We start from the raw sequence: 58,617 nt of genomic DNA on the forward strand, positions 1-58,617 counted from the left end.
CTTTGAGTCCTTTGGAACTGTGATTTTAAAGTGATTATGTGAAATGACTTCAAAAAGAGGAAGCTTCTCTGTCAAGCTTTTTTTCCAGAGGTTTTGGGAAACATTCCCAAGAAAAATCCTCTTTAGGGCAATTGACCCTTCCCTGTTGTAAGGGCTTGGGGGAGGCATAAAGTGGCCTCATGTTATGCCTGTTAAGAACCTCAAGGAAGTTAGGCCTCTCAAACGTTATGCCTGTTAGGAACCAACGCCTGGAGAGAACACTGGCAAGAATCATAGAATAGTTAGGGTTGGAAAGGACCTTAAGATCATCTAGGTCCAACACCCCTGCCATGGGCAGGGACACCTCACACTAAACCATGTAGCCCAAGGCTCTGTCCAACCTGACCTTGAACACCGCCAAGAATGGAGCATTCACAGCTTCCTTGGGCAGCCCATTCCAGTGCCTCACCACCATCACAGTAAAGAATTAACTCCTTATTTCCAATCTAAACTTCCCCTTTTTAATTTGAACCTGTTACCCCTTGTCCTACCACTACAGTCCCAAATGAAGAGTCCCTCCCCAGCATCCTTATAGGCCTCCTTCAGATACTGTAACGCTGCTATAAGGTCTCCACGCAGCCTTCTCTTCTCCAGACTGAACAGCCCCAACTTTCTCAGCCTGTCTTCATACGGGAGGTGCTCCAGCCCCCTGATCATCCTCGTGGCTGCCCAATTGTTGTTCCAACAATTCCATGTCCTTTTTATGTTGAGGACACCAGAACTGTACACAATACTCCAAGTGTATTCACTCACGAGAGCAGAGTAGAGGGGCAGGATCACCCCATTTGACCTCCTCAGCTTCCCATTACTAACTGATGATGCCTCAAGATGTTTCTCTGGGACAGGTGAGACACTGAAGATCCATGTGATGATCCCAGTCTGCCACCCAAGAGACATCAAGGGGACCTTTGACTTATTTGCTGCTCACGGCTTAATGCAAGGGAACTGCTTCCTTAGGAAAGGGAGAGAAAGAGCTGCAGTTACTGCCATCAACAGTAAATGCTAATCTCATTCTTTACATGAAGTTTTCCTATTTCCCTCTGTATGCATGTAGGGATTCCGACCTGCTATCCTGCATTCAGCAGGAAAGAGAACTTCCATTTGTAAGACAGAAATTTATGCAAAGGAAAGAAAAATGTTTGATCAGTGCAAGCCAGTCACTTTCCTAGTCTGATTAAAGCATACATATTTATACCTTCATTTTCTTGGCACTCAACAAGGAGTCAGGATATGGCATCAAAAATAGTACTCACTCTGTAAGAATATTTACCTGTGTATGTTGTAGCTTTTAAGAGGGTTTAAAAGGGTTAGACATCTATGGGACATGAGAAAGGAAGAGATCAGTCTGTTTATTCCACTTTCAAAGGTACATGTTCTTAATTTGAAGGGTAGCTCTTGACATAGTTCTTACATTATTTATTATTATTAGATACCAATGCTTTCTCAGCATATTTATTTTGTTAAATTACATATCTGAAATTAAATACAGCCTCTTGTTGGCTTTAATGTTTTTCTACCTATCCTTATAATTATTATTGATAAGAAGTGACTTTCAAGTTAACAGCATGTGGATTGATAAGGCAGCTATTATTATGTTACATGAACGCATTTGGGAAAGCTTAGCTAAGGGATAAATCATGTTTCCTCCGGTCTGTGGGATGCTGAATCCCCAGCCTGCAGAATGCTGCCAAAGATGCTGTTTGTGGCTGTGGTATGCCTGGCTAGCATTTGAAAAGGTACACCAAAACTATACAGTTGTGTATATCTGAAATCAGTAAGCATGGCGGATTTTGGGAGTACACAGGGGGGTCCCTCCTGTGTTTGTTTTTGAGTTGTTGGAGGGTTTCTGCTCCTTTCGTTTCTGCTCTTCTCTCCTGCTCTCTGAGGCTCTTCTCTTCATTCTCAGGTAGTAGATCCGGTTGGCTTCTGGGTAGGTGACTTTGCAGAGAGGGATTTTGTAGATGGCTGGGTTGTCTGAGCTTATCAGCAAAAAGAGGAGCGCAGAGAAGCAAAAAGGCCACGTGCAGAGAGGCAGCCCAACCTGAGGGGAAAGGACAGACATACAGGTGCATTTTGGTACCTCCGTTTGCCTGTTCCCTTTGCTTACTTCCATCTGTTGCTAAATTCTTGAATCTTGGAAGCAGAGAGAACCTGTGCTTTCCCTGGGGACAGTGTGACATAGGACATGTCCTCCTGAACCCTTCCATATATGATCCTCCCTTTGGATCCAGAGGAGAATGCTCAGGTTGGGTGGCTTCATGGCAGAAGCACATGTGAGCTTGGTTCCTGTGGTCACTGGAGGTCTGGGAAGCTCCTCTGCTACCAAACATCAGCTCACCAGAGGTATCCAGTTTATCTGAAATGGATAGGACTACATAAAACATCCCACATTGGAGACCTCAGTCCTTTTGGGGATGCAGCTTTGGTGCTAAACGGCACTTGTTACCAATAATGAAGCAGCTGAAGCAGGCTCCAGAGATTAGCTGGCTGCAATGAAAGCCAAGACATCCAGCTTACTCATAAACATCTATATTCTCTAATAAATGAGCCAAACTCTACCCTCCATTGTCCTGTAAAACGTCATGTACTGAGTGCCATTCACACATATTTCCCATCACCAATGCCCATGTGTTACTGGAATTGCATCTAATCCTCAGTCCTCCTCTGTGACCCTATCTCTTGACTTGACTTGGGGTCTGCCAAAAGTAGGATCACAAGGAGAAAAAGTAGATGTCTTTTTTTTAATACTGCATCTAAAAAGCAAGCATGATGAACAAAGCAACCCATCTGCAGGGACCTACATGGTGCTGGGTGCATGCCAGGTGAATACATTTAAGGTATGCAGCTTCTAGTTCTGACTTTTCCTTTAAGTTACTAAATCAGTTTTATTAAAATGTGGTTTTGCTTTTATCTCTCAGATCTTAAGAAGCAAATCTTGGCATATCTGCTTCACCTACTTCTTGATCTATCCAAATGTGCTCAGTCCCCCCTAATTTTAGTTCTCATATCCAGATCAAACTTAAACAATATCTATGCGTAGGATGGGAGAAAGACCTTGGAAAAAAGCAAAAAAAAATAAAATAAAAAATTTAGACCATTGAAATGTGTCCAAAAATACTGCTTGGAGCTAAGTATGGCATCTCAAACCATACACTGTTGAGGGAATTCACATAGACATGCACAATCCCACTGTGGATAATAGGCTCCAAAGGTCTTCAAAATCTTACTAAGAGCTGTAGAGTCTGAAGTGCACAATTCAACTGACATAGCATTTGTACAAGACCTGACACTGTCTGTAGCATTCTCATGTCAAAACTGACATGGAGAATTTTGGGGCATTTCCTTAACACTGTATCATAACAAGTCAGAATACAGTTAAAACAAACAAGTAAAAGAGCCCAAAACACCTCCCTCAAACTTACCACAGATAAGGCATTAGCAAGAGCTGCTCCAGAGTAGGCACAAAATAATGCTGAGAAAAGAAACCCAGACAACTCAGGTGAGGAAAATACTGTTCATCTCTCTGAAGTAATGCAAAATAGTAATATTGTACAAATGCACAGTAAAATATCCTCCCAAATACCTGATGTGATGGTTAAAGTTATAATTCATCAAGTTCAAATGCCTCAGTGCTGCATCTGGCTCTATTGACTTACATTTGATCCTATGTGCTCTGTAGAGATGGGTGATGAATGAAGAAGATGGTTTTGTTGAGAGGAGGAGATGATGGCATTTCTTTTAATTTCTTTTTTGCACTCCAAAAACAGTGCTTCCACTCTTTCTAGAATTCCTGTATGTTATGAGGGCCTAAAGGCCCTCCTCTCTGCACTTTTAGCTTGCAAACCCAAGCTGATGCCACCACAGAAATCACTCTTGCATAGTACTTAGTTTTGCAGCAGTGATAGTTGACTTTAAATCTCCATTACTCCTAGTCTGGCTGCATAAATTTATGCCTTCCCTTTTTGTACAAGATACATACCACAGGCAAGTGACAGCAAATGAGTCTGCCAGGTCAGGGCATAGAACATGCCCCCAATAGCAATGCAGGCGAGTGCACAGTTGTAATTGTGTAAGCCAAGGTAGATGCTGTCAAATGGTGATGCAATGCTCAGAGCTGCAAGACAAAAGGCAAGGCTGTGAGGTCATGCATGACAGATATCTGCAGGAGGACCCGTCACTTGCTGGGAATCTGTCATCTTTGTGACATCTAGACAAATATAAATGCTCACACTCATATAACATTCACATGCAGAAAGCATGGAATCAAATGAAGATTGTCATTTTAGAGCTCTGATATTCACAGACTTAGAATCACAGAATAGTTAGGGTTGGAAAGGACCTTAAGATCATCAAGTTCCAACCCCCCTGCCATGGACAGGGACACCTCGCTCTAAACCATATCACCCAAGGCCTCATCCAACTTGGCCTTGAACACTGCCAGGGATGGAGCACTCACAACCTCCTTGGGCAACCTATTCCAGTGCCTCACCACCCTAACAGGAAAGGATTTCCTCCTTATATCCAATCTAAACTTCCCCTGTTTAAGTTTTAACCCATTACCCCTTGTCCTATCACTACAGTCCCTAATGAAGAGTCCATCCCCAGCATCCCTATAGGCCCCCTTCAGATACTGGAAGACTGCTATGAGGTCTCCACACAGCCTTCTCTTCTCTAGACTGAACAGTCCCAACTTTCTCAGCTGATTTTCATACGGGAGGTATGATCATTCTCGTGGCCCTCCTCTGGACTTGTTCTAATAGTTCCATGTCCTTTTTATGTTGAGGACACCAGAACTGTACACAATACTTCAAGTGAGGTCTCACGAGAGCAGAATAAAGGGGCAGGATCACCTCCTTCAACCTCCTGGTCACACTCCTTTTGATGCAGCCCAGGATACGGTTGGCTTTCTGGGCTGCAGGCACTCACTGCTGGCTCATGTTCATTTTCTCATCGACCAACACCCCCAAGTCCTTCTCCACAGGGCTGCTCTGAATCTCTTCTCTGCCCAGCCTGTAGCTGTGCCTGGGATTGCTCCGACCCAGGTGTAGGACCTTGCACTTGGCATGGTTAAACTTCATGAGGTTGGCATCAGCCCAGCTCACAAGCATGTCAAGGTCCCTCTGGATGGCATTCCTTCCCTCCAGTGTATCAACCGAACCACACAGCTTGGTGTCATCGGCAAACTTGCTGAGGGCGCACTCAATCCCACTGTCCATGTCAGCGACGAAGATGCTAAACAAGACCGGTCCCAACACTGATCCCTGAGGGACACCACTTGTTACTGCTCTCCAGTCGGACATTGGGCCATTGACCACAACTCTTTGTGTGCGGCCATCCAGCCAGTTCTTTATCCACCGAGTGGTCCATTCATCAAATTGATGTCTCTCCAATTTAGAGACAAGGATGTCGTGTGGGACAGTGTCGAACGCTTTACACAAGTCCAGGTAGATGACATCAACTGCTTTACCGCTGTCCATCAGTTCTGTAGCCCCACCATAGAAGGCCACCAAATTGGTCAGGCAGGATTTCCCCTTACTGAAGCCATGCTGGCTGTCACCAAGCACCTTGTTGTTTTTCATGTGCCTTAGCATGCCTTCCAGGAGAATCTGCTCCAAGATTTTGCCAGGCACAGAGGTGAGACTGACTGGTCTGTAATTCCCCGGGTCATCCATTTTCCCCTTCTTGAAAATGGGGGTTATATTTCCCTTTTTCCAGTCGTTGGGAACTTCACCTGACTGCCATGATTTTTCAAATATGATGGCCAGGGCTTAGCAACTTCATTCGCCAGCTCCTTCAGGACCCCGATGGATTTCATCAGGACCATGGACTTGTGCACGTTCAGATTTTTAAGATGGTCTCAAACCAATTCCTCTCCTACAGTGGGCCCAAGGTCTTCATTCTCACAGTCCCTGCATCTGCCTTCCAAGACTTGGGTGGTGCGGTCAGAGCCTTTGCTAGAGAAGACCGAGGCAAAGAAGTCATTCAGAACCTCAGCCTTCTCCAAATCCTGTGTAGCTAGTTCACCTGAGAGCTTCCTGAGGGGGCCTACGTTCTCCCTAATCTGTTTTTTATTTGCTATGTACCTGTAGAATCCCTTCCTGTTATCCTTAATATCCCTAGCCAAGTTTAATTCTAACTGGGCCTTAGCTTTCCTAACCTGGTCCCTAGCTTCCCGGACAACATCCCTGTACTCTTCCCAGGCCGCCTCTCCTTGCTTCTACTTTCTATAAAACTCTTTTTTCATTTGAATTTTCCTCAGCAGCTCCTTATCCATCCAAGGAGGTCTCCTGGCCCTCCTGCTGCACTTCCTTCTGGTTGGGATGCAACACTCCTGAGCTTGTAACAGGTGATCCTTGAAGACCAACCAAGAGTCTTGAGTCCCCTGCCCTCTAGGGCTATATCCCATGGAACCTTACTAAGCAGGTTCCTGAAGAGTCCAAAGTCTGCTCTCTTGAACACCAGGCATTGATCTTGCTGCATGCTCTTCTCACTGTCTTAAGGATCTCAAATTCAACCATCTCGTGGTCGCTACAACCAAGGCTGTCCTGCAGTGTCACATTTCCAACGAGCCCTTCCCTGTTGGTGAGCATGAGGTCAAGCATGGCACCTCTCCGTGTCGGTTCCTCTATTACTTGCAGAAGGAAGTTGTCTTCCACACAATCGAGGAACCTCCTGGATTGCTTGTGCCGGGCCGTACCGTCATTCCAACAGATGTCAGGGTGGTTGAAATCACCCATGAGAATGAGGGCCTCTGAGCGTGAGGCTTTTCCTATCTGCCTATAGAGTGCTTCATCCGCAGATTCCTCTTGATCAGGTGGTCTATAACAGATCCCCACAAGAATGTCTCCCATTCCTGTTTTCCCTTTAACCCTGACCCACAAGCTCTCTGTTAACTGCTCACGTGTCCCCAGACAGAGTTCCATACTCTCCAGCCTATCCCTAACATAAAGGGCAACTCCGCCTCCACGCCCGCCAGGCCTTTTTTTTTTAAAGAGTCTGTAACCTTCCATTCCAACACTCCAGTCATAGGAGCCAACCCACCATGCTTCTGTGATGCCTATAATATCATAACCCCATAGAGGAGCACACATCTCTAATTCCTCTTGTTTGTTCCCCATGCTATGGGCATTTGTATAGAGGCATCTGAGCCAAGCTCCAAATGAAGCTGTCTCATTGGCTGGAGCAGCCAGAATATCTCTGCATTGCTCTGAGCATTTATTATAGGTGCTGGCAACTGACTGGGTGTGTTGGGATGGAATGATGCCCCCCTCCCCCAGCACATCTAGTTTAAAGCCTCCTTGACCAGTGTGACAAGCCTCCTACCAAAACTGCTCTTCCCCTTCTTTTGGACCAGCTCCACCAGCCCCTGCTAGACCTGGCCTACAAACTTGGGTCCCATGTTCAAGACACCCAAACCCCTGACTGTGACACCACCCTTTTAATCATTTATTAACCCGGCTAATCCTCCTAGCTTTCTTTAGGCCCTCCCCTGTATCCTGGAGAATAGACGAAAAGACTACCTGAGCTCCAAGCCCTTAACCACCTCTCCCAGGGCTCTGTAGTCCTTCTTTATGCTCCCCAGGCTACTACTATCTATATCCCTAGCACCCACATGTATCAGCAGAAGTGGGTAATAGTCCGTGGGGCTTACTAGAGCAGGAAGCCTCTCTGCCACATCCCTGATCTGTGCCCCTGGCCGGCAACACACCTCCCTTGAGACCAGGTCAGGCCGACAGATGAGTGCTTCTGTCCTTTTCAAAGTAGAATCCCCTACCACTACGACCCGCCGCTTTTTCCTGGCAGCACCAGTAGAAATCTTCTTTACCAGTGCATCAGCTGGCTGTTTCTGGCGCAAGTGTGTTTCCTCATGATCCTCCTGCAGGACAGCAAAGCGGTTCTGCGTGGGGGCAACAGGTTTAGGAGGAACTTCCTTGCTTTTAATTGTCCTTTTCCTCCTTTTGTTTTTTGTCACCAATTCCCAGCTTTGAGAGCTAACAACCTCCTTCTTTCCTCCATGAGCTACAGGAGAAGCTTGAGAACTCTGCACAGTTTGGGCAGGGAGCAAGCATTCCTGTTCTCTCTCAGCTACCCTGACATCTTGTAGCCTATTAATAGCTTCCCGCAGCTCAGCCACCTGCTGCAGCAGCACCTCCACCAGGGAGCACCCAGTGCAGCCCTGCCCATTTTGCACCTTTCCCTCACCAGAGCAGTGCAGGCACTCTCTACACCCTGAAGTCTGCACTGCAGCCTCCCCTCTCATCTGCTCTGTCTGAGTGCCTACGGTGGCCACCACCGGGGCAGCCAGCGCAGAGCTCCCAGACCGGGCCCTGGTCATGCGGTGAGTGCTCACCATCCTGCGCAAACTGCCTTGACCAGCTCTGTTCCCCACGCTCCTGGTCGGCCGTGCTCCCTGGGGCAGCTTTTTACCCAATCAGGGCTAGCGCCTTTGCTCCTGGCTCCGGCCCCTGTGAGTCCCTGCTCGCGTCAGCTGAGCTGCCGGCTCCTGGGCAGGTCCTGTCGAGGACTTGAGGCTCCCTCGGTGGCTCTCGCCGCTCTGAGTTGAGCTCCTGGACGCCGATCTCCCCCCTCTCCGGTGTTCAAGGCATCCTCTCTCGAGCTACTCACCTCAGAAACTGACTCATATAATCATGGAAAGGTTTGGGTTGAAGGGACCTTAAAGCTCATCCACTTCCTGCCTCCTGCCATGGGCAGGGACTCCTTCCACTAGACCAGGTTGCTCCAAGCCCCATCCAACCTGACTTTGAACACTGACAGAGATGTGGCAGCCACAGCTTCTTGGGCAACCTGTGCCAGTGCCTCATCACCATCACAGGGAAGAGCTTCTGCCTAAGAACTCATCTCAGTCTCCCCTCTGGCATGTTAAAGCCATTCCCCTTTTCCTGTCCCTACAGACCCTTGTTCAAAGCCCGTCTCCAGGTTTCCTGTAGCTGCTTTAGGCACCGGGGGCTGCTCTAAGTTCTCCCCTTAAGGAGCGTTCTCTCCTCCAGGCTGAACCAGCCCAGCTGTCTCATCCTGTCTCCAGAGCAGAGGTACTCCAGCTCTCAGAGCATTGTAATGTCCCTTGGGTTGGAATTTGGCCCAGTCTCAAAGGTTTCTTTCAGGCAAAACTTTCTGCTTATGCACTGAGTGTGTTGTAGTTAGTTCCCCCAGATGGAGAATCCAGCCAGAGTGCAGAAGGACCTTCCCAGTTGGCTGTCCTTCTTCAGAAATCTGTGCTTTCTGTACGTTTTAAACCTCAAACCTGGCCTTGAATATCAGAGGCACAGCTGAGTGTCTTTCTTTTGTGGGGGTGAGCAGAGTTTTCCATCTCTTCCCAGTGATCTTTGCTAGATGTGGTGGTGTCAATCCATCAGTGCTGTGGAAATCCTCCACTGGGATGGGAGCAGAGGGTCTGCTCCAATTCTTACCTCACAGGTACTTCTGCAGGATTTCTCATAGGCTTCAAGAATCGCAGAGAGCACAATACGTAGCACACATGATACCTTTATGTTACTCTGAAGATTAATGTTTCCTGCTATATTGTCTCCTGTTTCACCACTATGCTTACCCCCAGACACTTTCCCCAACCTTTCTCTTCTAGATTAAATGTCAGACCTTTACAAAACTTGCCAAATGATCTTAACTATACAAGTTGTGGATAGTTTTGTTTAAAAACACAAACATAAGGCAGCTCCCATTTTGTACAATGTGCTTCAGAGCACAGAGAACTTACTGTTGGACGACCGTGCGTTTTCGAAGGTTGTTGTCTCTGACTACACTTATCCCATCATATTTTTTTATTACAATTAGTCACATAAGTGTCATTAAGCTTGCCTAATTTCATCTCTCTTTAGGTTGTTTCCCTGGTTAGTGGAGAAACAGGCCATTTTCAATGGCATTCATTTAGCTATTTTTACAAACCTGCAGCAGGATGGAATGAACTACACTGTAGAAAGTGGCTTTCTTTTAATTGACTGATCAGCTCTGAGACAGACATCCACTTTAAAACACTTGTGATGGCAAGAGATCAGTTCTGAAACTGCTTTTCTAGGTTTCTTTATCAACATCTCCATGGGACTCATAACATCTGATGGCAGGAGGGTTAAGCAAGGTGGAATTAACCAACCACCTGCCTGAGTTACAAATCTAAAAGCAAATTCAAAGCTTAAAGAAATCTGTTCTTGCCTTCACCATGTGGTGTGACCTTAGTAAGGTCTTCTGTATTTAAAGACAGTTTCAAAAATGACACTGTTGTCCCAAGTGCATCCAAGCCCACGCAACTGTAAAGCCTGGAAAGAGTCATATAATGGCTTGGGTGAAGATACCTTGGGTACAAAAATTACTCTGGTAAATTTTCTTACCTGCAAACATCCCCACTGTTGATCCAATTGCAGCATGTAAACAAATAAGTGGGGAAGAGATGAGTAAAGCAATAAGGAAGATGCCTCCAGTCCAGGGGTTGTCACAACCATATACTTGACCAATGCCAACTGGGATGGATCGTAAGAGCTGCAGCAGCCAGTAGAAAAGGGCATGTTATTGTAACTCTGTGAAGGACACAGCAGTTATTTTGTTCAAGCTATTGACTGAAAAGGAACTGAAGGAAGGGAAGGGACAGGGAGAGGAGGGGAGGGGAGAGAGGGAGGGGAGGGGGGAGGAGAGGAGAGAGGGGGAGGGGAGGGTGAAGGAGGGGAGAGAAGGCAAGGCAAGGCAAGGCAAGTCTAGGCAAGGCAAAGCGAGGCAAGGCAAGGCAAGGCAAGGCAAGTCTAGGCAAGGCAAGGCAAGGCAAGGCTAGGCAAGGCAAGGCTAGGCAAGGCAAGGCAACAAGGCAAGGCAAGGCAAGGCAAGGCCCCTGGCTCTGAGTTGGGTTGCTGAGTGATTGTGGGCACTCATGCCCTTCAAACCAGAGTTAGTTCACTTATCAGACCAAGACAGACTTTTATTCCCTTTGGGATGGTAATATGGCAGATGTGGTGGTGGTGGGTTTTGGCTGACTTTAATGAGGGAGAAAAACAGTAAACTTCCCAAGAAGTAATGCTATGCTGGGCCTGGTTGACTTGAGTTTATTATATATAATAAGAAGCATTATCAGTTACCCTTATGCTGCTTTGGAAAGGTGATTCTCCAGAACTAGAACTAAACCTGAGGGGACTGCGTATAAAAGAGTCCTGTCTCTTTGAGATCCTGATTTTCCTTCTGTCTTTTCATATTGCCACTGACTGCCTTGCTGATGTTGTTTTAACCATATCTGGACAGTGGGAGTGCATATCCAGATGTGCTTCCATAATGACAGCATTTGAGGCATGTTTTGGGAGAGTCCAGCTTTAGGCAGAGTGAGAGGCTCATGCTCTCTGTTCCTTGGCTTCCAGCATCAGCCAGGATCATCCCTGGCGCTTTTATGGCACAGTCCTCTGCTCACTAAACTGGGTAATGCATTTCTGTGAACTGTTACTGACTGCATAGCCATTCTGACCCATGTGAAATTGTTATCCAGAGCTGAATGCCTTCATGCTCACCTTTCTGATGAAATACTAAAACCTTGTTGGAGTGAAGCTTACCAATGGCACATTGATTGCAGACCAGGTGATGTTGGGCACTGATGCTACAGGCTTGATGAGAGTTGTAGGGAAGAAGGGGTTGTAGTGTCCTGTGGCTGCCAAGTACAAAGTCACCGCAATATTGAAGGGCAGAGTGAAAACAGGAAGGTCCCATTTACTGAAGATGGATCCCAAAGCACTGGACAGGATTGGACTGAGAACAGGAAAAGATACACAAGTATAACTTGTTCACTGACATAGTGCTGAAACAGCCTACCTCTTTAGCCATAAGCCCTGGTAAATGCATGCCAAAACCATTTCTTTTAGAAACATCGTATTAGTATGCATCAGACAATTAGCTGTAGAATGCTGTTCATCTTTTTGCAACAACTGTCACATCTATTCATGGATGGTACAAACTCTACACTCTCCCCTCAGGACCTGTGGTTAGTGTGCAGCTCAAGATGTCAGTGAAGAAATGCATCCAGAGCAGTATTTTGGTAGTTTGGCTAGTAGTAAAAAAATCTAACAAGAAACAGAAGAGAAAATTTTGGGAATGCCTTGATTAATGTTCCTGCTTATGTCAACGAGACTGATGTTACTGTGTGCTGCCCAGGCACCACCTAAAATCACATTGTATTTTCTGAAAACTGCTTAGTTCTTAAGAAACATAACACATTATATTCCAGCATGTACAGTGTTTGAGGTCCCCCTCAAAATGTTTAGATACTGAGTACTAAAAACCATGAAAACTTTGAGATACCATGACTTTTCCAAATTTTCTTGACTGTAGAGCCTGGAATTTAAACTTGACAAGATCTGCATTTCAAGTGAAAAAAGTCAGTTTGGAAATGTCCAAACTGCCTTATTTCTGCTTGAAGTACATGTCCTGCATTAATGACTTTGTGGGAGCATATTGGCAAGATAATGACTGGTTTTTAAGGGGCCCAGAAAGCTTGTGAAAAAAAATGAACGGCCAGGTCCTGTCCTTGATGGAAATGGCCTGTGTTCTGCAGCTTCCAGCTAAGATTTTCTAATGCAAATGAGCTGAATAGCTCTTATGGTCAAACTCCAAGTAGCAGCAAACATCACCCAGTTTATAAAAATCCAATGTAAAGATCTGAATTATTTAAGATACTGCATTTGAGTCCTAGAAAGATATTCGTGTCCATTAAGCTGGTTCTAATAAAAAACCCCACCCAAACTATTTGGCATTTCAAAAGCAACTTTTTATGTCCTATTTTGTAGATACTGTCAGTGGAAGAAATGCCTTGCTCTTCGTGTATAATCTCAAATGAAGCCTATTCTTTTGTGACAACTTTGAGCAGTTTACAGATTTCCTTGTTTGTAGATGTAGGAAAAGAAAAAAAAACCCCACAATTTAGGACTTCAGTGAAAACAGTGCATCCTAATTTTTGTGCTGAAATACAGAGCTTCTACCAGTTACACATCTTCTTGGAATAAAAAACAATTAAGGAATTGCTGATTTGTAAAGCTGAAATCCAAAACATCTATTGAAAAAAATCACTGAAATACCCAATTTTAAATTCTTTCAGCTCGGGTGTTGTGAACTAAAAGAATGAAGGAAAGTTTGAACAAGAAGCCTGAAGGAATTCTGTCAGGCAAGACAAACTAAACATTTTTGCAACGTGTCCTGGGTCTTGAGGGATTGTTTGACCTCTTCTCAGAGTGACTTACAGACATAAAATATAAACAAAATTTGATCTTAGAAGCAGTGAAATGCAATAATGACTTGCATCTTATTGCTGACCATGATTAAAATACGGCTCTTAAAATAATCTCAGTTAAGACTGTTAAATAGATTCTGCAGTGCTGTTAGGGTCCATATTTAGAAATGGCAAATTAAATCCTGAAAGGACTTCGTCTGGCATTTGGAGTTACTTGGAGGAATGAGTTTTTGCTCATGTCTGATTGCATATCAAAGAGGGGGAATATTGTATTCAGCTTGAGGGAGAACACTGGATTAGTTTTGATGTTGGACACTATGACATCCACCCTGAATTTGTGGTGATCAGAACTATTTGCAGAGCTGCTTTGTCTGTGTGCTGTAATCAGTGCTGTCTGTGCACTCAACCTCCTGCCAACACAATTTGTATCAGTGAATGCCCCTTTCTAATGCCACCATGATTGGAGATGCTGATGTAGGGGACTTCCAATGTGTTTAGGCTGTATATAGCAAGACTCTTCATTCTCTGAGAATTGTCCCTAGGAGGAGATCCCTAGGAGGAGAAGTGGCACTTACCAGGCCATTGATATAACTGTCACAGGAGGAAGAAGCCACCAGTAGTAATCTCCTTTGTCAGAGTAGACAGCCATAAGTAGTCCCACCAAGATCCCATTGTAGCCATGCAGTCCAGCTGCAATGGATGATCTGTGATGAAAAGAAATGTTTGCAAGGTCACAAGCTGTGCAATCATGTGTGGCTCATCACAGGGACCCACTGAAATGCACTTTGTAAGTATCCTGCTCCCAGTGAAAGGGCTGTTGGGGAGGGACAAAAAAGCAGTAAGGTTGGTGCCATATTGCAGTGCCCTGCTGTGTGGATGGGAAGAGCTTGGAGACTGTTCAGTGATGACGGTCTAGGGGGCTCCATGTGATACATGGTTGTGACAGTAGTTATCAGAAAGAGATAACTCTCACAAAGACGGACAGTTATGGGGACAGGCCAGCTCTTCCTGCACCACAGCTCTGTACGTATAACTGCTTCTATAAGGAAAGCCAGTCTGCTGTATCTAGTGTACTCTAATGTGGGGTTATGACACATGAATGGGTTCCTGATACCATAATGATCAATTTTTATCAAGTATCCTTACATGAGGTACCACCGACCTGTCCTGACTGAGGACCAGCGCAGTCAGAGTTGACACAGTTGTTCCAGTACAGCCTGTGAGCATCCACCAAGGTCTCTGGATGAAAAGCCCCACTAAAATGATCAGCCCACTGAGAGGGTTGTTGACAAACATCACCTGAGAGGTCCCTCTCAAGATCCAGTCCACCAGCTGAACCATCATGGGCTTATCTGGAGGAGATCAAATAAAGACACTGGTGACAAGCCATCATTTCACCAAAGCACATCTCTACCGTCACTTTGTGGCCACAGAACAGAGGTGATGTACCAACAGGACTGTAAAAATGCTCTCTGATTTATTTCTGTCTGAGCATATTTTGCATCTGGCACTTGAAAATTTAATAAGGAAGGACTAGGCACTGCTATAAAGTTTATAGAATCATAGAATCATAGAACAGCTAGGGTTGGAAAGGACCTTAAGATCATCAAGTTCCAACCCCCCTGCCATGGACAGGGACCCCTCGCTCTAAACCATATCACCAAAGGCCTCATCCAACCTGGTCTTGAACACTGCCAGGGATGGAGCATTCACAACTTCCTTGGGCAACCTATTCTAGTGCCTCACCACCCTAACAGGAAAGAATTTCCTCCTTATATCCAATCTAAACTTCCCCAGTTTAAGTTTTAACCCATTACCCCTTGTCCTATCACTACAGTCCCTAACGAAGAGTCCATCCTCAGCATCCCTATAGGCCCCCTTCAGATAGTGGAAGGCTGCTATGAGGTCTCCACACAGCCTTCTCTTCTCCAGGCTGAACAGTCCCAACTTTCTCAGCCGATCTTCATATGGGAGGTGCTCCAGTCCCCTGATCATCCTCATGGCCCTCCTCTGGACTTGTTCCAACAGTTCCATGTCCTTTTAATGTTGAGGACACCAGAACTGTACACAAATCTCCAAGTGAGGTCTCACGAGAGCAGAATAAAGGGGCAGGATCACCTCCTTCAACCTCCTGGTCACACTCCTTTTGATGCAGCCCAGGATACGGTTGGCTTTCTGGGATGGAAGCGCACACTGCCGGCTCATGTTCATTTTCTCATCGACCAGCACCCCCAAGTCCTTCTCTGCAGGGCTGCTCTGAATCTCTTCTCTGCCCAGCCTGTAGCTGTGCCTGGGATTGCTCTGGCCCAGGTGTAGGACCTTGCACTTGGCATGGTTAAATTTCATGAGTTCGGCATCAGCCCAGCTCACAAGCATGTCAAGGTCCCTCTGGACAGCATTCCTTCCCTCCAGTGTATTAACCGAAGCACACAGCTTGGTGTCATTGGCAAACTTGCTGAGGACGCACTCAATCCCACTGTCCATGTCAGCAACGAATATGTTAAACAAGACCGGAGAGTGGCTTATTTACGGTGGTAAATGAATAGTCTTACTTGCTGATCACAGGTAGACCACTAAATATACTGTTATAAATTGAATGAGGAGATAGGCCCTTTTTGGTTTATAATTCAAGTGCAGAGGGGGTCTTAGGCACAGATTGAAACTAGCTTGTACATAGATAGGGAAATATTGAAAGGAAACAATTTGGTGTTTCAGGGAGAAAGTCAGCAACCCAGAACTCAGAGCTATACCTTATATAGGAGATCAGGTCAAGCCATCAGAGGTGTCTAAAGATTTTGATAACCAAAGAACCTGAATTCAAGAATTAGTTGTTACAGCTTGGACTGTACTCAGGCCAAAGAAATGTTTCCAAATGGAAAAGAGTTATTGATCTTTAGAGAATGTTTAGAGACTATTGAACACAGACAGAGCAAATGGGCACCAAGCTTGGGTACCTCATGTGAGTGCAGGGGGAGGAAAGATATGTATGGGCTGAGGGCACCTGTCTGATGGCGCTTATGTACAGTGCTCCTAATGATCTTTATGGGTAGAGGAGGGTCTTGTAGCACTTGAATAACTTTTGCTGCTGGCTCTTCTAGTGCAAATTGACTTGAGGTCTTTTTCTGGCCTGCTCCTGGGAAAGGTGCAACCATTTTTGTGCTGCTTTGCATTATAGTGAATGCACAATAAAGAGGAGCTGCTTGCATGTACAAAATGTTAATGCAATGTGTATATACACAGATTTCATCTTAAATATTTTAAATTAATTCTAGTAATTTATATAGTTAATTAGACACAGCATAAAGTGCCAGACTACTTTTTTGAATCTGGGCGATGATTATTCCTAAAGTCTTCCCCCTCTCCCTTTCCTTTCTATTCTATTTCCTTGTCTTGTATTTACAGTCAAGGCTTAAATTTTGTTTTATGATGAGGGTAGCTTAAATTGAGGATCTCTGAAGGGCAGGATATCATTCAGCATCTCTTCAGCATCCCTGGAAGAGCCTTCCCAAGGGGCTGGAGAGCAAGTTGAGGGGTAGCTTCACAAGCATCCCTCAGGCTGTGTGCTGTTGGACAGCCAAGCAGTTACAACTGCGGAGGAGTAAGTTCCTTAGATAAAAATGACCAGGACTGTGTAAAATAATTTTCACTAATATTTTTTGTTTAGCTATGAAATATATCAGCAATGTGGTTGGTTTTAGACACAAGTATTAATTGTAAATATTCAAACAGGTCCAGAGGGCAGTGGCCCAAGCTTTTCAGGTCATTGAGTAGGAAAAGCTTTTCTACAAACTGTGGACCACTGGAGAAAAGAGAAAGCAGTTGGAGATGTTTCCATGTGGCTGGGGATCACATTGCTAGCCTGATGAGCTCCCAAATAGTCTTGAGGCATGTCAGCCGACCTCCTCCAGCAACGACAGCCACAGCACAGCTTGTCTGCACGTGGCGGTCTCATATTTCTGTCTCATTGCTGGAGTTGTACCACTAACAAATCCAGCCTTGACAGAGGACTCACAAGCTTACATAGTCTCTCAAAGCCCTGCATTCCTAATAATCCTGGGTAACACAGACCACCTGCTCATGTGCTGTTCCTGTCTGGCCAGTAAACCTTTGGGATCAGTACTTGCTTTGTATTTTAATAGCATTGTAACACCCACAGTGCTTATTACTCCCCCAAGGCTGATAATACAAGAGCCTTTGCCCACACAATCCAGAGGCACATCCCCATCTTCAGCCCACACTTGGATGAGGACACAGCTGCTGATCCAAAAAGCACATACAAACAAGACTAAATCCCCAGCCCTGATGTGTGATTCCAGGCACTGCTGTAAGGAACATGATACTAATGACACAGAACTGATTAAGTGTAAAAGACATCTTTTGCCTATGCTGAGTTTTGCATGCAGACCTGGTAATGGCTTAGAGGATGCAGTGAGATTCTCTTCCCATGAAATGATTTGGGTTAAAAGTCCAGAAGTTTGCAGTGAGCTCAGACCACGCTGACTCTGCTTTGCCTCAGGGGGATGAAGCAGCCCCTCATCTGGTGCTCCAGCAACTAAATGTTACCAGCTAGATCTTGCTAGTCAGAGAGCCTCAGTCACATCCCTGTACTTACTTTTCATCCACTCTCCAAATTCCTTCATTTCTCCCGTGAGATACCCAAAAACTTTGTAGAGCCAATTTCTGCTTCTCCCCAGCAGGTCCTTGGTGTTTGACTTCTGCTCTGTGTACAACTGTTTCTCACTGGGATGTTCTGCCACAACAATCTCACCAAGCTCCATCTCTGTTGGGTGGTGTTAAGAGGGAACTGTAAATCACAAAGACCATGTGTTAGAAAAACCTTTTGGCAACTCTCTGTTGTACTTTGGAGCCCCACAGTGATACAAACTTATTTAAAGGGTTTTTCATGGAGAAGAGACCTGCCTGAACTGCTGCTGGGGTGGTGTGTGCTGCTGCCCAGGGCAGTGTTGTGTCTTCTTGAGGCTGAGGACCAAGCAATAACCCATTGTTGCCATGGAGCTGTGGCACAGAGCTGCAGGGTTAAGAAGGATGTGGCATAGGTGCCCTGCAGCCCCCATGCTCACTCCAGCTCCTGATACAGGCTGTGACAAGCTGCTAATTGGATGGGAGACACAGCATTTGCCAAGTAACTGAGTGATACCTAGATACTGACCAGTGCTGCTTGGCCAAGGATAATTGGTGTTGGCAGCTACTGAGGGGAGATCCTGCTGATGTTCGGCTGGCAGAGAGCTGGAGGGAAGCTCCAATGTCGATTGCCAGTACAGTAGAAGACAGCAGGAGACAAGAAAATACTAGAGGAGAGGATGAAGCTGTATCCCTTTGGCATTTTGAGCTAGTGCCTTCATATAGCATAGCAAATCTTTGGCTTTTCCGTGCTCATCATTCCACATCTGCTTTTCATAGACAGTATCATAGCAAACTCACATAAGATCAGCACTCACATATGACTTTAGACAAAGATTAAGCACCTTGGCTTAGTGCTGTGTTCTTTAGTTAGTAGGTGAATATCCCGCAGGAGTAAGGGGTTCATTAACCTCCCAATTACAATTGCAGGGCCCTGTTCATTATAAAATGTCCATTAAGATATAAACTCTTGAGAGAAAACACATCACACTGCATGCTGGTGCACTACACTGCGGGTACACTTGCAATAATGTCACCCTGCTCTCTGAGGGGGTCTGGCATCAGCAGCTCTGTGGCTTTGCTCCAAGGATTTTGGGGAAGTGTGACTGCATTTCTGGGTGTTGCCCAAAAGCAGAGTGTGTTGTGAAGGGCTTGTTCCGTGTTTCGTGGAATATGGGCACCACCTCATGGTGGAATATGGTGGAAGCTTGCTTTTTGGTAGCTCAGAGACTGGTTCTCGGCGTTAGAGCCTGTAACAACAGCAGAACAAAGGTGGGAAGGGGTGCCTGGCTGGTCGGGATGCTGTTTTGCAGAAAGAACACTGACAAGAGAATGGTAAATATACACGTCGCTGTGAAAGCTCTAATAACAAGGTCCTTGATCAGCAACGGATGTTTTCCTTTCACCCCAGGCAGCACAATGCTGAGTGCAGCTCTGCAAATACATTGCCCAGCGCTTGCCTAGTGCTTGGGCTCTCTCTGCTGGCAGCTTGCCCCTACCGCAGCAAGAGTCTTTGAGATGACCTTGGCATACCAGCATCAGCCTGCAGCTGGATTCACTAGAGAGTGATGTTGCTAAGTAGAAATGTAAAACCTAAACCCAAGTTTGCTTAATCCTAAGGGGGAGAAGGGTTATAGAAGGTATTGCAAGGTCTAAAGCAGCCAACATGATTGTGCAAGGACTAGGCATCCCCAAAACCTTGCTCATGAGTGCGTCATGGGGCTTAGCACGGAGGTTCCCAGGTTGCTGCACTCAGCTCAGGAACAAGCAAGGACCAAACAAAGAAGTGTGTGTGTGTGTGTGTGTTGTTCCTCTTCTTTTCCTATCTGTAATCTGTTTCTGGCTAGAAGCTGAGTCCAATCTCTGGTTTCAGTTCAAGGCAGCCTTCGTGACTCTAGTTCCTTATGGCTGGTTTAGGTACACTGAACATAAGTCCCTTTTTTCCTCCCATGTGTCCTCTAGGGTGGGGAAATTCTCAATGGTCAGGTAGTGGGAATTTTCTCTGAAGTAAGAAGAGACCAGCTTCTGCTGGAAAACCAGGTATTTGTGTAGGGATCTACCCCATAAACAGTGAGCTGTGTAAGATGTATTGTTGCTCTGGGCTTCCTGGTAGGCAGTGTAGCTCTGGGCACCTTCAGATGAAAGTCTTAGCTCAGAACTGCCCTCTGAAAGTTCCTGTTCTTCCCACTGACAGCTCAACATGGTGCTCCAAAAATCCAGTATTTTCTAGGAGGGACATATCAACAGCACAAGCAAAGAAGAGACTCCAGAACACGCCAGCCTAGCACCCGGTTGACACAGAGGTTGCTTTGCCTCCAGAGCTTATTTAGTGAGGATGGCTAGTATCAGAGATAGCTGCTTAATGATGCACATTTTGTTTGTTTGTTCCTCTCCCTTCCAGAAGACTTCTCCAAAGAGTTTCAAGGGACTGTATTGACAGGACAACAGGTGATGGGCTCAAACTGAAACAGGAGAAGTTCAGGTTAGATATAAGGAAGAAGTTCTTCCCTGTGAGGGTGGTGAGGCCCTGGCACAGATTGCTCAGAGAAAATGTGGCTGCCCCATCCCTGGTAGTGTTCAAGGCCAGGCTGGACAGAGATTTGGGTGACATCTAGTGTGAGGTGTCCCTGCCCATGGCAGGGGGCTTGGAACTGGATGATCTTAAGGTCCTTTCTAACTATAACTATTCTATGGTTCTATGAGCGGGGCTCAGATAGCTGTGCTGAATCCACATGAAGGAGATAGGAGCATCTCTTAGGATCTTCACATCCCAGGGACACATCAGTAAAGTTAGCGGCCCCTTTGTCATGCACAGTGGCTACCACCAGAGTGCAGCTGCTACCAGCAGGGAGAACAAATACAGAGCGGCTGTTTTTATGTCTTCTCAGTGTTTGAAAAGATCACACTCATTTCAAGCCTCACCATGAGAAATTACTGTTGGCTTTTACAAAGAAGAAACATCACTGCAGAGCTTATAAAGCCTGTTTCTAAAAGGCTGTGCTGCTCAGTTCCTTCTGAAATAGAAATGTGGGATCTGTGTATCTGTAGAATTCTTGTCCTTGCTCACAGAATTTAACCCTTAGGGTTTAAGTGAAAAGTAGTCATGTAAGAACCCTTTGCAGTCAATAGAGAGGCTGCTATCATCAGTGAGTGATTCATGTCACTTTTCTTACATGTCAACCTGAAATGTGAAATAAAAGATATTTCTCTCTCTCCACAGGTTGCAAAGACAACCTTGTGGAGAGCAATTTTCAGGCAAAATATTCCAGCCTGAGAGATTCTGCCAAGTTTAACCTTGAAGTTTATGGGAGCGGGATCTGGAGTCCCAGGCTGGTGCTTTTAAATCACTAAGACGTCTGCAACAGGCCTGTAACCTGCATCAAGAAGGGCATCAAAGCTCTGAGGCTAAGAAAAAGATTATTGTCTCTTCTTACGATTCCTGTTTGCTTTCTCCCTGTGGATTGGAGGAGAACTATATCTCTGCTTGAAGGGAGTACACTCATCCCCTCAGATGGGAAAGCAACATGGGACATGACTGGAGAATGGCTGAAGAATTACCAATTTTTTGGGAAATAACTAGTGCAAAAAACAGATATGAGGATGCCGAAATCAGCTACACTGCCACGGTGGTGAATCTTGGGGCTTTACAGAAGAGAGGCCTGAGGGGCTCTAACAGCCAAAGAAGATCCTGATGGGCATGGTGATCACTGCAGGGGTATTACCCTGGAAAACCACCATTTCTTTGCAGAGAGCACCTATCAGTTGACAGGCTTGTGCTCAGTGGTACAGGATCCACGAATAATACGCAAATCATTTGAACAATTATCTAATTAAGGCTAATGAGAGCCTGAATCACTTACAGGACACCTAGGGCTGATGGGGAATTCCTTGAGAAAAGGGTCTTTTGTCAGCAAACACTGATTCATCAGCATTGTAATGAGCTGTCCTGCTCATTAAGAACATTTATGAGTCTGCATGGTAATGCCTGTTGGTTAGGGCTCATCTCTAGACCTGCCTGTGCCTGCTTACTCCCAAGCAGACAGCTGTAATTTGAGACGGGGGGTGGGGTGGGGTGCACAAAATCACAAAAAAATTGCATGCTTTTGAGGTGCTCTATACTGATAGAACAAAGCTGTGTATTTTTAAGCCCCCCAGAGTAAGCACTGGGTTTCTCTTTGGCTTGTTCTGCTAGAGAAAATGTTCACAGCTTAGCACCCCATGCACCCTGCAGGGATATGGTGGCCTTGTGAAGAAGAATAACCCACAAGTGGGATGTGAAGAGTGGGATGGGATATGGGCAAGGTGATGGGAGATGCATAATATTCGAGACAGCTCTTCTACAGGGCTGTTGTTTGTGTCTTTATCTTAGGATAAGGCTAAGCTCTGAAGCGAAGCCTGGGCAATCAGTTATACCCTTCTGTATGAAAGCAAAGAAGTTATCAGAAAAGTGTTGCCTTCTAGGGACGTGGCCTCACAAGGACTTTGAGAAGAAACAGTTTGTAAAAGCACATTGTTCTAATAAGAATCCATGAAGAAAGAGAAAAGAAATACAGTGTACAGCTAGAGGCAAAACTCTGGAATTGTGACAGAATGCTTGGCTGAGTCGTAATGACTTTACCAAGCAAAGCTCTACCAGGAATCAACCTGTGACATTGAAACCAAGTGAACAAAGCAGGGTTAAATGCAGCACAATTGCAGAAAATAGGTATGAAAACCTTAGATACAGACCTTAAAAGTAAATTAAAACAAAATAAATTGATCCACCTAAAAGGAAAAAAATGCTCAAGTGATCTTGTTTCCTATCACAGGCACTAAGTGAAGACACATTACAGAGCACTGTTGTATCTGTACAAACACAACTACCATACAACAGTTAGTAATCAGGACAGTTTAACTTACGGGGCTAAATATGACTCTTGCATCTTTATTTAAATACTTGGCTTTTACAGTGTGGTCTTGGAGGGTGTCTGTGTCTTCCTTTCGCAGTCTGTGTAGTATGTAATTCAATACTTTGTTTTGCTCTAAGGCAACATTTCTTTACTGCTTCTTTTCCCTCTGTTACAGCTCTCCCAGTCCACTAAATGGATGCACATAGTTTATTTAATGAATTGTCCTGGTGTCTTGGGTAGAAGTTGTTCTGATACCACTTGTATGCAGACTGTACATAGATACATACACGTGTGTATGTAACTGTGGAGAAGGAGGGTTTGACTTTCTTAACATGGATCTCCTGAATGATGTTTGTAGAGAGGGATTGATCTTGACTCCTTGTAGCCATTAAAAGGTTTATAGCTTTGGCATGCTCAGTGGTCAACATAGATCATAGGTATGATCTCTGGGCAGTTGACCCTGGAATATCAGATGTTATCCTCAAGATGGGATGGATTTCTTCCAGAGGGATATGTCTCATCCATTTAGTGGTACAGAGAGGCTAAGATGGGGCTTATGAGGTTAAACACAGGTATCTCCACTGTGAGTGTTTGTATCTGAGCAGCTTGCCCTGACTTCCAGTGAAAAGGTGGTCAATATATGGATCTAGAGCATGATTCATCCCCTCCCATCCTACACAGATGAATCATGTCCTAAATTCTGTTGCATTTGCTGTCTATAATGGGAAAGACAGCTCTGATGCACACAGCTGCACCGCGTACATATAGGGAGAACTGTGATAAATCACAGCTAAGTGACTATCCCAAGGTCATCTGGGAAAGCTGTAGCTGACTGTGGTATCAAACAAGGACACTTTAATATTTGAACCAAGTGCCTAATACATGAAGAATTTTCAAAATGCTATCTGTTTTTTTAATAATAAAAGTAGCCAGACCAGGTAGATATTTTAAGACACAAAAATCTTGTTTTCCTGCGTATGATTTCAGTTATAAAACCAGAGGGGAAAACAAATAGGGAAAATATGAAATAGAAAAACTGTTGCTTCTAAACAGAATGTTTTTCAAAGGTTTCCATGAGGTGCTGGCTGCTCAGCAAAGCAGACTATAAAAGAACTTTACAAGCCACATTTATTCTAAGAGCTCCACTTACTGAAGTACAATTCAAACTCTTGTTCTGCCAGCCAAGTTCCATAAATTAAACACTTGTCCAATAACACATACCTCTCAGCTTGGATTCTCTGTTTCTTTCTGGCTTTGTGTGTCTGTGTCTCTCTCTCTTTTCAAAAAATCCATTGCAAATGGAAACAAAAAAAAGCTCTGCTTGTTTTAGGAGTGAGTTTAAGAAATAGACCAGCAAAAGCAAAAATAAGGAGAGGAAAAAGAAAATAAGTCAACTTTTTAGTCCAGCTGACTAAAATGTGACTTCTGTTTCATTGTTTTACAGCTTGGTGACACTGATTTAATATAAGGCTAAATCCACATTGTGAAGCTGCATTATGTCAGACATCTAGCTGAAATAGTGTCCCATTTCCATTACAGTACACTGGGCATTGGTTGTTCAACGGAACCAGCAAGGTGACCCAAGAGCAGAGAAGGTGGGTTGGGCCTGTGCCCTGCCTTCAGAGAGAACTCAATTTCCCTCCCTGCCCCAGAGCGTTGTGGCCTTAGAGATGTCGCCGTCAGCAGGACCAGCATTTTCTTACAAGAGAAAAGATGGCAGGGTGTGAGACATTTTCAGATGGCCATCCTGTCTGACCTGGAGCTGGGTGGGTATGTGGACATGACAAGTAACATCCCTGCCGGTAGTGTTTCTGGGTGCAGTTTCCCTTTTCCATCTTCTTTCCTGTTTCTCTGTGCCATCACCTGTACCCACCTGCAGTTATCGCTGCTCTTTCAGTTCAGTCTAGAGCCTCATATACAGTCTGTGTCTAAACCTTGCAAGTTCTTTCTGTATGATGTCTTCTGAAACCTGATTTTTTGTTCATCCATCTGACCTAAGCTCTTGTCATGTCACTTCTCCTTTAGCACAGCATCTGTCTTTCTGGTCTTGACAGTCATTCCTTCCCTGTAGTATCACAATCTTCCTGACTTTCACTTTGACATGACCCTCTGTCTTTCTCCCTCACACTGATGGTGAGTTGCATGCCTCCACTTCCAGAACCAGTCAATATGTTGTCTCATCAGAAGGGAAAAATTAATTCCTACATTCCCCTAACCCATAATGCTGCCTTTGTTTGTCAGAAATATTTCCAAAGATCCTCTCCTGTGGTACAAAGCTTAGATGTCCTAAAATGGACTTCATGATCATAAAGGTCTTTACCAACCTCGTTGATTCTATAATTTTATGTGCTCCAGTGAAACTAAAGCCTTCTTTAATACAGAGAATAAAGAGGTGGGAATAATAGTGGATGATATCTCTACTTTCTTGTTAATTCACAGTGGAAACTGGGGAATTTCAGCTACGAAATGTCTCATCAGTTCAGAGGTGACCTCGTAAATGTGAATAATCCTTTTTATTTGCTATAGTGATTCAGGGACTTACTCTTGCAAGGCTTGAGTGTGACAAACATGGGAAGTCAAATGTGAACCTGGTTGGAGCTGCTAGAGAAATCACTATTCTTTGTTGGAAGCTACCTTCTGCCTGGCTGAGATACTGTTAAATGGGTGGGTAAGAAAGAGAGGACAGCCAAGGAAATGTGCCTTAGAACATTTTAGTGAGGAAGAAGCCAGATTTAATTTAGCTTCTGCTAAAGGTGCTTTTAGGCAGCCTGTTCATGGCACAGTAAGATTGGAGCAGCTCTTGTGGTCAATCTCAAAGGCTGGGGATTGACTAAAAGACAGTAGGGATATCAACTCCCTCTAAAAGATTGTGATTGAAAGTGATGATTACTTCTTAAACTGCCCACCTGATCTGCAACAAGTCAAAGAGGACTTTGACCCTCTTCTTGCAGTTTTGTAGCTTTTCTGTGTGGCTGCTTAGGTGATGCCATGTGGTGTTCTTGCTCTCTGGAGAACCAAGGGGTTGGGTAGGGTTGGGACGTCCATAGCTCCACCACTGATCTGTAGGGGCAAAGTGATCTGTGGTCTACAATACCCGTATGTACACAATTGAGCTGAAAGGCAAAAAACCTAATGTAGGCATAGACTGAGAAACCTTATCTATATTATGCAGAGTTATTCAGTTGCACAGCCTGTAAATTCTTCCAGGATTGGATGCCACAAGCCATGGGGGGGTTGGCAAAACTTCTTCATTTTGGTGTGAAATACACTGCTGCTTTTGCTAGTTTAGCTTAACAGAGCTTTGTCTGTAAATGTTTTAACTGCAGTAACAATCACACGGTGTCTGCTGTTCCTGGGCTGACCCTGCTGAATACTGGACTGCATTTAACAGTGCATGGTAAACTGCAGACTGTAAAGTGGTAGGTGATGTTCACAATGAATAAAAATGTCAGAGCTGGGTCAGTATTCGGTTAAATCTTGAAACAAAACATACAGCGTTTTAATAGGGTAACAGTAAAGGCATTTCTCCATATAGTTCACATCACTTGCTCTTTAATATAAAATTAATAGGGATTTTCTTTTTTAGATAACAACATTTATCATGTGTTTCCCTGGTAACTGCAACACCATGAACCTTCCCTGAAAACTCCACTGGGATTTCTGCAGCGTTAGTGAGCATAATGAATGGTAAATGTACAGCAAACCCATTGAATCACTTTATTTTAAATTTTGGCAGAGACATAATTTCCCACAGTTCATAAACATTTATGAAAGAGGAGTTTGCATGTAGAAAAACAGTTGTTTTTATCACTTAGATCAAAAAACATGTTCATCTAGATGTATAGATGCATTTTCAGCCAGCTTTTGAGAAGCTCAGGTGACAATCTTTAAGAAGCTTCACAGACTAATACAAAATCTTTGAAGTCTGCAGCTTTGCTCACCTGCAAATACAGGCACCACTTCTGCTATCTGTTCTTCATGAGTCTGAAGCTTGCACTTCAAAGATTGCAGATGACAGTCCAAATTTCCCAAGCTGCTAACAGCACTGGGACTTACTGACTAGAATAACACGAAGAAATAGGGCACGCTGAAGCATAAAGGGGTTTGAATCCACAATCCTGCTGTTCATGTGGTGGATGAATGATATTTGTGCACTGAAGAAACGGCCTTATGCCATTGGAAGTGCAATGGAGGGATTGCGCTGATGTTAATGACATTTCATCAGACCCTAAGATGGAAGAAAAGTAGGGAGAGCTGCAGACAACAACCTTGCAGCTGCTGAGACTCCTGGCAGACCCTGGCACTGCTCCATGTCCTGGGCTTCCTTCTCTTGCATCAGCTCAAGCCCAGGGTTTACATGGTGGAGTCTGATTTTCATCTCAGGTTTTATTCCTCTGTATTTAGGATAACACTAATGTAAGTGAGGGAAGGGTCATATCCATCAGACTCAGTGGATTTTGTGCTTGTGTTTTGTGCTCTTGTTTTGTGCGGTTGTACCAAAAAGCTGTTTCTGGTGCTGTTTGAAAGTGGGACTTGTTTGCTGCAGGAGCAAGTGAGATTTCTTCATGCTACTGAATCAGCGAGCATCCCAGGGCAGGTCTGCCCCACCTTCCACTGGTGACACGTCTGTACCTTACCTCTACTTTATATTGCCTATCTATAACCTGAGAACTTTGTGAAAGAATGGAATGCTATTTTGTGGAGGATTTCAAAATGGTGTGCAGAACAGTCCTGCTTTATTACAAAAACCTCTAAGAAGAAAAATTTAAAATGGCAATTATAAAATTATGATCTTTCAAAATATTTAATTTTTATTTAATCTTTAGAAATAAATGCAGTATTGTATATCTGCAATAGCAAGTGACAGATAAAGTGTGGTTGCAAAATTGAAAACTAGATCACTAGAGGCTGATTAGCACTGAAAGTTTTCAGGAGAAAAATTGCCGTCTCCTAAGATTTCCACAAGTCTGTGAAGTTCTTTGTTTCATGGCTACATTTTTTTCTCCCTGGTGCTTTGTTACTAGGCTGTAAGAACTGTAATATCATAGAACTGAAACATCAAATAACTCCAGCCATCACAAGATATCTTTGGCATATTTTGGTGGCTGACATACTTGTGTTCAAGCAGGATGCTCAAATAATACACAGAGTTGTGACAAGAATCTAGTAAGGTTGAAAGCACTGGAAACATGATTAAATAATGTTTCTAATTGTAAGCGGGTATTATTTATCAAAAATTCAAAAAGTTTTCAAATTAAATTTGAGGACTAAGTGGGTCAGATGACATGCACAAATTAATTTAATCTTAATTCTAATGCAAGTGGGGACACATGGTCCAGGAACTCTGACTGCTGTGGCAAAGTTATGAAATGGGAAGTATGTGAGAGGGGCAAAAGCAATTTTCACTCTTTTAGCAGAAAAACCAGGAAAATTTTCCCTGGGCTGGTCAGAAGATCCAGGAGTACCTTCCCTGAAAGGTTCTGAAATAAACTCCCATGCCTAACATTGAAAGGTTAAAGAACAAGTGTGCAATTTATTTTCCTGGTATACTGGGTTGGACAGGATTCATTTAGGGGGACCTCCAGGACATGTGCATGATGGAAGCTGTGTTGTCCAGCTCAGCAGACATCCTGGATCTTCGGTGACCACCACCAAGCTTGCCCCAGTATAGGCTGAAGCTCTGGTGGACCTGTTCATATCGAGCTTCATAGAATCATAGAATAGTTATTGTTGGAAAGGACCTTAAGATCATCAAGTTCCAACCCCCCTGCCATGGACAGGGACACCTCGCTCTAAACCATATCACCAAAGGCCACGGCCAACCTGGCCTTGAAAACTGCCAGGGATGGAGCATTCACAACCTCCCTGGACAACCTATTCCAGTGCCTCACCACCCTAACAGAAAAGAATGTCCTCCTTATATCCAATCTAAACTTCCCCTCTTTAAGTTTGAACCCATTACCCCTTGTCCTATCACTACAGTCCCTAACGCAGAGTCCCTCCCCAGCATCCCTATAGGCCCCATTCAGATACTAGAAGGCTGCTATGAGGTCTCCACGCAGCCTTCTCTTCTCCAGTATGAACAACTCCAACTTTCTCAGCCTATATTCATATGGGAGGTGCTCCAGTCCCCTGATCATCCTCGTGGCGCTCCTCTGGACTTGTTCCAATAGATCCATGTCCTTTTTATGTTCAGGACACCAGAACTGTACACAATACTCCAAGTGAGGTCTCACGAGAGCAGAATAAAGGGGCAGGATCACCTCCTTCGACCTGCTAGTCACACTCCTTTTGATGCAGCCCAGAATATGGTTGGCTTTCTGGGCTGCAGGCACACACTGCTGGCTCATGTTCATTTTCTCATCGACCAGCACCCCCAAGTCCTTCTCTGCAGGGCTGCTCTGAATCTCTTCTTTGCCCAGCCTGTAGCTGTGCCTGGGATTGCTCCGACCCAGGTGTAGGACCTTGCACTTGGCATGGTTAATCTTCATGAGGTTGGCATCAGCCCACCTCACAAGCATGTCAAGGTCCCTCTGGATGGCATTCCTTCCCTCCAGCGTATCAACCGAACCACACAGCTTGGTGTCATCGGCAAACTTGCTGAGGGCGCACTCAATCCCACTGTCCATGTCAGCGACAAAGATGTTAAACAAGACCAGTCCCAACACCGATCCCTGAGGGACACCACTCGTTACTGGTCTCCAGCCGGACATTGAGCCATTGACCACAACTCTTTGTGTGCAGCCATCCAGCCAGTTCTTTATCCACCGAGTGGTCCATTCATCAAATTGATGTCTCTCCAATTTAGAGACAAGAATGTCGTGTGGGACAGTATCGAACGCTTTACACAAATCCAGGTAGATGACATCAACTGCTTTACCGCTGTCCATCAGTTCTGTAGCCCCATCATAGAAGGCCACCAAATTGGTCAGGCAGGATTTCCCCTTAGTGAAGCCATGCTGGCTGTCACCAAGCACCTTGTTTTTCATGTGCCTTAGCATGCCTTCCAGGAGAATCTGCTCCAAGATTTTGCCAGGCACAGAGGTGAGACTGACTGGTCTGTAATTCCCTGGGTCATCCATTTTCCCCTTCTTGAAAATGGGGGTTATATTTTCCTTTTTCCAGTTGTCGGGAACTTCACCTGACTGCCATGATTTTTCAAATATGATGGCCAGGGGCTTAGCAACTTCATTCGCCAGCTCCTTCAGGACCCGCGGATGGATTTCATCAGGACCCATGGACTTGTGCACATTCAGATTTTTAAGATGGTCTTGAACCAGTTCCTCTCCTACAGTGAGCCCAAGGTCTTCATTCTCATAGTCCCTGCATCTGCCTTCCAAGAGTTGGGTGGTGTGGTCAGAGCCTTTGCTAGAGAAGACTGAGGCAAAGAAGTCATTCAGAACCCCAGCCTTCTCCAAATCCTGTGTAGCCAGTTCTCCCGAGAGCTTCCTGAGGTGACCTACATTCTCCCTAATCTGTTTTTTATTTCCTACGTACCTGTAGAATCCCTTCCTGTTATCCTTAATATCCCTAGCCAAGTTTAATTCTAACTGGGCCTTAGCTTTCCTAACCTGGTCCCTAGCTTCTCAGACAACATCCCTGTACTCTTCCCAGGCTGCCTGTTCTTGCTTCCACTTTCTATAAAACTCTTCTTTTCTTTGAATTTTCCTCAGGAGCTCCTTATCCATCCAAGGAGGTCTCCTGGCCCTCCTGCTGCACTTTCTTCTAGTTGGGATGCAACACTCCTGAGCTTGTAGCAGGTGATCCTTGAAGACCAACCAAGAGTCTTGAGTCCTCTGCCCTCTAGGGCTACATCCCATGGAACCTTACTAAGCAGGTTCCTGAAGAGGCCAAAATCTGCTCTCTTGAAGTCTAGGGCAGTGAGCTTGCTGTATGCTCTTCTCACTGTCCTAAGGATCTCCAATTCAACCATCTTGTGGCCGCTGCATCCAAGGCTGCCCTGGATTGCCACATTTCCAACGAGCCCTTCCCCGTTGGTGAGCATGAGGTCAAGCATGGCACCTCTCCTTGTCAGTTCCTCTATCACTTGCAGAAGGAAGTTGTCTTCCACACAATCGAGGAATCGCAGACTGGTTTGGGTTGGAAGGGACCCTAAAGCTCACACACTTCCAGCCCCCTGCCACTGGCAGGTGCACCTTCCACTAGACCAGGTTCCCCCAAGCCCCATCCAGCCTGGCCTTGAACGCTGCCAGGGAAGAACTTCTGCCTAAGAGCTCATCTCAGTCTCCTCTCTGGCATGGTAAAGCCATTCCCCTTTTCCTGCCCCTACAGGCCCTTGTCCAAAGCCCGTCTCCATGTTTCTTGTAGCTGCTTTAGGCACTGGGAGCTGCTCTAAGGTCTCCCCCTGAGGAGCCTTCTCTTCTCCAGACTGACCCAGCCGCTCTCTCTCAGCCTGGCTCCAGACCAGAGCTGCTCCAGCCCTTGAAACATCTCCATGGCCTCCTCTGGCCTCACTCCAACAGCTCCACATTCCTTTTGTGTTGTTGCCCCAGAACTGAAGCATTACTGGGGGTGGGGGTGGGTGGGGGAGGTGTCTCCCCAGAGCACAGCAGAAATGGAGAAACCCCCCCCTTAACTCTTAAAGGGGGGGGGGTCTGGGCTCAAGCGCACACTGAAGCCAGGTCAAGGGGAGCTTCTCATCAAACGACTTGTTTCCGTTCTTGTAACTTTCACCTCCACTGTTTTGACTGCTGAATCTCATCCCAGTATCTTGGTTATTTGTGCCTTGCTGCACTGCCTTGACTTGGATACCTAAGGATCTGGCATATATAAGGTCTTCAGTAGTTGAAATTTTCTCAATAACCCATTCTAGGCATCATGTTGTACATGTACCCTGTGTGCTTTTTAGGCAATGGGGATATTTCTGGCTCACGCTGAGTCTGCCTTCAGTTGTGTGAAATATTGTCTGTGGTTCAGCCTTCCCCACAGATGCAGGCGATGTTATATCTTGGGTCCCAGCATGCTCCTGGTTGAGGACTTCGATGAACACCAAAATCTGTCTTTTGTTTTCTGGAGACTGAATGAATTATGGATTTATAGATAAGGTCAGGTTAAGATTTATGAAATTCAACACAGCACATTGATTATTGATTTTTCATGTTAAGGGCATTTTTTCTAGTTTCTATTGGCTATGGTGGGAGCTGGAGCCTAATCCATAGCTGACATTTGGAATAGGGATAGTGCCCATGGTACAGGGGATAAATGACTCTATGATCTGTTCCACAATATATTTTAGCTGAAACATTGATGCTTGCGAGAAAAGAGAAGGGAGAGGAAAAAAGAAAGAGCATTTTGTCAGACCTTCTGTGTTTTATTTGCAAGTGTGGGTGTTGTAAATAGCCCAGCCAAAGGCTGGAGATGTCTTCAGGCTGGGCTTCCAGAGAATAAAGATTGGGGACCCAGGATTAGGTCAGTGTTAGACATAACCAGGGGAGAGGGAAGGAGGGAGTTAGGAGTTAAGGGCCAGAGCAGAGTTAGGGTCTGTGAAACAGGGGAGCAGAGCCAAAGTCAAAGCCAGTTTCTGCAGTTCACACTTAGTTACTCAAATGGAAATAGGTGGAAATGTGGTATTGGTGTCTCTGTGTACTATATCCTCAGTTTCAGTTTGTGTGTGTGAATAACACCAGGTTCACTCTCACAGCCGGGTGGGTGAGCCAGACTGAGGGTCACCTTTAGGCTGAGCAGTGTGCATTGCTTGAGTTTTAAGGTTTGTTGCAGGTGCAGAAGTGATTTGGAAGAAAACAGTGGCAGGTATTGGGAATTTAAAATTTAAATGTGTTTGATAAAGTTTTGGGTTTTTTTTTAATTTAAAAATATTGGAGCTTTAGAATTTATTTAGGCCAGCTTTGTTCACAATTTGCCTTATTCCAAGTTTTTGCTGAGAAGTTTGACCATGTAAGAAGCTAGTGTCCAGGTGGGGTTATGAACATGAAAATAATCATGGCAGGATAATGGTTAGGGTTGAATTTATTAACCCCGAGAAGGAAAGCTGTGTGTTGCTCTCACTTGATCTGGTTGCCTTACTCTGAATCTTTGCTCAGTACATACTTCTGGCACAGGTTAGCTTAGACTAGGGACAGCCTATGAAACTGGTGCCTACAGAGCTACAGTTATTTCCAAATTTGCAAGTTCTGTGATGGAGAATATTGATATCACTTTATTCAAGTACCTTAAGCTCAAGTTTCTTCCTGTGCTTTTATGCGTTTCTCATTTTTGTTCAAGTTACTTTTACAGGCTTTGAGAGACGATTGCAGATCCAAGCTTATAGCTGAACTTTGGCATGTTGGTGAACGAACATAGTTTGCATCAGCTTGTTTTACTCACTGTAAATTTTCACACAGAGGAATAGGCCTTATCTATAGCCAAGGTTAGGTTTAGCACTAGGTTCTATTGTAATGCTTCAGATGAAACTTTTTGTTTCAATGAAGGCTTCCAGTTATGCACAGGAAATATCTAACTAGTATCAACCTGTTTAAACGTCATACTCTTTCTTAGGCTTGTGTGGCCTTGACTGCCTTCTCCATGGCCAGTGCTTGAGTAATATAGGGTTTAGGAGACTAAAGGATGCATAAGGAGGCATACGACGTAAATTTGCCAGTTGTACTGAGTCCAGTGCAAAGGTTGGGATTAGTCTGGAGGGTTATGAAAAGTTGAATTGGAAAGCCAGTGGTTTGGCTGAAGTTTGCCAGCTGCAAAGAGAAGAGCCAAGGGCTGCTTCCCTTGCTTTGAATACCTTAGTCTGAATGCTTCATCTGGAGCCAAAGTGAGGGTTTGATGTGGGGTCAACATGCACCCAGGGGTCCCTGTTACAAACCAAAATACCTTTCCACAAGGCTGCTCTGGGATTTCCTGTGTTTCTAAGAAGAGCAGAGATGCTATGGTGACACAGTCAGTGAAAAAAACATGCTATAAATAGTGTTGCCCTTGACATTAGATATGTCACCTCTGGACCATGGTTTACATTTTCCAAGGATACAGTATAAGCAAAATCCCATGGCTGATCTCCATGTCCCCTCATGAGTAAATACTGCTTTGTAGGTAGGGTGCTGTGAGTTCCTGTCCCTTCCCCTTTTGCCATTAGGGATGATAAAGCAGAAGCTACCTCAGAACCTATCAGAAAGGTTTTAGGTAAGATTTTTGAGCATCTTGGAAAAAAAGCCCCATGAAATAATAACATATCACTTAGTTTTATTCTACAAGAGAGGAAAACGTTAGATCTCTCTGGATGAATAAGAATAATTTTTGAGAGGAAGATGCATTTTATTGCTAAAAAAGCAGTTTCAGATCACTCCACATCTAGCAATAACAGCTGTACTTAGCAGGGTACTTTGTCAGAAGAAAATAAAAAAGATCAAATGCAGGGAGAGGAAATCAAATAGTTACAGTCTGGATGTTTTAAAGCCTACTTTAGCTAAATTCAGTGATAATTTTTCAAAGGAGAAAAATGCTGCAATAAAACATTTATTGTGGTTTTGTGCTTGTTTTCATTCCTTTGTGAAAAATGAAATAGTTTGAGAGTCATCCAATACCATTTTTTTCCTTAGTTTTTTAGTTCAAGCATTAAACAACAACAACAACAAAGTAAATCAGTTATTCACATAGTTCTCATTATAACTTTTACTAGGGGAAAAAAGTTGTAAGATAGCTTTCTGGCCTGACCCAGTACCATCAATCTGACCATAAGAAGACATCATTCATTTTAAACAGATATTGGCAAGGTGCTTTAGTAAATACGTGAATAATTAAAGAAAACCAGGAATTTGGAAATTAAAAGAAGGAAAACATAAAATCTGAGCGTGTAAAGCCCTAAAAGAGTTGTGTCAGAACGAACTAATGTGTGTGGCTTGCGCTCAGACACATTTGGTGGAGAATTGCTGAGGCCTGAGGCACAAAGAAAGATGTTTGGGTCACAGAAGCAAATTTGGAGGCTGTAAAGCAATTTGTTTCCATTTCCTTGTATCAAATTGAGCAGTCAAATCGGCTTTGCAGCTCTGAAATAAACATATTTGGGAGTTTATATGAGTTTAAGATGATGTAATCGTGTGTTTTGGACATGGTAGGGGAAGGAGAAGGAACAGTTGCAGCCAATTTGCCTACATGTTCCTCAATTGACATATCAACAGGTTGTTTGAGGTAATGGGAGAGATAAGTATTTAAAATTACAAATGCTCAAGAAGCTGAGGATCTGGAAAAAGGAATTAGTTTTGAAGTTTGGCCATCATTTATAGCCAGATGCGTGGGATGGAGCAAGGGGACCTTAGGAACTGCTGTTCCTGCCTTGTAAGCACCCTGGCTAATGTTGGAGCTTACTGAGACACACACCCAGGTCATGACTTGAGGCACCTTTGACTTGCTGGAGATGCTCATGAGGAGGAGGACAAGTGAGAATCCTGCAGCCTGCATTGAGCCTGCCAGAACACTCATCCAACCTGGCAGCAGCTGGTCCCTGACTCCTATCCCATGGCACAGGCACTGAGCAGCAGCTGGACAAGCTGCTCCAGTGCTGCTGGCAGCTGGCTGCTGCCTGATGTTGTCCTGGGATGAGACTTGTTCAGAGAACACTTCTCTTGCATGGCTTTCCAGCTAAACATGGAAGAGTGCCTTGCTTTTTAACTGAACTGAACATGAGCGAGTCAGAGGGAAGAATGTTATCAGACCTGCTTGAAATTAATGCTTTCCTGCAGAAATGTGGGTGCCTGAGGACTCTGGTACCCACAGGGCTGGTTGAAGCTCAGGATCTGTCTCCAAAGCCCCAGGGTTAGTGTGGCTCAAGGATACCAAGTCCCTATTGAAGCCCCAGTGAAGTCAGAGGACACATGGAATGACTTCACTATGATTCTCTGAGGCTCAGCTGCTGGGACAGGCCACCTACTGAGCTGATCCTTTTGGCTTTTCATCAGTCTTAAAAACTAATTGATATGAACAATGATAATGATTGGTTTGTAGGTCTTGCCTTTGGCAATCAGCAAAGCTGCTTGTAGAATTGCAGTCTTTATATTAGTACGGATATCTCAGCCTTATCACTGAACTCAAGGGCAGTGAAACCTTCAGGGATTTGTTAGTAGAGAACAACTTTCCCTGCAGCATATGACTTCTTTTATCTCATGTTTATCCCATTGCTTAAGACCTCATCTGGCTCTAAAAAATAGCCCTGTCCTAGCCTTGGAAAGGTGAAATGCCTTGTTTTCTCTTTTACAGGTGGGGAACATGAGAGCAAAACCACTTAAGGCTGACATGTATGCCTATAGTTATGGAAATACTTGTAATTGCACATTTAACAGTTCATGTAATTTTCTAATCTGTGTGTGGGCAGTCTGAGGTGTGTTGATGGCAGCCAGAGGCAGGAAGGATTCACAACAGGAAAAATGAAACCATACATTTCACGGTAGACATAATGACCAAAATGCCCGAATTTCACCCTACCTACTTCGATATCTCCAGGACTCAGTCCTTCCTTCTGCAGTTAAGCAACAATCACACTGATGGGAACTCAGGACAGGACCTCAGGGAGAGAGGTGAGGGATTAAAGAGATTCTTGACCCTTTGCCTCTGTCCTAGCAGCCCCTTCACAGCATTGCAAGATGTGACTCCCATCTAGCATCATGCAGACAGCATGATGCCTATTGGGCATCCCAAGGAGGGCTCAGGTCTGATGCATCATCACATCAAGCTTAGTTGAGCTTGTGGTACGAGCTCCCATAGCTAAACCTTCTGCTGCAGGTGGTCCTATCTGGGGTGGGATGGAGAGGGTCAGTCCTTTCCTTTCTGCCAGCTCAGACTGGGACCCAGAGATCCACTGATACTGGCCATTGGTTCCGCAGCATACCTTAACTATAATTCATGTCCCTCCTGCAATATTTATAGCTTATGTCTGAATCATGACTGCAGTACCTGATGACAGGCCAGCACAAATAAGTGTCCCACAGCAGGTTTAAGTATCCAAGAAATCTCGTGCAAAAACCAGATTTTCTCAGATGTCAGTGTTCCTGTTGGTGAAACGGGTTTCAGGTCTTTATTATGCTAACAAAATACTTGAATCACCACTTGAACTAAATGAAAGCTTACTGTGTGTGCATATAATTGCTTTTTTTTTTTTTTTTGCTATCTGGTACTTGATTGGGTTTGAGTAAGGTTAGCAAAAGAATTAAATTAATTTTCTTTGAATGTTATGCATTAAGAGGTATAAAAGTTACATTACACCTGGCAAATGTCTCAAGGGTTTGGTTTATAGACCTGTTTAAATTTTTATTTTAATGATTATTACTTTCTGTGTTATTTCCACTTTTGCATCTCCATACTCATTTTGTTTTTATTATCTCTTTTATAAAATCAGTGGCTGCAAACCAGAGAATTTTGGTTTTGAGATAAATAGGTCCAAATATATCTATCCATAAATCAAATGTTGTGAGTGGGACTTTCTGAAATCACTAAGCTTAAACTGAAGCCAATTAATAGCTGACCTTTCATTTTTGTGGACCATGGCCTGCAGCGCATCCATATGACTTAGCAGATTTGAAATTATCCAAGTGATAGCTGAACTGTCTTGAAAAATACATCAGTAAAATTAGTGTTTATGGAAGGCAACAGATCAACAGCCTTGGAAATCAGATCCCCACAAACTAGATGCAAACCCCACTGAAGTCAATCATTCTTTGTCTTGACTTCAGTGGGTTCTGGATGAGGGCCTTTGTCACCGTACCACATACAGCCTATTCAGGGGTTATCCAAATTTCAGTCAGCAGTTTTCACTGTGGGCCTCAACTGATGCATGTTCCCAAACATGCTGCGGGTGGTGAATGCTGTCACAGAGCAAGGGGAATCTGCTTACAGAAACCAGAAAGTTGGAGTTATCAGAAGACAAAAACAAGAGGACAAACCAGAGTCATCTAGCAACTTGAGGGCCATGAAAAAGCCTGTGAAAAAGCGAACACTGCTGTAGCTGGCATCTGTCCATACACAGTCACCCTTGTCAGCTTTGGGGGAATTTCGTGCCAGTCAGACAGCTATGGATACTTATTATTGCTGCTATCATAACAAGATTTGCTGCCTAGAGTGACAAACAGAGTGAGGAAAATGTGTTTATGAACAACTCTGTTTTGGTACCTGTTATAACTAAGCTAAAGGAGAGATTTATAATTTTTTGATTACCACAGAAAGTTCTGTAAATGTTTAGCCGACATGGGCTTCAGCTAGTCAGAGTAGTAAAAGCCCAAAATTTCTGTCTGAGCCATAACACAGTACCTGGCAGATAACTAAATGAGCTTGAGGATTTATGGTGATGCACGGTCCACTCTATCCTGGATATCTACTACAACCAAAGTGGGTTGGACTGGGACAAGAAAGTTACAGCGTACATGCCTTGTGGGGCTCAGCCCACAGTGAACACGGGAATGAGTGAGCTACGTATGAAAGTTCTGGGTGTTCCTTTATCTCAGTCTCTCCACATTCAGATACTCCTCTTTATGCATGAAGACCTGAAGTTCCTTCCCCAGCTAAATATTAGAATGAGATTTCTATCACTTTGAACCACTGGCAAAAATAAGATGGTCAGATTTTTTTCTCCACACAAGAGCTGAATTAGGACTACAACTTTGCTTTGTTGTTTCACAAATGCCAGTGATGACTGAGGTGATGGGTATGTCCATTTTGTTATTTTATTTGTGTAATCTGCTAAATGCTTCTGGGGGTTCGAGATTTGTCACCAGGAATAAGTGACTTTTCTGGCTGTGCTGAAGAGACATTCAAGTCTGAGTTCCATTTGAAAGGATGCTTGTCAGAGAAGGGTGCTGATCCTACCCCTCTGCTCTCTGTCTTGGTCTTGGTTCTAGAGTAGGATCCATTCTGAACATCAAGGAACACCAACCTTCTGTATTTTGTAAGCTGTGCAAATGTTACTATGCAAAAGAGTATCTTCTGATCAGCAAGTAAAATCAAAATAAGCCTAGGATATGTTCAGCATATGCCATTTTAACTGGAGTGCTCTCTTTAAGCATAGGAGCAATTTCTTCTGATATTATGACAAGAAATATCTGGGCCAGGAGTAGCTTGGCTGCAACAGTACAGATCTCTGGACAGCTTAAGTTACTCTTGAAATACAGAAAAGGAGATAATAGCTTATTCTTATTGTGAACCTTTCAAGGAACCAATTAAAGCATGTTGGACGAGGCCTTGGGTAATATGGTTTAGAGCAAGGTGTCCCTGCCCATGGCAGAGGGGTTGGAACTTGATGATCTTAAATTCCTTTCCAACCCTAACTATTCTATGATTCTATGATTCTATTTGAAGAAATAGGAGTTTAAATCTTGTATCTGCAACAAAAGTGTGATTACTGTTAATAAAATTAACGAGTACTTTTTGGCTCTATGTGGCCTCTGTTCTCTGTGAAAACATTTTCTTTGTGTGTAGATATTCTGTTTTTAATAACCTTTAATTTCTTCATATCATCTTGGTGTCCTGAAACATATCTCTATGTATTTTTCCTTTGGGCCTGAAACTTAAAACCCCACCATATACATATACATATACATATACATATACATACAGACACACATATGTCCTGGGTTATCAAGTCTGCATACTTTTCGCCACCAGGCAACAGATTTTATAACCCCATACACAAACCCATTTTTGTCCATGTGAGAACCAGTCAGGTTTCTCCCTGGGTGTTTCCATGGAAAGGCTGTTCTAGACCTTTGTCACATTTGATGTTAATATCTTCCTTCTGATTTTCTCTCATTTTATCTGAGTCTTCTCCAGGCTCACTGGAAAAATGGGATGGTAGTGAGACTAATTTACTTGGAAGACAAAAGTGAATGGAGTGAAATTAGGCCAGTGGTCTGACCAGTGAAAACACAGAATTTGGCAACGATCACGCTTCTGGTATATTGAGCTCTTTCCTATTCAGCTGATCAGTATTACCTTGTGTTGTGTTTGTGTCATTCGCTTTATCAATCTTGTCTTTTGTTTTGTGTTTCAATCCAAAACTATTTTGGAGCAGAGCCATCTTTCTGGGTTAAGTATGCACAACTAGTCCAATGGGATTTAGGATTAAGGATTCTATAAGGAACATGATATGAATAATAAGACTAATGTGAATAACACTAGAGAATATAATCAGCCATGTTGTAGAACATCTAACACAAATCCTGTATCTAAAAATAGAATACTGCCAGCAAGAGAGAAGTTCAAATTAATTTAAAATTATTTCTCCCTCCATACACCCTTTATGTCACTGGGATTTGCAAGTGTACAGGGAACTGTATTTCAACAAACTAGCATTTCCTGAATTTTCTAAAATTTTCTAAACATGATTTTTAAAATAACTGTTGAACTATGCCCATTCCTGCTACTCCATAGTGACACTCTCCATCCCCCACCCCGTGCATATTAAGCAGGATGCCTGTAAAGAACTGAATGTAATTTTGAATTGTCTTGCTGGAGTTTTGCCTGAGGAAACAGGGAAGGCTTTAGGATCTAGCTCCTTGTGTGGTGGACAAAACATTTCATTATGTTTAAGCAATGAGCACAGTGCTCCTTTTAAACAGTCCTATTGTTGTTGTAGAAGGAGAACAGAGATTGTGATCCAAAAGCCCCTTAAACAGAATTCGAAATAATGAATAGCTGTGGTTATTGGAAGCGAGAATTTAGGGAGCCCTTTGCTGTTGGTGCCAGTTTTAATGATATGTGCTTCACAAGGCCATGTTATTTGCATTGTGGTAGATTATGGAGTGGGATGCACTGGAATAGGCTGCAGGAATGGAGAAACAAGTGACATTCCTTCTCCAAAGAGTTTGAGTCAAAGTATGTAAAGTCAGTTCCTAGTGTGGCCATGTAGAGCTAGATAAAGGATCAAAGAGAAGGACAGTCTGTTGTCAGGCCAATGATTCATATGAAATGAATGAAGTGTTCAACCAAGAAAAGTGGTTTGATAATCTTATTTTGAAAATGCTAACTGTAGATATAGGAAAAAAGAAAAAAGAGATCATCTTTTCAGAGACAAATGGGATCCTGGTTCATAAAAAGACTCTGGTTCAAGTCCAAACTATGCAGGAACAGCTATAGAAGTGGGACACTGAAGTGTGTAATGCCATACTTTTATCTGGGCTTTCTGTCCATTTTGTTCTGTAAGTGCAAAGCAATGATGTTAGATACCTTGTCAAGGCCTATAGATTGTGTTTTCATCTTGATGGCATCTCTGGAAGCAATCTGTAAACCCGTGCTCATGAAACTCTGGTCTGAGACAGCCCATATGGTTGGGGAATTTGGAGGTGCTTCCACTGCCTGCAGGATGTGACATCTTGGTTAGACGTTGTAACGAGTGCTCTAAGGAGACTGATGTTACCTCTAGTTCATGTTCCCTCATACCTCAGGAGGCTTTGGAAGGACAGGGACCTAAATACAAGCATGTTGGCCACTGTCACTGAAGGTAGCCCTGCAAAGAACGTGTGCACTGGTGCATCCTTGTCAAAAGGGTTGTGCACCCTGTGTTGATGACTGTAACCAGTAAACGAGTGTAAGAGAGGGGAGATTAGGACAAAGCCAAGGGCATCCCACATTTTCTTTTCCCTCAGCTTGCTCATTGTATATCCAGTGAAATATTCCCAGACTATTTTTGTTTGTTCCTTTTGATCATCCTTCCTTGCCAAAATGCAGACAGCAGTCAGCACAAGCTTCCTGTACATGCCACTTTATATAACAAATTAGTAAAGCTTAATAAACCCACCATTATTTTGCTGCACTGTGGAGAATACAGGTGCTTTTCTGCATAACACTTTCACATGATACAGCAAGAGTTGCACTTTAAACCTAAACGGCATGTACTTAGTTATCTAATTTTTGCAGATTAATCCTCTCAAGATGTCTGTTAACATAGCTAATTAATGTTCCTTTAGCATCTGTACATGTATGATTCAGTGTTTTAAAGGAAATTGGAAGACCACAGGGTATTGTATTATGAATCATAATATCAATAACTTTTCAAGTCCTGTAAAGTAACTTAGCTGACTCCTGGACCCTGGCGGCAGATGTTACAGTAACACAGCACCCTGTACCCTGTAATCTACAAAAAAAGTCTTAAATCTGCTATCTCCATTTTTGCTTATGTTATTAGACTGTAGTCTACAGCTGTAGCAGCACTTCAGCAATTGCCTTAATTTCAATCTGTTGAAGAAATAATGAGGTTCTTATCCAAAATAAATGTCTGAAATGACACAGAGGTCTGAATAACAGACTGTAGATTTCCTTTTAGTCAAGGGAGATACACAAGCAGTTCCAGAAGGTAATTCACAACCTAAGATAATTCACATCTAAACCTTATGCAAACAACGATGTTGCAACAATCTCAAGTTCAAAACTCTATTTACACAAAAAAAGCGAGTACTTTAGGCATTCCTTTGCCCTTCTTGTTTTGAATGGGAAATAGCAGACAGCTTATTGTCTCTGTTTTGGCATATCTGAGGCCAGCAAATGTGTCAAACAGGCACTATGGTCCTGAAATTTAAGCCTTAATTTCCAGACTAAAGGGATTTGGGATTTTTAAGTAAATAGACATATTTCTGGATATTTTTCTTGCAAAGCAACTTCCAGTTCTCAATTGCTTTGATGCTTGCAATAGCACTTTTCATCGAAAGATGTGAACTTACTTACTAAGCATTAAGCCTTCAGTGACAGAAAATGTACAGAACAGAAATGGGAAAGATTGTACCAAAAAGGATGAAGAGATATTTAAATATCACCACCATGCATTTCTACACAAAATCTTAGACTTTATCTGTGGATTTGATGAAGCAGAACTTGGTAGAGATGATAAAGGAGAAAAAAAGTACATTATCGTAATTTTTGCTCAAAAATTTGCAGTTAAGACTCCCACAGGCAGTCTTAATCACAGATGTACAACTTAAATCCTCCTGTTATCAAAATTAACTTAAACCTCATGTGTTATTTATTGCTGGTAATGTTTTAAACAGAAGGCCTATTTAGCTGTTGGGGTAAACTACCAGGAAAAGGAGTGGATTCCTCTTCTCTTAAAGGCTTTATCTCAAAACTGCAAGTCAATATTACTACTATGCTCAGTACAGCAGCTACAGGATGAAATTTACACTCTGTATTACATGGGCTGAATGATGAAATGTCCCTTCTGGCTGCAGCATGTATGGATTTCGGTGTTTCTAAAGTACCTACAGATCCTTGAATAAAAGACACAATTGGAAGTGCAATATATTTTATGGGAGCGCTCTGTCTACCCTACGTGGAGGTAAAGAAAAGCTCAAGCAGTTGTATAGTGTGCTCAGGTACCCGCCTTTTATGAAACTTATTAGCAGTTTCTACCAAGTGGGCGCCTAGACATAAATAAGCAAGGGTACACTGCCTTTACTAAAATATATACTTTTCTCACTCTGGCAGGTATGCGAGGGGCTGCAATTGCCTGTGTCTTGAGGAAAATTTTAACATCAAGGTTGTTCTCCTCAGGGGACTGCTTTCACTTTTTCTTTTGAAAAAGGAGAAGAGAAACCCAAGCCTAAACATATGATGTTTTTATTAAGTGAAACCTAATAGGAAATGAAGTAAGAATGTCAGACTGCTTTCAGTTGGGTAGTTTCCTAGCAAGGGATTTTGTCTTACGCTGGAAGAGGGGCAGCTGTGTTGGAGGCTGTTTCCCTTCACCTAAACATCAGGACCTCTCTAATTGTATAGAGGCTGTTGGGTGAGCTAGGTGCTGAAAAAGATACAACAGGCTTGGCGAGAGCTTCAGCTCAGGCTCCACTGGCTTGGAGAGGAAGATTCAGCTGCAGAAGCAGAAGGAAAAGAGCCCTCTGAATGACTGCAGCAGCTCCTGGTTGCATCTATTGGTGTGCACATGGGGGTGCTTGTGTGTGTGTGTATGTGCTTATGTTCACACTCACTGCATAAGCAAGCTAGCCAAATTCTATCTTCATGGACAGTTCAATGGAAAGTTAGCTTGAAAATGCAGTATATCATATTTCATTAATTTAATAGGGTTTTCATGATTTTACAAAGTGCTTCAACCAGACACTCATGGCTGCAGGCTGCACAGCAGGAGACCTAAAACACTGCATCTGTGTTTTTCAACTCTTGCCAGAATCCACTGAATTTGATCCGGAATGACTATGCATCTTTGGAATGTACACTCACTTTTCTCTTGCCTTATCCAAATAAAAAAGGGAGGGGGAGGGAAAAAAAAAGAGTCCTATGAGAATTCCATATGGAAACACTAAACTAGCATTATAAAGGATTTCCTATAAACAAAATTATGGTCACAAATTTTGGACTTGGACCACATTTAAAACAAAGGGCCCTTTGTCTCCCTCTTTTTATATGTTATTTTATCTGTGTTAACATGCACATTTTTTTTTATAGATTTTTATAAACAGATGTACACGTACATACTCACATAGAAATGAATGTAAATATTAGTTTGAGGTCCATTTTCAATCTCTCTCACTTTTTTTTTTTTTAACTGCAGAACTCCTAACAAGAGCAAACTTTAATCGTTCTCTGCACTAAATCCCTTGAAAATAAATATCCAGGGCAACTTCAAAAGCCCTTAATTAGAAGCACATGTGTGGTGTTACAAATTTCTGGCTGAGGCGGCTGAGTTGTAATTCAATGTTATGATCTGCCATAAATATTATCCATAATGAGCAGACTTTGTGTTACACTTCTGTATGTCAGATTACTGCAATATTTTTTGTCTGCTTTTGTTCAATCACTGAACCTTAAGTGAATTTTAAAATTAGAAAGAGAGAAAGGAAGAAAGAAAGACCAGTTTTCCCACCAGAGAGCTGAATATTTTGTTCTAGCTGTAAAGAGTGTTATTGATATTATTCTGTTTTCTTTGCTCTAGTTTAAAATTGTCATAAAGAGATAATAATATGGAGATGATAGGGAAAGCGGGATATTATGGATTGGAGGTTAGTGAGATAACTGCTGGTTTTGAAAATCTTTATAATACCAGTTTCCTGGAATATAGGCTGTGTTTCCTCCCCCCAAACCCTCTCACAGCTCATTTCTACATGAAAATCTAAATCATTTCTGCCCCTGTGTTCTACCTGATCAAAGGGGCAGTTTTCTGACATACTGCAGAAAACTCGAAGGTAGAGTATAACATTTTCTGTAATAATTTTAGGCACAGTTTGTGAATTGGTCTTGTAGCCTTGGCATAGACTGTGTATGAATATATGTGTGTGTGTGTGTGTGTGTGTGTGTGTAAAGTAACAAACCAGCTGGTAAATTTACAGTGCAAATATACAGCTGTAGGGATTATGCACTGGTTTCCTAAATGTGTGTGAAGCAGTACAGAAAAAGTGTGGGGCCATGGAACAAGTCCACAGACTCATGACTTGTGTAAAGAGGCAGTGTGGTTTTGGACTTCAACCAACCATGCAGGCTGCATGTTTTTTTCCTTGCAGAGTACCCTGGGACCCCCTCTCTTTCCCCATACCTATTTAAAATGACAAGCCTTATCTAGTGTTTTTGACGAGGTGTCTGGGAATTTCCTTGGCAGGCTTTTAATGCAGATGCACCCATATCTTTTATTCTCAATTGGGCTATCTGTCCTGGGCAAAAGATCTGTCCTCAGCTTGTGCGCCCTCCAGCAGTCTGAGCATTTCCTACATCTTCTCCCATTCAAACAAACCTTTCAGTTGGAACTACTTTTATGATAAATACAAAAAATGGCTGTAAGTATGGGCAAAAGTCTCCATCAAAGAGCCCAGGGTGTTCATGTCTGTCCTTTATTGATTGCAGCAACTCATCATAAAATATGGCTCCTGCAGCTACATGCCGATGGAGTGATTCAAAGCAGGGAAGCAGTGAGCAAAGACATAACGGTTTCAAGCTGCAGGCACTACAGCCAATAAATGACTGGAAACAGCATGCTCTGTGGGCATGAGAGTAAGTGGTCAGATGTCAGTGTGGCATTTGTTCCTGTCTATTTAGCTTTTGCCAGACTGGCTGCTGCCACTGCTGCTGGGTATTTGGGACGATACCTCCTCATAAGAAGCAAAGCCCTTACAGGAATACTAGTCAATTCTTGTGGCAGCAGAAGGAGCTGAAAATCCAGCTGTCCAAGGTTTTCCGTCTCAAGACTTTCTTTTTCAGGTCTGACCTTCATTACTGAGATGTCTACATGTAAGTTTTACCTATGCTGTTGCAAATCCTTGAGCTGGATCACGTCCTATCAGCTCTCACAATTTGTCGAATCATAGAATCCCAGAGAAGTTTGGGTTGGAAGGGACCTTAAAGCTCATCCAGTTCTAGCCCCTGCCATGGGCAGGGACACCTTCCACTAGGCCAGGTTGCTCTAAACCTTGTCCAGCCTGGTCTTGAACACAGCTTCTCAGGGCACCCTGTGCCAGCACCTCGTCACCATCACAAGGAAGAGCTTCTGCCTAAGAGCTCATCTCAATCTCCCCTCTGGCATGTTAAAGCCATTCCCCTTTTCCTGTCCCTACAGGCCCTTGTCCAAAGCCCTTCTTCATGTTTCTTGTAGCTGCTTTAGGCACTGGAGGCTGCTCTAAGTTCTTCCCTTAAGGAGCATTCTCTTTTCCAGGCTGAACCAGCCCAGCTCTGTCAGCCTGGCTCCAGAGCAGAGCTGCTTCAGCCATTGCATCATCTCCGTGGCCTCCTCTGGCCTCACTCCAACACCTCCACATCCCTCTTGTGCTGTTGCCCCAGAGCTGGAGCATTACTGGGGGGGGGGGGGGTTCTCCTCAGAAAGCAGCAGAGATGAAGAATCCCCTCCCTCGACCTGCTGCTTATGCTATGGGGATGCAGCCCAGCATACACTATATATATCAGATATAGCAAACTGCAAGACAAGTTCATTCTCTGTACTAACTCCCATCAGCCTGGTTGAGTTACATGGAGATTAACTTGGCCACCTCCTTCCTGTCTTGAGGTACTGTAGAACAGAAGCAAGGCTGTGCACCTTCTAGGTGACAGGTTATCCCCAGAAAGTTTGCAAAGTTACTTTAAAAGCTTTATCTACACAGGAGAGAAGATAAAAGCTATAATGTTTCCCATCATTCCCATCCCAGCATCCCCATCATGGATATGTTGCTCCATCTTTGACTGTGTTGGGTGACTCCAATAAAACCTTTCATAAAAGTTGTATAAATAAAATACCTCTAGTCTTCCCCTTCCATTCCTTCTCTAGTTTCTGGAACCAGAAATGCTGAGATATGGGGAGACTGTTGTCAAGATGTTTTGTAGACCCAGTTAGTCTGGAAAAGACCTTTAATATCATCAAGCCCAACTGTTAGGGCAGGACTGCCAGAAATGCCCATTTTTCTGTGGCTACCAGTACCCATTTGCAGGCTGGAAGGGTTCAGGTAATACCTGGAGATCTGCAGAAGTGCGAGTACATCTCTGAATGCCATCATTATCCACAGTAATGCTCATGGAGGCATATTTAGTAGTTCGGGGCTCTTGTCACATTAACCTTAAACCAAATATACTGCTGGAGAAAAGCAATATATTTAGTTAAAGTATCACAGTATTACAGTATGTTAGAGATTGGAAGGGACCTCAAAAGATCATCTAGTCCAATCCCCCTGCCGGAGCAGGAACACCTAGATAAGGTTACACAGGAACGTGTCCAGGCGGGTTTTGAATGTCTCCAGAGAAGGAGACTCCACAACCTCCCTGGGCAGCCTGTTCCAGTGTTCTGTCACCCTCACTGAGAAGAAATTTCTTCTCAAGTTTAAGTGGAACCTCTTGTGCTCCAGTTTGTACCCATTGCCCCTTGTCCTATCATTGTTTGCCACTGAGAAGAGCCTGGCTCCATCCTCGTGACACTCCCCCTTTATATATTTATATACACTAATAAGGTCACCCCTCAACCTCCTCTTCTCCAAACTATAGAGACCCAGCTCCCTCAGTCTTTCCTCATAAGGGAGATGCTCCACTCCCTTAATCATCTTAGTTGCTCTGTGCTGGACTCTCTCCAGCAGGTCCCTGTCCTTCTTAAACTGAGGGGCCCAGAACTGGACACAATATTCCAGATGAGGTCTCACCAGGGTTGAGTAGAGGGGAAGGAGGACCTCTCTGGACCTACTAACCACCCCCCTTCTAATACAACCCAGGATGCCATTGGCCTTCTTGGCCACAAGGGCACAGTGTCAGCACAGTGTCCTTTCCAAGTTCTTGTTTTGTAATGTTAGTTTACACCTCACAGGATCCTTCCAACCAGAGATCAAGAAGTTATTTAGAAGTATTCGGTGTTCCAGAGCAATTGCCTCAAATCCCCCACTGCAAACCCCACCTCTGGCTGACCTCTGAGCCATCGGTGATTTCTCCAGTATGGACTGGTGAGATACAATATTGCTGGAAGTTGAACATCTCTCCATTATGTCCTTATTTGCTATCCATTATTTGGGTGCATGCATCTCCGGGTAAGTTGGGGATTATAGAATAATAGAATAGTTAGGGTTGGAAAGGACCTTAAGATCATCTAGTTTAAAGCCCCATTATCTGTCACACTCCTTTAAATAGGAGCTTAGAAAAGCTATTCATGAAAGATTGCAGGAGAGACATAAAGTGAGAAATTGCTTTTTCAACCAAGGTCATAAACTAGTAATGATCTTAAGCCAAAGGAAAGCCCAGAGTTCATGTGGGTTCCCATGACCCAGTGCTCCCTGCCCTGCATGAGGCTTCGCTTCTGCACACTTATTCTGGACCAGCTCTTTCTGAGTGAGAAAACCTGACCTTCAAGAAGGGTCACCCAGGGAGATATCAAATGTACAAGTTCTGTGGGACTTACCAGCAACGCTGTGATGAACATAGTCTTCCTAGGGAAAGATCACTAAGGTAGGGTTGCACTTTGAAGGATGCCCAGGTGAAAAGGTAAAGAGGACCTTGTGTCAGACAGATGCCTGTGATGGATGCCTGTCAGCTGTTCCCCCACTGTCTAGCTCTGCTTTTCCCCATGTACCTCCTCCACTTCCAGCTTTTCAAAGAAAACCTTCATATTCTGACATTTTACAGATCTGTGATCAGTGTCTGTTGGCCCACAGAGGCCTTTCACAGTGAAGAAGGGGAAAAAATAATCCCAAATAGCAGGCGAGAAAAACAGAGTCCATCGCTCATCTTCCAAACTTCCCAACTCTGCTTGGATCTTCCCAACTTCTTACGGATCAGTGTGTCAGTTTTAACTTAAACTTTTCATTCACTTAGCTTGGTCTGGTCAATGAGGAGTATTGTGCACCAACTGCACAAATAACTGGCTGTTTGCTCTTTCATCTTCTTTTTTTTCACTTCTCTATAGTTCATCCTGATTACCTCTACTGACTTACTAGGCTTCGTGTCAGACTTGTAAACCAGGCCATCTGGTAACAGTGGTAATGATGGTTGTTCTTCCTTTGGGTTGGCTTGTATTCAACTTTTCTTAAGTAAAGCACAAGTTTCTGTCATGATCCAATGAATAATTTACTTTAAAACATGGTAGAGTACATCTTGTTTCATCAGCTGTCCTGAATCCACAGAGATTAGTCATGTCCCTCAACCTGCTAAACTGCAGTTTGGTCAGGGGAATGGGTCATCTGTGCACAGGTACAAGGCTGTGCAATGTGCTCAAGACAGATCGAAGAGACTTGCTGTCCCAACCACTTACTTTTTTAGGATGTCAATAGGTGGAGCTGAAGAAACAACGCAGAGCACACAAGAGAGTGTATATATGGGTTTGCTTTTTCAGTGTATTAGGAAGGCATCACGCTTGTGCAATGACAGAAGTGTAGCTGTTTAGTGAAGGGAGCTCATGAGGGACAGAAGACTGCTATAGAGAAAGATGAAGGAGCGCTGGGAAAGGAGTAGAAGGCATGGAAATTTGCATCTGGGACAAAATATCTGTTCTTTGTCTACGGGCCTTTCCAGTGTATATTCTGCATTTGATTCCACTTCTACATGTATAGCATTAAAAAAACCTTTTCTTGGTGTATCACCTACAGGCTGAATTTTAGTGCATAATTTGGCATATCTAGCTTAGATTAGACAATCATTCATGTGCTCTGTGTATCAGAGATGTCCACCTTGAGATGATCTAGATCTCAGTTAAAGCAGGTCAGATATACTTAAACAGTCCTTCTGGCTAAATAAATCACTTTATGAAAGAAGTCTTAGTATTCCATGTAAATAAGAATTCTCATGTCATAGTTTGCTTAGTCTGATAATCAAAACATATCGCTCTGAGCACTTCCCATTTAGTGCGCCTTATGAAAATCAAGCATCATTATTGTCTCTGATACATTATCCCCAGCAGCCATATAATGAGCAAAATGTTCCTGGGCTGGAAAGAGTGCAATTTATGATTTTAAATTATTATGTATAAAGAAGGAAAAGTGCAGCTCAATATTCATTAGATGCATTCAATTTAACATATTGGAAACAGTAAAGAATATGTTTTAACTAATAAGCCAAGTGTACATGGCATGGAATACATAAAGAGAACCCATAGAACTCTGAAGCAGTCTCATACCTACTGGGAAGTGAAATGTCAAAGCTGCTCCTCTGTCTAGTTGAGTTTAGTCTGTATTTACGTGTAGACCAGAATTCATCTGCTTTATTTGTCTCTGATTTATCAAACAGAGTAAGCAGATTTTGCCCTTTGGACCCACTAGTGATAGAAAAGACTTCGGGTGTTTTTATGAGCCTCAGTGGTTGGACTTCCAATTTGCAAATAGTTTCAGGAGGAAGATACGTGGCATGTTCAAAAAATCAATACCTTTGGTGAACTTGTTTTAAGAAAGGGCAATACAGAATTGTTAAAAAGACATTAGAATTGCTGTAAGCATTGTCTCTGTGCCGCAGTGTTAGAGGGAACAAATAGAAAAAAGCAGGACATCTTCAACAACTTTGAAGTTCAAGTCCCAAGATGACCTTCAAAGCCAAAACCGCATCACTGACATTTTCCCAAGTGTTTGAAAATGTACTGAAGTTATCTACCAAAGGATCTATTGCGAGGTGCTCTTAAAAGACCCAAAATAGAAATGCAGTAGCATGAAGAATTATTAAAGTTACTATTGGGACTGCAACATTCAATCTAGCTCAAAATGCTTGTTTGAGAAAATTTTGGCACCAGGCAGTAACCAAGTTTCTCAAAAGCCAGAAAGTGAATCACCTTGGAAAATCTGAGCAAAATTTCCATGGCTGCCATCATCCAAGGGCAAGTGAAATGTGTTTTCAAATTGTAAGAAATTTTAACATGATTTTTAGCTCATAGAAACTAGCTCAACATCAGCTAGTGCTTTCAGTTTGTAATTTAAGTAGAATCTTCTTGACTTTTCTGATAATTTGTGATCTGAAAGAAAGGGAGTGGGCTGGGTTGCAGTATTGTACTATTTGTGTTCACATTAGCACTCGAAGTACCTTCATTAGGCATGGGCTTTTCTCAAAAACTCCACAAGCCATGTGTGACCATTATCATCCACAAATCAGAGTCTCTCACTGCCACTGCCCACTAAATTTGCCATAGGGACCCTCATGGGGACTGAATGTATAAGGTGAAGCCCTTTCTCCTGGAAGGATGTATTTTATACCATTCACAGCGTTAGTGCTGAGGCAAATAGCCTTGATACCTGTCATGTTTAACCTTTTAGATATTAAACCATGTCAAAAGAGAATCCCAAAGCAGGAAGTTCTGCTACAACAGTTTAACCTGTGAATATGCACAGCCTTGCTTAGTCCAAGTAACAACTGCTGTGAGGATGTGGTAACAGCCAAGACACCAGCAGTGCCCTGGGTGGCTTTTTAGTTAGAGTATAGCTCTTATACCACCCCATGTTCACATATATCCTGCAGTGAACTGAAAAGGTTGTCATTTGAAGAAGTAATTGCTCATTACAACATCCTGAAAGTGACCCTGGGTGTCTGAACTACAGGGTGAACTGATGGCTTTCTCCATGCTCCTACAAGACACCTAGAGTGCACTCTGAATTGTGTCTGACCCACACACTCACCACTCAAACTTTAATGCAATGGAATAGAGAAATGCTTGTGTAAGGAGTTTGCTTGCATATATGGTCCAGGAGAGCCACCAACTTAAAAAGTCTCTAAAAAGCTTGTGCTGTAAATAGTGTTATCAGTTTATAAGTACTGGAAAATACAGTGTTAATGGAAGAAGTGTCATCTTTGTTGCTACATTCAACAAAAGATGTTAGCAAGAAGAAGCTGCTCCATAGGCAGCAGAATTAATGAAACCATGTTTCTTGTAGATGTTGGTCCTGAGCTTGAACTTTCTGGTTAAACAAGGGTGCTAATTTAAGCTTTATACATAGTTTTGATATGAATAATGTCTCTCCCCAACATGGATTCTTCAGCATCTGATAGAGTAGTAACTGGAGCCTGTCTTATTCTGGCTGGTGCAACTAATCAAGTCCCTGTCTCCCCCAGGCTGTAAATTTTCCTGAAACCTGTGTAGTTCTAACGGACTTTGTTGAACCAGGTTCAAAATTTGTCAGGGGACACAGAGATGAGCTGATATGTACATAACTTCGATTGTGTAAGTTCCTTATTTTCTTTGGAAACCAAGATAGAAATATTCTACATAGGCAGATTTCAATGCAGAAAATGGCTATTTATGGAAAACTTTACACTCTTTTCTATCTTATAGAGAGATGCAACTTGGCTTCTCTCCTCTGTATGATTTATGAACTATAGGGGAAGAAGTGTTTAAAGGTAACCTTCCAAGGATTTTAACAATTGTCCCTCTTCCTGTAACACATCTTCTAAATTCTTGTTGTGCTTCATTTGATGAGCAAAAGCTTCTACATTTTCACTTCCAGTGTTTTGCTGTTTGTACTTGCTGAGCATTTTAGTGAAGAATCTTTGAGCTGTTTCACAAAGACCATGCGAATCAATTCAAGTGCCAGTATTTAAATTTTAATATGGGTTTCCTAAAGGCTGAAGTTTAAGCACTGATGTTAAATAAACAGTTAACAAAAGTTCCTCTTTCAGTTACTCTGCTTATCCTAATCTTCTTCATTTTAGTAGGCCATCTGTCATCAGTGCATCAGCCTAGACACAACCTATATTGCCAATGTAAAAATAAAAAATAAGCTCTTGCCAAAAAAAACCCAGTTTCCTTTATGCTAAAGAAAGAAATCAGCACCAATGACACAATCTCTTTTAATCTCTCATATGTCCTCTTTCTCACCTGGAGCAAAGGTGGAAGGTTCTGAATATAAAAAGCCCAGATGAAGCCTAGTCAAAGCCTAGTGAGATTTGTTTTCTCTTTTTGTCTTGCCTTCACTAATTGAAGACTCAGAAGTGATTTTAAACAGGTCATTCTTCCTAGGAGCAGGACCTCAATTCTCCATATGTCCTAGGAGCATTGCAAAGCCCAACTCTACTCCTCATTATTTCTGCTCTTTTGAGTTTAACCAGTTCTTACTGTGGCCAGTACCAGTGACAAGGGAAATACTTATAGTGTTGAATTCAAAGGAGCCAGTACAAGGCAGTGCTCACATTACTCCCTCTCTTTAACCTTATTTTTCAAGGCATTGGAACATTTACCTCTTCAAAAACCTTTGTGCTACAACTGCAGTTCAAGGAAATTGGTTTATTTCATAAGTCACAATTTTTCAACATCCATTTAACCATTTTTGGCAGGACAGGGTGCTGGAACATCTAGTCTAGGTCATGCTTTGCCAAGAAAGGTTGGACAAGATGATCCTTGAGGTCCCCTCCAACCTAAGATTCTATGATTCATTGCTGGTTCAAGCAGCACACTTTTTTGATGCAAACTGGTGCACAGTGCTGTTTCTCAGCCTTTTTCACCCACTGTTTCTCCTGGTGTCTGTGCACACTGAGCATTCTCAATCAGCAGAAAAAGGGCTGATCTTGTGCTGACCAGTAGAATACTGTCATTCACCAGCACCTATCTATTCTCCCCTATGTTGTTCCTAAGCTTGGGTTTTTAAATTTGTTTTTGTTTGTTTGATTTTCTCTCTATTCTGTATTATGTTTTTCACTTGCTATGCTATCTCCCAAAAAGCTACAGTATTGCAGCAACCTTCCATTGACTTCTTTTTTTCCACACATCCTGCTTTATTTGGTTCAGATTGGCGTTATACAGCAATTCAGCAAGACAGCAGCAGGGAGGTCTGTAGGTACCCACAGCTCTGGTGTCTCACTGTGTGTTCTCAAAGGCCTTCAGGCTATCAGGCTAAAATTAGATGTTGACCTCCAGCAACTCCTAAGCTCCTCCAAAGACCAAAGAGGGGTGTTTGTCCCAGGCCACAGTTATCACGAGAGGGACAAGGACAGGGTAGGAGAGCTGGGGATCAGTTGGAGGTGGAAGAGCTCTGGGAAAAGAGTGGGAGATGCAGCCAGGAACTGCAGCTTGGAGTTACCACCTTATACTGAAGTTTTCCAATGTGCAAAAGTTGCAGGGTCTTATCTATTTTTTGTCTCTGTCATTCATATTCCTCCAGCCCCCTTGCAGCAATAACCTGTTCCAGGCAACTGCCTCCTTTGCCTGTGCTGAAAGCTGGCCTGGGCTGCATTGCCTGGCCCTGAGCTGTTTCCAGTCCCCTGTGCTCTAGCTGCTGAAACCCTGGCAACAGCTTGCAGTGGGGTGATGAGAGCCTGACAGAGGGGACGTGAATAGCTTGCTGCTGATTGACAGCCCCTCCATAGAATAGTCTGTCAGATTCATGATCTGTACTTCAGAATTCCCTGGAGATCCCATCACCATTTTCACAGGGTGCCAGAGAAACATGTAACAAAGATCCAGCACCCTTTCCCCAAGAGGTGACAATCTATTTCTAAGATAGGAGGCAGTAAGTGGAATCAGCTTGTGGATGGCAGCAAGGAAAGAAAAAGACTTTTAAGATACAGGAAACACATAGATGCAGCAAAGTCTGTTTCCCTTTAGCTAATGGCATCAGAGTTTACTTGGCATCCTCTGAAAGTGGTGGTCTCCAGAAGTGGACCATCACCCTGAGTCTTATCCCCTAACTGGGTGTAACCCAGCCACAAAGCAGCAGAGAACATCCTGTTGGATAAAGACCCAGAAATCTGGGTTCCAGTGCTTGAACCTGCAGATGTTCATTCTGTTGATATAACAATAAGATTTTTTATTATTATTATTTCCCAAGCAGCTGTCAAAGTGAATTTGAGGAAAGGGACTTCTAAGTAGTGTTTATATGAGCAATGATTACTCATGGAAAATTCCTCCTCTGAACATTTCCAATTTCATTAACAAAGGAGTGTTTACAAAGCAAAGCCCTCCTCAACTTGCTGATATTTCTGAGTTAGGAGTTGATCTTGAAGCAGCTGAAATTGAGTTCGTGCCTCAGTTTGAGAGCACATATTACATCCGGGTGAAACAAGGGCCTGCTTGTGTCAATCATGGGAGAAAACATCCCTTGTGTGGCAAAAAGGCAAGTACTGAGAATATGAGTAAATGCATCTGAGACAGCTTTGTGAAAGCAGTTTCTTGCTCAAAATATTGGTGAAAGTCATTGTTAGTTGGGCAGAAAAAAGATTAAAGTTTATCTTGGGCAAATGTTGGCAAAGATAAATGTTCAAAAGAGAACTGAATGTCATATTCCTTGTTGTTACTAGTAACTATTCAGTGTCCACCTTGAGACAGAGGTTTGTTATATAAGGGCAAGATTCCTCACAGACTTTCAAACTTAAGATTGGGGCCTCATTAAAGCTAGGCTAATATCTTTTTTGTTTGCTAGGCTAAAATCTTTTTTGTTTTTTGTTTGGTTTGCCACCTTTTCTTGTTGTTTCAGCCTGAGATACTGAAATGCTGTTTCACAAAGGCTGAAAACCCCTGCTATTTGTTCATCCTACTAAGTTAACCAAAGCCCACCTTATTTCAAAGCCCAGCTAGTCACAATAACAGTCCTATGCCATTCATTGTCTCATCCTGTCTATTTTCAAGAAATAGGTTGGAACTTTTCTATGATAAGGTACCCCATACTACTTTCGGAATTGATCAACGATTTAAACTTTCATATCACCTTTCACTGAAGGATGCTGAGAGCATTTGCAAAAGTAGGTGCTACTATCCCCATTTTGCCATTGAAAGATGGAGGGATGAAAAGCTGTCTGAGGCCACAAGCTGACGGAGTCAAACCCAGACACTTTCCTTGTGCTCCCCAGGAGGATGACATCTTTTCATTTATAACCCTAGGACTACCAGATATTTCTAGTCTCTGCTAGTGACCAGCTGCTAAAACTCATCTCTCACACAGCATATTCCAATGTAACAAGAACTGGAGATCTATAGTCAATTTTGATTGAGATTTAGTATGGGGGACACAGTACCTGTGATTTCTAGTAGAAGGGATTAACAAAGGGAAATGAGACAGTGCTGAGGGTAAGAACCTGTGGCTATGCTTTTTTTGTGCATAGTTAATTGTAGAAAAAGGCAGGTATGAATCTGCTAGCAGGAAAATCAAATAAATAGGGCTACAGGGATACAAAATACCTCAATGTCACCTTCCTAACAGAAACCTGTCGTAAGATCCCAAATAAAGCTTTCCTGATGCTAATGCTATGCAGGCAGGAAGCTTGTGCGATGTCACTGAGGTACTCAGCAGTCATGAGGAGTATATTTTAGAAGATCGTGCGAGGAATTAAACATGAGGGTGCCATTTAATGATACGTTTATGCACTTGTTTTCTTTTTTGTTGTTTTTTTTTTTTTAATGGACTTTCTGCTGAAGGTCTACTCTTTCGAATTAATCATAAAATCATAGAATAGTTAGGGTTGGAAAGGACCTTAAGACCATCTAGTTCCAACCCCCCTGCCATGGGCAGGGACACCTCACACTAAACCATGTAGCCCAAGGCTCTGTCCAACCTGGCCTTGAACACCACCAGGGATGGAGCATTCACAACCTCCCTGGGCAGCCCATTCCACTGCCTCACCTCCCTAACAGGAAAGAATTTCCTCCTTATATGCAATCTAAACTTCCCCTGTTGAAGTTTTAACCCATTACCCCTTGTCCTATCACTACAGTCCCTAACGAACAGTCCCTCCCCAGCATCCCTATAGGCCCCCTTCAGATACTGGAAGGCTGCTCTGAGGTCTCCATGCAGCCTTCTCTTCTCCAGGCTGAACAGCCCCAACTTGCTCAGCCTATCTTCATACGGGAGTTGCTCCAGTCCCCTGATCATCCTTGTGGCCCTCCTCTGGACTTGTTCCAACAGTTCCATGTCTTTTTTATGTTGAGGATACCAGAACTGCACCTAATACTCCAAGTGAGGTCTCATGAGAACAGAGTACAGGGGCAGGATCACCTACTTTGACTTGCTAATCACACTCCTTTTGATGCAGTCCAGGATACGGTTGGCTTTCTGGGCTGCAAGCGCACACTGCTGGCTCATGTTCATTTTCTCATTGACCAACACCCTCAAGTCCTTCTTCACCGGGCTGCTCTGAATCTCTTCTCTGCCCAACCTGTAGTTGTGCCTGGGATTGTTCTGAGCCAGGTGTAGGACCTTGCACCTGGCATGGTTAAACTTCATAAGGTTGGCATTAGCCCACCTCACAAGCGTGTCAAGGTCCCTCTGGATGGCATTCCTTCCTTCCAGCGTATCAACCAAACCACACAGCTTGGTGTCATCTTCAAACTTGCTGAGGGCGCACTCAATCCCATTGTCCATGTCACCGATTGTCCATGTCACCGACAAAGGTGCTCAACAAGACTGGTCTCAACACTGATCCCTGAGGTACACCACTTGTTACTGGTCTCCAGCTGGACATTGAGCCACTGACCGCAACTCTTTGCGTGCAGCCATCCAGCGAGCTCTTTATCCACTGAGTAGTCCATCTATCAAATTGATGTCTCTCCAATTTAGAGATGAGGATGTCATGTGAGACAGTGTTGAAAGTTTTGCACAGGTCCAGGTAGATGACGTCAACCACTCTACCCCTGTCCATCAGTTCTGTAGCCCCATCATAGAAGGCCACCAAATTGGTTCAGGCAGGATTTCCCCTTAGTGGAGCCATGTTGGCTGTCACCAAGCACCTTGTTGTTTTTCATGTGCCTTAGCATGCCTTCCAGGAGAATCTGCTCCAAGATTTTGCCAGGCACAGAGGTGAGACTGACTGCTCTGTAATTCCCTGGGTCATCCATTTTCCCCTTCTTGAAAATGGGGGTTATATTTCACTTTTTCCAGTCATCGGGAGCTTCACCTGACTGCCATGATTTTTCAAATATTATGGACAGCGGCTTAGCAACTTCATTCACCAGCTCCTTCAAGACCCGCAGATGGATTTCATCAGGTCCCATGGACTTGTGTACGTGCAGGTTCTTAAGATGGTCTCAAGCCACATCCTTTCCTACAATAGGCCCAAGGTCTTCATTCTCACAGTCCCTGCATCTGCCTTCCAAGACTTGGGTGGTGCGGTCAGAGCATTTGCCAGTGAAGACTGAGGCAAAGAAGTCATTCAGAACCTCAGCCTTCTTAAAATCCAGGGATAGCCAGTTCTCCCGATAGCTTCCGGAGAGGACCCATGTTGTCCCTAGTCTGTCTTTTATTCGCTGTGTACCTATAGAATCCCTTCCTGTTATCCTAACATCCCTAGGTGAGTTTAATTCTAACTGGGCCTTAGCTTTCCTAACCTGGTCCCTAGCTTCCTGGACAACATCCCTGTGTTCTTCCCAGGCCGCCTGTCCTTGCTTCCACCTTTTATAAGCCTCTTTTTTCCTTCGAAGTTTCCTCAGCAGCTCCTTATCCATCCAAGGAGGTCTCCTGGTCCTCCTGCTGCACTTCCTTCTAGTTGGGGTGCAACACTCCTGAGCTTGTAGCAGGTGATCCTTGAATA

General features: G+C 43.5%; 1 protein-coding gene across 1 annotated transcript; it reads right to left on the minus strand.

The window, feature by feature from the left end:
* Nucleotides 1-1,371: 1,371 nt before the first annotated feature.
* LOC133214218 (urea transporter 2-like) lies at nt 1,372-36,341 on the minus strand. The gene is made up of 9 exons (XM_061356955.1): nt 36,238-36,341; nt 17,877-18,068; nt 14,427-14,616; nt 13,840-13,968; nt 11,598-11,790; nt 10,401-10,548; nt 4,019-4,153; nt 3,462-3,511; nt 1,372-2,080 (listed from the first exon to the last, which is right to left on the minus strand). Exons 2-9 carry the CDS (start codon nt 18,040-18,042, stop codon nt 1,811-1,813), a joined length of 1,281 nt encoding a protein of 426 aa, XP_061212939.1. The 5' UTR covers nt 18,043-18,068; nt 36,238-36,341; the 3' UTR covers nt 1,372-1,810.
* Nucleotides 36,342-58,617: the final 22,276 nt, after the last annotated feature.

The sequence above is a fragment of the Neopsephotus bourkii genome, unplaced genomic scaffold, assembly GCF_033783945.1.
Source record: "Neopsephotus bourkii isolate Nb327-2 ecotype Australia unplaced genomic scaffold, CSIRO-AGI_Nbou_v1 NB_874, whole genome shotgun sequence".
Taxonomy (NCBI): domain Eukaryota; kingdom Metazoa; phylum Chordata; class Aves; order Psittaciformes; family Psittacidae; genus Neopsephotus; species Neopsephotus bourkii.

Coding starts and splice junctions, on each gene's coding strand:
- LOC133214218 (XM_061356955.1), bottom strand. CDS start 18,042: ATGGAGCTTGGTGAGATTGTTGTGGCAGAACATCCCAGTGAGAAACAG. Junction 13,969..14,426: donor CTGGTCCTCAGTCAGGACAG/GTCGGTGGTACC, acceptor TTTTCATCACAG/ATCATCCATTGCAGCTGGAC. Junction 11,791..13,839: donor ACAGTTATATCAATGGCCTG/GTAAGTGCCACT, acceptor TCCTGTTCTCAG/TCCAATCCTGTCCAGTGCTT.